At 44.6% G+C, this 72089-nt stretch overlaps 1 protein-coding gene and 1 pseudogene across 1 annotated transcript; one reads left to right on the forward strand and one right to left on the reverse strand.

Annotated features, from left to right (window-relative positions):
• Positions 1 to 3262: 3262 nt before the first annotated feature.
• On the reverse strand, positions 3263 to 5230 carry LOC117362858 (annotated as a pseudogene).
• A 16942-nt stretch (positions 5231 to 22172) lies between these two features.
• On the forward strand, positions 22173 to 46930 carry PRSS23 (serine protease 23). Its single transcript, XM_033949877.1, has 2 exons — positions 22173 to 22351; positions 44630 to 46930. Exon 2 carries the CDS (start codon positions 44643 to 44645, stop codon positions 45777 to 45779), a length of 1137 nt encoding a protein of 378 aa, XP_033805768.1. The 5' UTR covers positions 22173 to 22351; positions 44630 to 44642; the 3' UTR covers positions 45780 to 46930.
• Positions 46931 to 72089: the final 25159 nt, after the last annotated feature.

Here is a 72089-nt window from a genome sequence, read left to right on the forward strand (position 1 = left end):
CACATTTCTTGTTTTCCAGTCTGTTGGGGGAAAAAAAAAGAGACTAATATTCCAAAAAGAAGTTTGGTGAAGTGGTCAAACATGGTGGGGGTGAGAGCAATAGGGATAAAGGCTTGAAAAGAGCTTCTGGCAAAACATGTTGATGAAATAATCCCAATTTATAGGATCACTAAGTTAAGCACATACTTTAAGGTATTTAAAATATTTAAAAAGTTATATAAAGTCATTTAAATTGAGTTGAAAAATATTTATACCTAAAGGGGAAGATCTAGTGACTATAATACACATAAAGCTTAAGGCAATGAATTGCTTGATCCTTGAGTGGTGTCACTGAGGCATAAGGTAATAGTGGGGGAGTTGAAATGTATGTTTATAGATATGAAAAAATGTGTGTTTATGCATACAAGAGGTGCTGGGTAAGTTGACAACCCCGAATTTAGAAATTGTGCTGGAAAGAGTGATAAAAAAAAGAAGACAGTGACATGAACGGAGGGGCATAAATTTCAAACCTTTGCTCAAGGACAAACATCACTCTGTTTTTAGCAAGGGGAATTCCCCAGTGGTGTCAGTAGGTCCTAAGCAACAGGTACAGGCCAAAGCAACACAGGTCCTGGTGCACAGGTTTGCTGTTTCTGCAGTGAAATGTCCAGGGGGTCCTTTCACTAGGGTGGTGCTAAGCCCTAATGCATGATTAGAATGCAATTGAAAGCTTACTGCAAAATGCATGAATGGGAACTCAATGAGCATCGGGAGCAGCGCAGGCCATTCACCGCGGCTCCCCGCGCTAAAAACTGCTATCGCAATTTGATAGACGAGGTCCTTGGTCTTTTTACTACAGTTATGCTGTTAACAAAATTGTAAGTTTTATGTTGAATTGTACCTGCGGTACAAGCCCATGGGTGAATCTCTTCATAAAGGCAATTAATAAATCCCAATAAATAAATGCCGTCATTCAGCACTTAATCACCTAAGTTAGCATGACAAACTGGACTGCATAAAACTCAGTGGCAAGTCAGATCCGCACATGACAAATGCGTGCACTCAAATAAATGCATGCACACAATAGCGTGAAACATAATTGCGTGCAACCATAATTACATGCAACACAAATGTGCGCAAATACAATCACACGCACGATAACTGAGCGAGGCACAATTGCGCGCAGGATAAATGAGCACGAGACAATACAGTGAGACATTTCCATGCAAGACAGAAGGACCAGGAGGGGAGAGGGATGAAGCAGGTTAGCTTGGGGTCAGACAGGCACACAGATAGTGGGAGGAAGGTGTTTTTTCTGGTGTAATAAATATATCATTATTGGTTCAAAACTCCCACCAAGACTGTGCTACTTAAATTCCAAAATATAACTATAATCAAATTTAGCTAATACTTAGCTTTCACCCGACGGGAGCTCATGTCGTTTTGATATTAAAGCTTCGTCTGGGGTTTCATTATTTATACTGTTATACTGCTATTCACAGTCTTCGTGTCTATGCACCACCTTTAATGATAACAAAAGCAATGTTTTTGATATGTTTTTTTTAATTTAAAAAATTAATAGTTACACTTCACCTTCCACATACATACCGTGTTAACCCTGAAAATAAAACCTACCCCGAAAATAAGCCCTAGCATGATTTTCGGGGTAGGTCTTAATATAAGTCGTACCTCCGAAAATAAGCCCTAGTCGCCAGCAGCAGCAGTGCTTCCCCTCGCCCGCCGTGCATCCTCCTCTCCTTGAGACAGGAATACTTTATATCAAACTGGCAGCGTCGGCAGCAATCTACACAGGCTGCTTCGTGGCCTTCTATCTCCCAGGCATTCCTCTGCCATGTTGCTGATGACATCAGTGGTACGGCAGAGGAAGGAACGCCCAGGATAGAAGCACACTAAGCAGTCTGTGTAGATTGCTGCTGACGTTGCCGGCTTGATATAATGTACTCCTGTCTCGCGTTTCGGATGGGAGGGAGAGATGGGTCAGCGGGGGGGGGGGGGTGCACGGCGACGGGGATAGAAAGATGCTATACGGGGGATGGGAGGGATAGAAGCTGCAAAGATTCTACCGCACAAGTTGATGAAGGGAGGACTAGAAAGATACTGCACAAGGGGATAGGTGAGAGGGGAGGAAAGATGCTGTGCATGTGGGGCAGAGAAAGGAAATAGGAAGAATTGGGGTGGAGAAGAGGAAGGGAGAGATGATCATTATATGAAAAAAATAAGACATCCCTGAAAATAAGACCTAGTGCCTTTTTTGGTCCCAAATTTAATATAAGACTATGTCTTATTTTCGGGGAAACATGGTATAATAAAATTAGATGATATACTTCTACAATTGCACCAGAATCTGACAACCCCCCCTTCCCCCCCAACACACAATTTATTTTAAGAGTCTGATGAATTAAATAGTTTCAGCGTTTCCTCAAGCCTGGTTAAGGACCTTTAAAAAGGATGGCATGCAGGATGGCATACCTAGACTCAAGGAGTTGGAATCTTTTTTTTTTTTAATCTTTATTCATTTTCAATCTTACATCAAGTGTACAATCAATAAAACATTACAATTAAACACATCACTTGATAATCTTTCTAAATTGTCTAACAATATATAAAATTACCACCCTCCCCACCCATCATTCCTCTATTATTTTCCCAATATGAATAATAAAAAATTATACCTCCCCCCCAAACATTAAACGGTGTAAAGTTCAATAGAAAATGGTGTTTACTCATTACAATAAGAAGTTAATGGCTCCCAAATTTTATTAAATTTCTTATAGTTCCCTTGTTGTATAGCTATTGTTCTTTCCATTTTAAATGTGACATGAGTTCCACCAAAAATTATAATTGAGTCTACTGTAATTTTTCCAATTACTTGTAATATGCTGAATGGCGACGCCTATCATTATCAATAAAAGCTTATTGTTATTTGATATTTGACTCTTTTTTCCTGATTGACATACCAAAAAGTACTGTATCATAAGATAATGCCATGTTTTTCCAATAAACAATTTACTTGATCCCAAATTGAGTTCCAAAAGGCTAAGATAAAGGGACAATAAAACAAAAGATGATCCAAAGTCCCTACTTCAAGATTAGTGCCAACATCTATTAGACATTGAACTATTTAACTTTTGTAATCTAACTGGGATCCAAAACACTCTATGCAGAAGAAAAAAACCAAGTTTGTCTCATAGATACAGACATTGTACATCTCATCCTCCAAGACCAAATTTGGGCCATTGAGATGCTGAAATTTGATGCTTAATCTCAATGCTCCAAATATCTCTAAGACCATTTTGGGTTTCTTTTTAACAGATTCATTTATAATTTTATACCACTGTGAGGCCTGGTGACCCAGAAAGTCCACCTGAAAGCATAGAAATTCCAGACTATATTGCGTATACAGATTTTTCAATTCAGGGAACCAGGAAGATTTACCTATGAGTTACACTGGAATAAAGAAGCTAATATATTTACAATTGCCCTACTCCCTCCTGGGAGAGAGGTGGAGTGAGTCCTTGCACAGCTCTGAAAAGATTTTATTCTGTGCTATATTTTCCTGTCCTGGATGTGCTCAGTTGTAGGGTTGGAGAAATCCCACCTTGCTGCTGTTGCCAGCAGATGTTGTCTATGCCAGCAGTTTCAGAGCAATTCCTCCTTTTACTCTTAGGTGACCAATCGTCTGCAACCAGACTGGCAGCGTGTCTCCATTGAGTGCAAATGTAAGCTTCACTTTCTCATGGTGCTGGGTTTCATCCCTTTGACTTTCAAGAACTCAACTATGCTGGAGAAATACTTTTGGTTCACTTCAGCCACTTTCTTCTCAGCCGCCTGTGGATTCACAATTTCCAAGCCCTGCAGAGGTGTGAAGGCTACGTTGGATGCTGTCCCTGAGGAACGGTCCCGGATAGTCGATTTCCCTCCATACACCATGTTTTGCTTCTGTAGAGTGCGCTGCAGCGTTTTGGAGATCCTGGCTTTTGTGGCCTCATTGACTTGTGCCTGTCAGATCCTGCCACTTCCCGATTTTCTCAGGTGTCCCATGCTAAACCCTAGATCTTCTTGATACGCGTCCTCTTCAATCTCACCAAAGCTCATCCGGTTGGTCTGCTTCCGGATCTCCGTCAGCCCCAGGCGCTCCTTCATTTTCCGGTACCTGCGCCCACCTCGCTTTTTCCTCTGCCCATCTAGAGGTGCCGGCAGAGGTTTCACCTGCTTCACTGGAGGTGGCTCCTGCCATTTGTCAAACTTCTTCTTGACCTCTTCCTTCAGCTCATAACCGACCTTACCCTCAGGGTGCTCATGGAAACCGTCCACCCTTGCTGCCAACGTACATTTGGCAGCCACCAGACGGGCAGCCTTCCTGCGCAGATCAGGTGTTAGAGACTGCACGATATCGCTATGATAGATATACCCTGTGTGGGGCAATACAGAGGTGCTGGAGAAACCAGACAAGGTCCTCCTCTGTGCTCCCAGCAGCATCACATTACAAGCAGGCATCTTCGAGAGACTGGTAAGACCCCCGGCAATGCCCATGATCTTAGCGGCAGTGGAGGCTCCAACGATGACAGACAGGTTAGGAGCGATGAAAGACATGCGGGACTCCACGTACTCGTAAATGCAGTGTTTGTACCGGTTCAGTTCCAGCGCCATGTCACAGGCCTCCTCGATGCGCCCCAGCTCCTCCTCTGCCAGCTGTTGCCCTTGTGTGGTGGAGGCAGTAACACTCACCACCATGATGGTGGCGTTAGTCAGTATCTGCTGAAGTCTCTCATTGTTTTTACACTTGTCCAAACAGTTCCCCAGCTCCTTCACTGTTCTGACATAGTCCAGGGCATTGGGAACCAGCGACTCCAGCTCTGGGAACCGCTTGGAGTATTTATCCCGGATAAACTTGTGAACGATATTCAGCTCATTCTCGATCTCCACAGTCATATTATTGGCATCCACGATGACTCTGTATTCAGGAGCTGCCTCTACGGGTCCCATCACTTCAGAGGACTTTGGCTGCTGGGAGACATACTCGTCGATCTTTTCCAGGAGCGCAGCAAACATCCTGCTGTCCCACAACTTGGCGATACTCTTCACAGAGTCCACACTAAAGTCCACTTGCATCTCCTCCTGTACATCTTCGAGGGCCAGCTCGTCCTCTTCATCTGCAAAGTTTTCCTCCTCAGCTGCCTCCTCCAAGTCGGCCAACAGCTCGTCCGCCAGAGACATTGTTTATGTACCGAAAAAAAAAAAAAAAAAAAAAGGACACTGATAACGCCTCCGCGCGTACAACGGCTACTTTTCACGAGTTTCGTCGAAGACGGCTCCCCCGATGCGAATACACGAGGAAAAAATGGCGACGGCTTTATAGAAAAACCAGGCGCCTTCAAATTAACCAATCCCTTGGCAACACGTCATCACTGACGCAAGTAGTATCCTCCCCGCGCCTAGGCCGCCCCCGCACGCTTAGGGGAAACATACGACTCACATTGCCAATTTTTTTCCCCTCAAAACGGCAACGACGATAGCCCCCCCCCACCCCACCCCAGTATCAACGGCAACACGCCCTCCCCCCCCCCCGCCGTCGTATCAACGGCAACGCGGCCGGCTCTGCTCCAGGAAGGTCCCGCGAGGACCGCGTCTGCCGGTCCATCCCCCTCTCCGACGTCACTTCTTCAGGAGTAGGGCCGGTAGACGCGGTCCTCGCGGGACCTTCCTGGAGCAGAGCCGGCTGCTCTAACGATTTCGGCTCTCGGGCTGCCTTTTGCCAAGGAGGAAGCCGCCTCTGAGTCTGTCTAGCTTTACTCGAAGCCAGGCTGCGAGGCGCGGGTTTTACCCAGGATAACCCCGCGAGATTTCTCCATGCGCGCGCTGCGAACTTTGCAACTTCTCGCCGCTCATGTTGGCAGAGGCCTGAAGGGAAGGGGGTGGGAATCGGTGCTTAAATGTCCGAAAATTTGTTTTCAGGGAGAGAAGGGGTAGGTAGGGAACTGCTATCAAAATGTTTTTCGTTATTTTGTTTGGGGGGGGGGAGTTGTTGTTAAATTCTGTCACAAAGTTCAAATAAAAATGGATGTTTACTTTTGTTTATGCAGCCTTGAAAGCTTCTGCTTCCTTTACACTGCCATTTTTGCTACCATGACTTTGGGTGATAATTTGCAATAGGAAGTAAGTACAGTTTCCCCTAGGTACAGTTAATGCAGTAAGGGAGGAAGGGGAAGGAAAGATCTGATTTGCATGACTGGAAGGGTGGTGGGGGTGGAAAAAGGGGACAAGGTGGAGAGAAAGGGGGCAGCGTAGTATGGAAGGGTGGTGGAGGGAGAGAAAGGGGACAGGGTGGTATGGAAAGGTGGTGTGGCAGTGTGGTATGGAAGGGTGGTGGAGGGAGAGAAAGGGGACAGGGTGGTGGGGCAGCGTGGTATGGAAGGTGGTGGAGGAAGAGAAAGGGGATGCTGATGAAATTGGTGTGCATGGAAAGGGTGGCGAGACATAGGGGGAAGGATACTGGATGGAATTGGGTTGGAGGGAAAGAAAGCGGGCAGATGCTGATGGAAGGGGGGAAGGGAGAGGAGAGAGTGAAATGCCAGACCATGGGGGTGTGGGAGAGGGATGGGAAGGAGAGAGAGATGCCAGACCATTGGAGGAGAGAAGGGAAGAAAATGATGCCATACCAATGGGGGTGAAGGGAAAGATGGAAGGGGGAGGCATACAGTTTCTGGAAGTGGCATAGAAGGAGAGAAGATGCCATATATAAGAGGCTGACAGTGGATGAAAGAAACAGAGTGACAAGAAAGTGAGGAAAGCAGAAACCAGAGAAGACAAAGGTAGAAAAAAAATTTATATTTTTCTATTTATATATTTATTTATTTTTAGTGGACATGCATCACTGTTTCTGTAGTGTTGCATTGTATGCAGAGTCCAGCTTCTTGGTGGTTCAGTTTAACCTTTGTCTATGTATTTCTATTTTATCTCCCCTTTTACAAAACTATACAGCATTTTTTAGCGCTGGCCGTGGTAGTAACAGCTCTGATTCTCAGTATTCTATGAACGTCTGAACTGTTACCACGGTGGCTAAAAACTGCACTACAGTTTTGTAAAAGGGGGAGGAGTTAGTTTGTGATTACATATTCTATACTAGGCGAAGGTGTTTTCTGTGTTCGAAAGACATGGGTTTCTGTTAGGATTGACTGTGTTGGATTGATCTGTACTTGTCTGGCTTGTTTAGTTTTACATTGAGTGTATTGATGTTGTAGTGCTCACTGCAGTATGTAAGATGCTGCCTTTTCCTAGGTACACTCTTGTGCGATGTGTGGATTGTTACTAAAAATCATGTTTTTCATACAGATTTTTTTGGGGGGGATTTAAAAAATTATGGTCCCTGGGCGTCACATATGCTAGGTACACCACTGTGCTGGGGTTTTGCTTTTTCCCTTAGAAAAAAAAATGACATACTTGTGACATCAGCGTTTCCCCTCTCTCGCTCTGGGCTACTAATTAAAAATAATGAATAGTAATACCATTGAGCGGCAGCATCAAGAAGGTGGCGGTGGCTGCCGTTTAGGGCAGGAGGAGGAGGCAGTGGCTAGAAGTGGCACAGGGTAGCTTTAAAAATAGTTGAAAATATCAGCATACTCTGGCCTCTTTCAGATTTCCATAAAATGGACTTATTCCTTATAGGAAAAACTGGATGCAAGAAAACCTATTCTAGGGGTGAACAAGAACAACACAAGAACTATATTGATCATAACAGCGTTAGTATTAAGTGGTCATTCTGTGAATCTTGTGGATAGAAGATCCTCAAGTACTTAGAAATACAGTGGCAAAAGACACATAAATATTTCCCATTGTTTTAGATAACACAGACTTGATTAAAAGGAATTTTCGAGGCAGTGGTATAGCCAGAAGAAGCAATTTTGGGGTTGGCCAATGGGTGGGCAGATATGCATTTCCTCTCCTCACTTGCATCTCCTGCCTCTCTCTCCCCTTCTCTGCTCCCCCCTTCCCAAACTTAAAATACCTCAGTTGGCTGTGATCCCCAAGTCCTGCCAGCTGAAGGCTCAGCAGCTTGCCTACCCCCTTCAGAAGACCACAGCACTTAGTAGCAGTACTCCGAGCAGCCAATAACAGCACCCCAGACATAATTGATTCTTGTCTATTAATTGAGCATGCTTGAGAACTTAAGAATAGCCTTACTGGGTCAGACCAATGGTCTATCAAGCCCAGTAGCCCGTTCTCATGGTAGCCAATCCAGGTCACTAGTACCTGGCCAAAACCCAAAGAGTAGCAACATTCCATGCTAATGATCGAGGGCAAGCAGAGGCTTCCCCCATGTCTTAATGACAGACTATTGACTTTTCCTCCAGGAACCTGCTATGCTATCCGCTTTTACCACAACCTCTAGCAACACATTCCAGAGCTTAACTATTCTCTGAGTGAAAAAATATTTCCTCCTATTGGTTTTAAAAGTATTTCCCTGCAGTTTCATCGAGTGTTCCCTAGTCTTTGTAATTTTTGACGAAGTGAAAAATCGATCCACTTGTACCCATATCCAGTGCTGTGATTTTATGAAGAGGGTCAGTGGGCTGCTGAGTCTTCAGGTGGTAGGGCTTGGGGATCCCCACCAGCCACATTAATGGTGCATCGTTGCTTGGTGGCTGTGAGATGAAAGTGAACGGGCCAAGGCCATACCTGCATATTTTGCCTATACACTTTACATCTTATGGACTCTAGAAGGAAGCTCTCTTTGGCCCGACACAAGTACTACAAAGAGCATTCTCAGTAAATTTGAGAGACTGAGATCATACTCCATGTATCCTGTCTTCTGAGCGAGGCTCATTTCTTTCATAGTGTGAGCAAAACGAACCCATTTGGAGACGCTCCTCCTGTGAGAAACTAGAGTTAAGAAAACAACCGGTGAGGCTAAATGTACGAGGGGCCGCTGAGAAGTTCTCAGCCCAACCACCAAGATTGAGGCAGTCTCCATCGAGGGCTATACATTTACTCCAGTGATTTTCCAATTTTTTTTCATTCTGTATTTTTCCAATGGACGGAAAAAATGGAAAATTACTGGACTAAGTGTATAGCCCTTGATGGAGACTACCCCAGCTTTGGTGGTTGGGCTGAGAACTTTTCAGCGACCTCTCATAGGCACATTAAGAGAAAATGAAACGTGAACCAGTGGACATTGGATACTCTGATTCTCGTGGTAGAAATACGAAAGAAATTGGATAAATGGTTCAAAAGTTACTAAGGAGGGTCACACCTCCACGGCAGGAGAAACGGACAATTTGAGAAGACCGATTTCCCTGCAGGAAACAAAGTTAAAAAAGGAAGCCCACTTTCTGGACTGGTTGCACAGTTTGTTCTGTGTCAGTAGTTTCGTTCTGAGAAACCTAAGAGATAAGGAATGTCAGTTCCTCTACAAAGTACAAGTGATGGTCAAATTTGTTGCAGTGTATACAGAAAACATAATGTTTCAGAAACAGGAAACACGGCAATCAATGTTCAGTCTGTTCTCATTTGCTCGCCCATGTAATCATGCTTGGCATTAAACGTGTGCTTTGAAGGTGTTAAAACACACTCGATGCAGAAAGCAGGGTGATTCCCCTGGCTTTACAGACCTACCGTATTTTCACGCATATAACGCGTGCGTTATACACGATTTTTACAAACCGTGCATAACCTTGCGCGTTATACGCGTGAGCGTGTTTTACAACATTTTTTTTACATAGTTCCCCCCCCCACATCCGATTCACCCCGCAGGACCGCTCGCACCCCCCCCATGATGCCCGATTCACCCCCCCCCCTGCAGGACCGCTCGCACCCCCACCCCGAAGGACTGCTTGCACCACCAAAGCCTCCCCACCCCCCCACCCCCATCATGGAGAAGCTCCTACCGTTCTCCTGCTGCTTCCTCTGCCGGAGGTCCCGAGCCTTCTGTGAGCCCTGCTCTGAAATGCTTCCTCTTCCGGCGGTCCCGGCCCTTCTGTGAACCCTGCGTCTGCGCTGCTTCCTCTTCCGGCAGTCCCGCCCTTCCTCTGATGTCAGAGAAAGGGCGGGACCGCCGGCAGAGGAAGCAGCAGGAGAACGGTAGGAGCTTCTCCATGATGATGGGGGGGGAGGCTGTGGGGGTGCGAGCGGTCCTGCGGGGGGGGTGAATCGGACGTCGGGGGGGGGTGGTGTGAGCGGTCCTGCGGGGTGAATCGGACGTCGGGGGGGCATCAGGCTTTCAGGGTGGGGACAGGACTTCAAGGGGGAGAGGAGAGTCGGGGCGGGCGAAAGGAGAGTTGGGCGGCGACGGGAGAGTTGGGGCGGCATGCGCGGTATATAAAAATTTCTTTACATAAATTACAGTTTCCCGCGCGCTATACCCGTGTGCGCGTTTTACACGGGTGCGCGGTATATGAGTGAAAATACGGTAATTATAATATCTCTGATCTGTATCAAAATCAGAAATCCAGGAAGGGGCAACTGACATTCTCTTCTTTGTTTAAAGCTGGATTTAGTAAATGGTGCTCAAAATTCAGCATCTCCCCCCAAATTGGCACTGAACAGTATTCTATAAAAGGCATTCTGGGATCAGTGCCTCTTATAGAATAATGCAGTGTCTCTCAAACATTTTTAGCTCTGGCACACTAAACGGAGCAAATGTTTTTATGGCACATTGTAATTGACATAAAATTGCAAAACCATCAAAAAAATTAAATTTGAGAGTTATTTATTTAAAGTTCTTTGAGCTATATATGGGTAATCATAACAACGGTGAAACTAAAGTAGATAGACTAGAATTGCTAATCGATGCGATGGATGTGCTTGTTTTTGAGGGCAAATGAACTCAAAACATGGCTCGTTAGTCAACAAGCAAACACGCAATTCATCATCCACCATCTGCAGTCATTCCCTTTTATTTTTATTTAATTTCTGTCAGAGCTGAAAATCCAAGTTTGCGAAGATAAGAAGATCCAGACAGTAACAAAGCCTTGATTGCTTTGTTGCTCAAGTTAGGATAACTACTGCATTAAAAAATATAACTAAAAATTACTTGCCATTAGTTTTCAAGGACCAATCATGTCAAAGAATGATGCTTGACTGGGCGGTTGTATCCTTACGCACACAAGACGCTCATAATATTGACAGACTCTTGCATATGTGTGATGTACATGTCATCTAGTCTAGTGTGTACTTATGAAGGGAATTTTTAAAAATAAAGTAAAATTCTAGAATCTCTCGTGACACACCCGGAATCTCTTTGGGGCACACCACTATGTCATGGCGCACAGTTTGAGAGACACTGGAGTAACGCATAGCATCAGGATCCACGCTTAACTTGAGCATGAAGAGTTACACCAGCTGAAACCAGGTATAAATCCTGGAGTTCAAGTTGGCGCCCTGATCTGGATTATTCTATATACATCATAAGGGAATGCCCCTTACTTGCTCATGTCCATCCCTTGACCGTGCTTTCTTTGCAGATCCATGCAGAAACAGTTAGGCACTTTTCTATAAATGAATGCATGACTGTGTTTTCACGCAGATATGTCTTTTCTGTCCCGTTTCAATGTCTTGCATCTACTAGAACCCATTTCTGGCCTCCTATGTGGAGCCTACTGTAAAAAAAATAATAGTGTTTCATAGTCAAATGCGCACAAGGCAAATGTGCATAGACAAATGCATGCAGACATTTGGGCACAGGACAAACGCATGCAGGTGTATATTGCGCAAGACAATACCGCGTGCAAGACAAATGGGCGTGGACAAATGCGCGCAGGTCTATATCGCGCTAGACAATAGCACGCAAGACAAATGCGTGCAGGATTGTTATGCTTGACAATGGGTGCAAAAAAAGATTGTATTGTGCTTCCATTTATTTATATTGTGGTGCCTCCTTCCTATGCCCCCAGTGTTTCCTTCCTATGCCCATAGTGCCCCTTCCTCCCGCTACCTGTGTGCCTGTCTGACCCCAAGCTAACCTGCTACTGATTCCTCATCCTTCCCCCTCTCCCCTCTCGGTCCTTCTGTCTCCTTCCCTGTGGGGTTGTCACCTGTTCTCTCTGTAGTAGGATTGGATCATGTATTTATGAATATTATGAGTGTACTCTTGTATCTGCATGAGATGCAGATACTTCGATGCCAATACAATCAACCAGGCCACCTACTAAAGGTATGTAGTATTCATGAAGTTCTCTTTATTTACTTTCTTTTTAGGTTTGCCATCCTTACTCACTTTTTTGTTTTTTCTTTTCCCTGCAGGATACCACCGTTCTATGATGTATACTCATCCCATTACTTTACATACCTTTGTCTTGAATAATGAGATCTTTGTTTGGGAATTTTATTGAATAAAGGTGATTCATTTCAGGTTGAAATGTGTTGAAGCTCATTGCTCAGTTCATTTGCATGATAATAGCTCCACGACATAAGAGATATTTCAAACTGTTCATGTTGTTCATTTTGTGATTTTATTTCTGAAGTTAAAATAAATTACCAAGGCAATTGAAAGTAAGGAGTCAGTAGTTGTATAAAAATTTATTTGTGGGTAACTTTTTCGTCAAAGAAAGGGCTTCTTTTACTTAACTGCGCTAGCAGTTCACCTCCATTGAGCTGGCGTTAGTTTTTCCGCATAGCGCAGGGGTTAGCGCGCGCTAAAAATGCTACCGCAGCTTAGTAAAAGGAACCCAAAGTTTTATGGTACACAGGTAATACACTACCAGTGAACACCTAGAATGGACAAAGCAGGTCCTCAGGACAAAGATAAACCTCATGTAACCAAACAGGTATTAAAATGAACACAATTAAACATGAGCTAAACTTTGAACCATAACATTGAAACGTAATTATAGGACTACCATGTAATAGTTTAAAAATTACAGGTGCCGGTGAGTTTATCGGGACAGGGAGATTTCCTCATCAGCGCAGCAGCAATGTGATTTGCTAAGTGGCACTTATGACATGGATGCGTAGATTTCTGTGACCTAGGGAACATTTATATTCCATGCGATTATCTTGCGCGATGTTGTATTGCGCTCATTTATACTGCACGTGATTGTATGGTGTGCATTTTTGTTATGTGTAATTGTGCTGGCGCGCAATGTTGTTTCGCAGTATTGTCTGTGCGCATTTGACTTGCCACCCATTTACACTTCTCCCTCAGTATTCGCAGGGGTTAGGGGTAGAGTCGGACTGCGAAGTGTGAAAAATCGCAAATAACTTTGTGCCAGCTTTGACCCACCCCCAGACCTTACCTGGTGGTCTCTGCCTTTGATCGCCTTCTTCCATGTGTGTTGCGTGTTTGCGGGGGGCCAGTTAGGGTGCTTCAGTCTCCTCTTTCCCCGCTTCGGTGTCGAGCCGGGGGAGCGAAGAGGCGGTGTCAGGAGGATGCAGGTAAGAGGCGCTTGCCGGGAGAAGGGGTTAATAAAGGGAAGCGAACCCGAATCTGAGTCCCCGGAACCTTACCTGGTGGTCTAGCGGTGAAGCGGGGCAGGAGCGATCTTCCTATGTTCCTGCCCCATGCAGAGCCGTCATTGCTCCTGCCCCGCTTCACCGCTAGACCACCAGGTAAGGTTCTGGAGAGGCTTGGACGGCTTAAAAATAGCCAAAAAATGAAAATAGTTTTTTTGTAAAAAAAATCAAAAAAAAAAATCGTGAATAACCAAATCCACAGATACTGAAACGCGGATTCGGAGGGAGAAGTATACATATATTGGCCCTGCTCTCTGGAACTCATTATTTAGTTCTTTTCATGATGATCAGTTTTATTTCAGCAATATTATGGATCTATGAACCACTTATAATGAGGTGGATTTATGTTCTGCCAATTTGTGAAATTTAATATTGTTACATATCTTTTGGTGTATTATAACAGTAATCCTTATTGTATTGCACACCGCTTAATATTTGTCAATGGCGGTTAATCAAAAACAATAAATCCAATCCAATCTACGTGGTCTGGTGGGACCACTTAACCAGTGGCGTACCAAGGGAGGAGGAGGCCGCCCCAGGTGCAGTCCATAAAGGGATGCTCCAATGACTCCTCCGAGGGCTGGCACTGGTGTCAAGAATTTCTTCCCGGCAGCAGCAGCAGCGTTCAGAATTTGCTGTTCTTGTCAGCGTCAGGCCTGCCTCTGCTGGGTCCTGCCTTTGCGGAAACAGGAAGTAGGTGGGACCCAGCAGAAAGGAAGGCCCAATGCTAGCAAGGGCAGCAAATTCTGAATGTTGCGCTGCTGACTGCAGGGTGAGAAGAGGAGGGGGAGATAAATGCTGGACATGACTGGGGAGAGGGAGAGAGGAAAGAAGGAAAACCAGGGAAGGGAAAGGAGACAAAATAAAGATGCCAGATCATGGAGAAGGGAAGGAAAAGAAGGAAGAAAAAGGAGATGCCAAGACATGGAGGGGAGGAAGAGATGCCAGGGCATAGGGGGAGGAAGGGAAGGTGACAGAAATGCTAGACCAGACAGAAAGGAGGAAGGGAGAGAAAGAAAAGGGAGATACCATAGCATGAATGGGGAGGGAGAGATGGAAGGAGAGGAGAGAGATCCCAGGGCTAGGGGGGAGGGAAGGGAAGGAGACTGAAATGCCAAACCATCGGGAAGGGAGGGAGGGAGGGAAAGGAAGGAAAGGAGATGCCAGAGCATGGAGGGAGAGATGGAAGGAGAAGAAAGAAGAGAGATCCAAGGGCATGGGGGAAGGGAAGTAGATGCCAGATCATGGAGTGAGTTGGGGTGGGAAGGAGGAAAGGAAAGGAGAAGGGAGAGATGCCAGAGCAGGAGGGACGAAGTGGAGACAGAAAGAAAAAAATGGAAGGGACAGAGAAAGAGGGTGAATGCTGGATGGAATAGAATGTGAAGAGAAGATGAGGAAAGCAGAAAACTGAGATTACAAAAAGTAGAAGAAAGATTTTTTGTTGTTGCTTTAGAATAAAGTAGTATTGTAGAAAATGGAAATAAGGTAATCTTTTTATTGGACTGCTAATTTTAATACATTTTTTTACTAACATTTGGAGACCCAAAACCCCTTCCTCAGGCAGTGGCATACCAAGGGGGGGGGGGGAGCAAAGCGGGGCAGGCTGCCCCGGGTGCAGCTCCAAGGGGGTGCTCCGACAATCCCTTTTTATATTGGGAGTATTTAAAAAATGATCATTCCCGGGTATCACATACCCTAGGTACGCCACTGCACTTAACACCAGCTGCTGGAAATGCTCATACCTATATTATAAAAGATATGCATGTAACTTATAGCATTCTATAAATCAGAGGTCCTCAACCTGTGGACACATCCAGCCAGTCAGGTTTTTAGGAATATGCATGAAATCAATTTGCATGCACGACCTCCGTTGTATGCAAATCTCTCTCATGTGTATTCATTGTGAGTATCCAGAAAAGCTAACTGGATAGGTGTGAGCTGAGGACTGGGTTAAGAGCCACTGCTGTAAGTTATGTGTGCGTGAGCCCCACCTTTGCTGTGCCCAGACCTGCCCATGTGAATGCCCAGTCGCTGACTATGCACTATCAAAGATAAGCATGTAATTACAGAACAGTACATAGCCGGAGTATAAGCACTGATGCATACTTGTGTACACATATACATCTATGCCTTTTTCTGATCATCAATTTGTGTATTTTTGGGTCTGATTCTATACACGGTGCCTGCGTTAAGAGCTGCAAGGCATGGACACCTAGTGACACCTAACTACAATTTATGCGCAAACTTAATTGTTTTTGAATGAGTTAAATGGTGTTGTAACTGACCACACCTTTAAAAACCAATTTATTTAATTGATCATTTAGGCTGCGAGTGGATATCCGTGCAGTTTCTGAGTCAAGGTGCCCTCTGATGCCTAACAATGCCTACCTGAAAAGCAGGCATGGTTAGGGGCCGAAAATAGGTGTGGTAGACTTGGGCATCACTAGGCATCCAAGTTAGGCACTGATAAATTAGGCCAGGTTAAACCTGGCCTAATATACCGGCGCCTATCACATGGATGCCTAGCCATGCCTAAGCATGAGTCTATAAGTGGCACTTAGTAGTTGATTAACAACTGTGCCTAGAAGTTAGGCACTGTTAGGCATCATTTATAGAATCAGGTCCTTGGTGCCTACATGTTTATTTATTTCTTTATTCAGTTTTCTATACCGTTCTCCCAGGGGAGCTCAGAACGGTTTACATGAACTTATTCAGGTACTCAAGCATTTTTCTCTATCTGTACGGCGGGCTCACAATCTATCTAATGTACCATTCAGCAATGGGGGGATTAAGTGACTTGCCCAGGGTCACAAGGAGCAGTGTGGGTTTGAACCTGAGGGTGCTGGGCTGTAGCTTTAACCCAGGGGTGTCCAATGTCGGTCCTCGAGGGCAGCAATCCAGTCGGGTTTTCAGGATTTCCCCAATGAATATGCATGAGATCTATTAGCATACAATGAAAGCAGTGCATGCAAATAGACCTCATGTATATTCATTGGGGAAATCCTGAAAATCCGACTGGACTGCGGCCCTCGAGGACCGACATTGGACACCCCTGCTTTAACCACTGTGCCACTCTGGAAATCAAAATGTAAAAGTGAGCCAAGTATAGGCCAATCAAGCCATTGTGACATCACTGATGAGGTTGGCTCTTAGGCATTGGTGGAATGAGGCATTATGACATCACAATACCAGCTCTGGTTATCAGAGGCTCAAATATTTCACACTATTCAGTTCTCTGTACCAGGGATCTCATAGTCCCTCCTTGAGGGCCGCAATCCAGTTGGGTTTTCAGGATTTCCCCAATGAATATGCATTGAAAGCAGTACATGCAAATAGATCTCATGCATATTCATTGAGGAAATCCTGAAAACCTGACTGGATTGCAGCCCTCAAGGAGCTCTCATTGGGAGCTTAGAACAGTTTGCATGAATTTATTCAGGTACTCAAGCATTTTTTCTGTCTGTCCCGGTGGGCTCACAATCTAATGTACCCGGGGCAATGGGGGGATTAAGTGACTTGCCCAGGGTCACAAGGATCAGTGTGGGGGTTTGAACCCACAACCCCAGGGTGCTGAGGCTGTAGTTTAACCACTGTACCACATTTTCCTTCCCTCACCCATATCACACGATCACCTTCTTAGCCTTTAGCTGGGTCACTGACAAATCTGACTTTGACTGTTGACTTTTGCTTTACCTTTTCAGGATTTGGCTTAGCTTTCAGTGGTGGTGTTAAACCAGGGTTCTCAGCTCACACCCAGCTATGCTGGTTTTAAAGATGTCCACATATGCATGAGTTCAATTTGCAAGCGTCACCTTCATTACGTGCAAATCTAGTTTAGTCATATTCATTACGGGTATTCCAAAATCTGGACTGAGTTGAGAACCCTTGGCTCGAACAGTACAATACTGTCCTTATTATTTTTGGAAGGAGTATCCCTATTTTTCTCAAACCACAGTAGCACTTACCACAGCTTAAAAGGATGCCTTAGTTCAGGAAAATCAGAACCACATCTGTGCCCATGTAGTGGGAGTTAAAACAGGACTGACTCAGCTTGCTGTTGAGATGAACTGCACGGAAAATAAATCTGTAAGAAATGCCTGAAGGGAAAACACCAACGGATGTATGTTCTTAAATCTCAGAATTTTTCATTCCTCCTAGAGTTTAGATTGGTATATGGGTTTAATTTAGCTTCTATTTGGGTCATGTCTTCCTGGAGGAATACTTCACTCAACATATTACAAAAATGCGTTATCAATCATGTAACATAGTAAATGATGGCAGATAAAGACCTGAACGGTCTGCCCAGTAGTTATTCTCATTAAAAATACATGATTAAACTAACTTGTCTCTTCTTTGATATTTATGGGCCACAGACTAAAGTGCACCTGGTATTGTCTTAGGTTCCAACTGCTGAAGTTTCCATCTAAGCTCACTCCAGCCTATCCAACATCCCGTTATTTGCAGGATATATACTGTAAAGTCTGGTCAGTAACGTCCTCATGTTCCAAGTTCATGGCGTTCCCAATAAGAACATAAGAATAGCCCTACTGGGTCAGACAAATGGTCCATCAAGCCTAGTAGCCCGTTCTCATGGTGGCTGATCCAGGTCACTAGTACCTGGCCAAAACCCAAGCAGTATCAATATTCCATGCTACCGATCCAGGGCAAGCAATGGCTTCCCCATGTCTTTCTCAATAAGAGACTATGGACTTTTCCTCCAGGAACTTGTCCAAACCTTTCTTAAAACCAGCTACACTATCCGCTCTTACCACAACCTTTGGCAATGTGTTCCAGAGCTGAACTGTTCTCTGAGGAAAAAAATATTTCCTCCTATTGAATTTTAAAAGTATTTCCCTGTAACTTCATCGAGTGTCCCTCCCCCCCCCCCCCCCCAGCCCATCCTTAATGACATTTATCTCTTGGGAAAAAATCCCTCTGGATTAGCTTTAAAACGAGAGAAATGTTGATTGTGCATCTCTTGCCTAAGATTTTGATGGACATCTTTAAAAATTAAGAAATAAATGATACCAGCAAGAAAACCAGCTGTAGGCGATGCTTTTTGGTTGGACTTAGTTATTACACTTGGAGTCAACTTTCTAGCAAACTGAGCAAATAGTCAGGTTCCACAACATCACCTCCAATTTTATCCTGTGTTCAGCTTAAGGGATCAGTGCCACTCTAGCGAGCCAGTCACAGATGAATTAGTCTTTAGTCCAGAGGTATCGCCTACAGCCTGACTTAAATTTCCCTGTCAGAAATAATTCCTATGTACACTGGAAATGTTGATCAATACCAGGTGGCCTTTATTTAAACATTAGAAATTCCTTCTGTGGTTCCTTACTTTGTGTGTGGATATGAACTGCTGATGGACAACTTCTTCCTACCTACACCCCATTAAGAGGGTAATGGGCAGGAAGGCATCTATTTTTCATTTTGTTTTAAATAAAGACATATAAGCAGTGAGGGTTTACTAAAACAGACTGTGAATTGTTATTAAAAGTGGAAACATAACATAAGAGTTGCCAAACTGGGACAGACCGAAGGTTCATCAAGCCCGGTATTCTGTTTCCAACAGTGGCCAATCCAGGTCTCAAGTACCTGGCAAGATTCCCAAAGAGCAAAAAAACAGATTTTATGTTGCTTATTCTATTGCTAGAATAAGCAGTGGATTTTCCTAGGTCCATCTAAATAACGGTTTATGGATGAAATGATCCAACCCTTTTTAAAACTCTGCTAAGCTAACTGCTTTTATCACATTCTCTGGAAACAAATTCTGGAGTTTAATTACATGTTGAGTGAAGAAATATTTGCTTTGGTTCATTTTAAATTTACTACTTAATAGCTTCATTGTACGCCCACTAGTCCTAGTACTTTTGGAAAGAGTAAACAAGCAATTAATGTCTACCCATTCCACTTCAGTGATTTTTATAGACTTCTATCACATATCCCCTGAGGCCATCTCTTCTTCAAGCTGAAGAGCCCTAGCTGCTTTAGCCTTTCCTCAGAGGGAAGTCATCCTGTGTCCTTTATCATTTTTGTTGTCCTTCTCTGTACCTTTCATAATTCAGCAGGAGGGATGCCCACTCCCTCCTGCCACTGGATGCCCCCCCCCCCAGCACCTCTGAACCACCCCTGTACCTCTATATTAAAATGACAGCAGGAGGGATGACCAGTCCCTCCTGATTGCAGGCCCACCACTCTAAAATGGTGAACCTTACCCTTCCTGGTGCATCCTAAGATGCACAGGGAGGGACCTTAAGCCCAGATTGACTCAGATGTATAAGGCCCCTCCCAGGGGAGAGCCGTTAGGCATCTGAGCCAATCAATGGCTTAAGCCCCCTGCCCAGTGCATCCTGGGATACAGAGGGAGGAGCCTAAGGATACACCAGGAAGGGGAAGGCTCACCATTTTGGAGTGGCGGGCCTTCAAGCAGGAGGGACTGGGCATCCTTCTTGCTGTCATCTTAATGTAGAGGTACAGGGGTGGTTCAGGGGAACCTGGGGGGGGGGCATCCAGTGGCAGGAGATGCTGGGCATGTGGAGAGCATAGGGACAGGGATACAGAGAGGTGATGCTGAACACTAGAGGATAGAGAAACAAGGGTGATGCTGAATAAGGGAAGTGACACAGAGTGTCAATGATGGACACGGAAATAAATATGGACACAAAAGGGAGATGCTGGACACTGGGAAAGAACAGAGATGCTGAGCATGGGGGCAGAGAGATAGGCTGCTTGTGTACATTGGGGGAAAGGGAAGAATGGGCTGGCTGTATGTGTGTGAAAGACACAGGTATGGACATTATGGCTGTAAGTGCATTTAGGGCAGAGAGGTGTGTATTTGGAAAATAGGGTGGGGCAGTATGACCCATGCATTAAGGAGAAGAGGGATGGGCTATCTGTATCTAAGATAATAAAACCCTAAGCGCGCATGGGCACTCCCACCTGCGTGTTCTGTTTTCCATGAGCTGAATGCGGGCAAGAGTGCGCATGCGCGCTTCTACTCCCTCCCTCCCTCACTGTAACTTCGCCGCCATTGTGGCCCCCTCCCTCCCATGCACCCTTTCCTGGTGCACATGAGAATCTCTCTCCCCCCCCGAGGCGGCTGCAGGCCGCCACGGCCGAGCCCGGAGCCAGTGTAGATGGCTGAAGCCTGGCTGGAGGAGGACCAGGAGGAGCTGCGAGAGCTCCACAGAGGCAGGAGATGATGGATTCGGGGGAGGGAGTGGGAGAAGGGAGAGATGTTGGACTCAAGTGAGGAAAGGAAAGAGAGACAGATGGATGAGGACAGAGGGGCTACTAGGGGGACCAGGAGATATGGTAGGGGATAGGGAGAGATAGACTTCAGGGAGTGTGGAAGGGGCAGGAGAGAGAGATGGTCTTGGGGAAGGACAGAGGGGGACAGGAAAAGGAAAGATGGCAAAAGGGGTGAAACAGGGTCAGAGAGAGATAGTAGAGGGTGTGAAAGGGGGAAAGGGAGAGATGGAAATGGTAGGACCACTGGTGCTTTGGGGCACTGAGGGAGGAAAGGTTGGTATGTCAGGACTGCTGCTGCCGCCTCGGGTAAGTAAAGATCCTGTCAGGAAGGCCAAAAGGGTACAAAGGAAATGGTGAAAGGTGAGGTGTTGGGACTGGGATCAGTGGGAGGCAGGGTCTGGGCATGAAAGAGGCGGGGCATGGGTGGGGTCAGGGTTAGGGTATAGGTGGGGCTATTCTAGCACCCGTTACTGTAACGAATGTAACGGGCTAAAACACTAGTATATTATATATATATGTGTGTGTGTGGCAAATAAAGACATTGGATGTAAGTGTGTGAATGGGGGAGAAAGAGGGGGCAGTATGGATGAATACAGAAGAGAAAGGGATGGATTAGCCATGTCTGTATGTGTGTGTGTGTTGTTGTTGGGGGGGGGGGGGGGGAGACAGAGAGGGACATAGTTGTTGGTGTGCGTTTGGGACACAGAGAAGTGGCAATGTCTATTTGCTTAATAAGAACATAGAATTGCCGTCCTGGGAAAGACTGAAGGACCATCAAGTCCTGTATCCTGTTTCCAACAGTAGCCAATCTAGGCCACACATACCTGGCAGGATCCCAAGAAGGAAAACATAAGAGTGTGAACCCACCAGGGCAGATAGGGAAAAATGCTACAAGTGGTATAGAAACTACTAAGTTGTTTTTTTTCTCCTAGGAATAAACCGTGGATTTCCCCAAATCCTTTTTACTATTATCTAATGTACCTGGGGCAATGGGGGGATTAAGTGACTTGCCCAGGGTCATAAGGAGCAGTGTGGGATTTGAACCCACAACTTCAGGGGGCTGAGGCTGTAGCTTTAACCACTGCAGCCACACTCTTTCCTCACAAAAAAAGGTTGAAAAGCACTGCCTTAGAGGTTTGCCTGCAGAAACCTCCTGTCAAAAGTGCAAAACAAGCTGTAAGAAAGAGCCCAGGAAATACTACTAAGAATTATTTCTATAGTCACAAAGAGTAAGAAAACAGTCCCTGCTCGAAAGAGCTTACAATCCAAACAGATGTACAGAGCGAGCATAAAGCCCTCTGCCCTGGAACATAACGCGCACTGAGTCAACTCCTTGGCAAATGTCCAGGGAGGGGCAAATCCCCCCCCCCCGCCTGCTTTTGGGAAAGTTCGCTCGAGAAGTTGAAAAGAAAGCCGGAGAGGAAGGAGAGTTTGGGAAAGTGGGGGGCGGGGCGGGTCACGTGGGGCCGGAATGGGGCTGGGCTGGGAGCAGCCGAGCCTGCGGAGAGCGGCGGGGAGGCTGCGGGGAGGCACCTGCCCGGACGCCCCGGCCACACTAGCGAGCAAGCCAGAGGGCGGTGATGCTGCTCGATCGCCGCCCGCCCGCCTGAACGCGTCGCTCAGCCTCGCCGAACCCCTCGGAGCGGCCCGGGTAAGTGAGCTTGCTTTCTCGTTCTTTGATCGGCGGGCGAGTGTCACCGAGGTTTCTGCGCTGGCTGCAGAAGGGAAGGCGAGCGTTTCGCTCCCCGAGATCGAAAGGACAAAGGGCTTTAGCGCGCAAATCCGCTGTCAAAAGTGCGAAGAGAAGGAGAGGTTGCAACCCCTGCGCGTGCACTTGAGTTCAATCTGGCCAATTGCTACCACCCATCTAGGAATTTTTCTTATTTGTGAATTTAACTGATTCTGGTTAAAGGGATGGAACATCTTTCATAGGCTGAGAGATTGGAGAAACTGGGACTCTTTTCCCTGGAGAAGAGGAAACTTAGAGGGGATATGATAAGAGACCTACAAGATCTTGAAGGGCATAGCGAGAGTAGAGAGGGACAGAAAGAGAGAGAAAGAAAGAGAGAGAAAGGGAGAGAAACAGAAAGAAAGAGAGAGAGAGAAGGAAAGAGAGAAAGGGAGACAGAAAGAGAGAGTGATAGAAAGAGAAACTGGGTCTCTATTCTCTGGAGAAGAGGAGACTTAGAGGGGATATGATAAGAGACCTACAAGATCATGAAGGGCATAGAGAGAGCGGAGAGGGACAGATTCTTCAAACTTTTCGAAAAATAAAAGAACAAGAGGGCACTCGGAAAAGTTGAAAGGGGACAGATTCAAAACGAATGCTAGGAAGTTCTTCTTTACCCAACGTGTGGTGAACACCTGGAATGCGCTTCCAGAGGACGTAATAGGGCAGAGTACGGTACTGGGGTTCAAGAAAGGATTGGACATTTTCCTACTAGAAAAGGGGATAGAAGGGTACAGATAGAAGAGTACTGTGCAGGTCCTGGACCTGTTGGGCCGCCGCGTGAGCAGACTGCTGGGCGCGATGGACCTCGGGTCTGACCCAACGGAGGCAATGCTTATGTTCTTATGGTATACAGGTACTTAACCGATTTACACATAGCTATTGCACAGTTAATTAAAAGAACTGGGTGTTTGGGTGTATGGTCATTTTTTTTAAAAGAATTTTTTTTGTGTTTTTGTAATAGAAAGTTACATTGCAAAGGTAGGAGGTAGGATGTTAAATAGGGTGTGGATTGCACCTGAGTCTCTCTGGGACACCTCTTCCCCCCCCCCCCCCCCCCCCACCGAGACATGTAATGGTAGGGCACTTCATTTTTAGTATCAACCTATTTTGGCAAACCGAGTCCAGGTTTTACAAACACTGTGATCCAGTTTCTGGCGATTTTCTCTGTTTTGACATTGTTTCAGATCATTGATTAAACCATATCCACATCATTCTCTTCTTGGTTGAACTGAGAATTTTTCAGCACCCCTTTGTACACATAGCTGAAGACCTATCTCTTTTCCAAGCATTTGACTAACTAACTTATTCTATTCCAGTATTATGTTTACTATTAATAATCTTTTGTAAACTGCATCAAACTTATGGTTACACAGTTAACAAGTGTAATGTAATGTACTATGAAAAGTTTCAGTCTCTCATAATCAGAACTGAGATTGTGATGTCATAATGCCTCATTCCACCAATAAGAGCCAACTTCATCAGTGATGTCACAATGGCTTGATTCTCTTATACTTGGCTCACTTTTATTATAGAGGAAGGGGTGCTGAAAATTTCTCAGCCCAACCAACCAACTTCCTAAATTCTGAGCGTTATTTTGCCACTGTAGCTAAATGTTATCTTATTTCATTAAGTGCCAATTTTCAGAACTAAAATTCTATGTTCTGACATTGAACCATAGCCAGGCCATTCTCTCCTTGGTTGGGCTTAGAACTTTTCAGCACCCCTTCCTCTATAATAAAAGTGAGCCAAGTATAAGAGAATCAAGCCATTGTGACATCACTGATGAGTTTGGCTCTTATTGGTGGAATGAGGCATTATGACATCACAATCTCAGCTCTGGTTACCAGACACTGAAACCCTTCATACGTGAAAGAGGTGCTGAAAATTTCTCAGCCCAACCAACCAACTTCCTAAATGCTGAAAAGAATGTTGTCTTATTTCGTTAAGTGCCAATTTGCAGAAACGAAATTCTCTGTTTTTGACACTGTTTCAGATCATTGATTGAACCATATCCATGTCATTCTCTTTTGGTTGGGCTGAGAACTTTTCAGCATCCCTCATAAGCCCCCCCCCCCCCCTTTTTAACAAAACCATAGCACGGTTTTTCGTGCCAGCCATAGTGGTAACAGCTCTGACGCTGATAAAATTCCTATGAGCATCGGAGCTGTTACTTTCACGGCCGGCGCTGAAAACCATGCTATGGTTTTGTAAAGGGGGGGAGGGGTGGAAATATGCATTCAAAGAACCAAGTTATTAAAATTAATGTGTGCAACAACAAAAAAAGCACCTGAAAAGCAAGAAAAAAGTTTGGAAAAATCCAAAAATGAGCTGAAAAGTTGTTTGTTTTTTTTTAGCTGGGCACATCTCCAGGAAAGGATGCTTTATGCCATTTTATTTGGGGCTAATTATTGCCATTCCAGCTCCAAATACCACATCCTGGTAATGCATCCTGCTTGGCGAAACTTGGGTTCTGATGCCCTATTTGGTCCAAGTTTAGGAAAGCAGGGTTTTGGGGAGATATCTACTGGTTATATATGGGACTGACCTTTATGAGAGATATTTGTTTGGGAAGGGGGTAAGGAAGAATTCCTGATCCCGACCCTATTGCCAAACCATTGCATAGGAGTCAGTTCTGTGGGTGCAGAAGGTACAAAACATTCTCATAAGTGAGTAGATTCCTTCATTTGTGTCCGGGGAGGGGTCATTTCTATTGTGTTTGGAACCCCCAATCATTTTGAAATGTTGGTGCCTTCGGCCCTGGTTGGCAGCTTGTGCTTTACGAGTGCTTCTTTGGGCAGTGGGGATGAGAGGAGAAGAGAAGGGAGGAGGCTGGTCCCATGCAAAAATATTCAGGCTTTCATTTCTCTTCCTCCCTGTCAAAATTCCCCTTGGCGTTATGGTGGATAAGACGGGTTGCTCTCCCCCACTCCAGTTTGGCAAAGTCTGCACTGGACTGGAGGCCGGGTCCACAAAACGTCAACTTGCTATACATTGTAATGTCATTGCTACCTCATTTGGTGGTCTTCCTAGGTGTCCTTCTCTCTGTGCTGTTTGATTTTTTTTTTTTCTATGCCTACAATCTTAATCATTGGGGAGCACTTTTTTTTTTTTTTTTGCGAGCATACTCTGCTCATTCCTTCCCTTCCCCCAGATCTGTGGCACGGTAGTTAAAGCTACAGCCTCAGCACCCTGAGGTTGTGGGTTCAAATCCCACGCTGCTCCTTGTGACCCTAGGCAAGTCACTTGGTCCCCCTTTGCCCCAGGTACATTAGATAGATTGTGAGCCTGCCAGGACAGACAGGGAAAACCATTCTGAGCTCCCTTGGGAGAACAGTTTAGAAAATTAAATAAAGAAACTGTCTCACACCTTACATGTGTAAACATGTTCTGGGCACTGATTTCTGACAAGGTTGGGCACAACCTTGATTCCTTGAATGACTGGGAGAGTCACTGTTTAAATCTGTGAAACATGTAAGGGAATATGCATAGCCTAAATTTTAACTGCAATGAGAACTAGATTTTTTTAATGCATTTAGGAGTGCTTCTGTCTTCCAGAAGGAAAGTAAAATGGAAAAAGAGTTTGTGTTCCCCCCCCCCAACCCGTTGTGCATGGTTGCATCACTTTTCACGTTTAAGATACAATTTTCCTATTAATCGCCTGTAGGTTGGAATCGCATGGTATGCGCCCCTCTCCATAACATTCAGAGACCTAAACTGAGGACTGTTCTGCTAAGTTTTCTTTTGATATGTGGACAGAGGCACCTGGGCTCTTGAACGCTGGGAAGCATGAGCAGCCACTGAGCTTGTCTGTAGCAAGATGGTCACCAGAGAAAACCCCCCCAGCTGGAAAAGAATTCCGCAGGCACAGAATGAGCAAATGCTGTTCTCCCAACAAGGCTCGCTGTCTTTGTGCTTATGACTCTTTGTTCTGCTCATTCTGTGGGTGTTGGGGGTGGAGGGGAGAGACTTGACTTTTTCCTTATTCTTTTATTGCAAAATTAATCTGTCGACCTTCCAAATTCATTAGAGCCATAGCTTTTCAGTGCTGCACTAGATTTCATGCTTCAGGTGCCAGTGCTCCCAGCATATCAAATCCTAGACACACAGAATAGACATTTCAGCCATCATGCTATGGCTTTCTTCAGGGTGTGCTGGGAGGTCTGCAGTTTGTCTTCATATATAATGGGTCCTCAAATCTGATTGGTTACGAATTTTGGCAGGAGAGTCCGTTGGTCACAAAAATTTGAATTTTTGGCAGGAAAGTCCTTTAACATCTGGGCACCCAGATGGCATTATAGAATGCATCATTTAAGATGAGCACTTAAGTCTGGAACATAAGAACATAAACCTTGCCATACTGGGACAGAGCATAGGTCCATCAAGCCCAGTATCCTATTCTAACAATGGCCAGTCCAGGTCACAAGTACCTAGCAATATACCAAGAGAGTAAAACAATTTTTATGCTGCTTATCCTAGAAATAAAAAGCAGTGCATTTTCTTAAATCCATTTTAATAATGGCTTATGGATTTTTCTTTAAGGAAATTATCTGAACCATTTTTTTTTTTTTTTTAAATCCCTGCTAAGCTGACTGCTTTTACCACATTCTCTGGCAACAAATTCCAGAGGTTAATTACACGTTGAGTGGTCAATGGCAGGAGCCAATGTCCATGTCTAAATGTTGCATTTTAGCATGTAACTTATTGTATAGTATTACAGTATGTTACAGTCTAAACTGTAAATGTGAGACTGACTTATGATCCACCCACATATATATCCTCTTACAAATATGTGCTATGTATATTAGGTGCTAAATTTGTAGAACAGCACATACACATGTAAATGTTGCATTTGTGCATAATAAGTGTTAGTTTTATAATGTAGGCGCATAAATGGCACTCAACATTTAAGTGTTAAGATTATAGAATTAGGGAGAATGAGGGCAATTTCCAAAAGCCGTTTGCCCAGGGACAGTGGCATAGTAAGGGTGAGCGATGCCCTGCCCTCTTCCCCATCCCCCTGCCACATGCACGCCTCCTTCCCTTTCCCTGTACCTGTTTTAACTTTTCTGGCGTGAGCAGGATGCCCACATCGGTGTTGGTTCGCCCTTTGACGTCGCTTCCTAGGCGTTGGCCCCAGAGGTGATGTCAGAGAGAGCGCCGATGCTGACGCGGGCAGGAACTTTGCGCCGGGGAAGTGAAAAAGGTACGGGGGAAGGCAAGGGGTGCGCGCTTGGCAAGGAGAGGAGCGGGGGGGTGGGGGGCAGCAGACGGTGCCCGGGGTGGACTAGGGAACAGTGGCGTACCTAGGGGGGGGCGGGGGGGGGGCGGGCCGCCCCGGGTACCAGCCCTAACGGGGTGTTCCCGGCCTTGCCGTTCAGTCCCCCGCCACCCCCGAAGGACCGCTCGCCCCCCTGGCCTCCCCGCACCACCTATGAACAGCCGCAGCAGGATCGCGAAGTCAGCGTCAGCATCCCTGCGCTGCTTCCTACGACGCGATCCCGCCCCTCCTCTGACGTCAGAGGAGGGGCGGGACCGTGGCGCAGGAAGCAGCAGGGATCGCTGACGCTGACTTCGCGATCCTGCTGCGGCTGTTCATAGGTGGTGCAGGGGGGCGAGCGGTCCTTCGGGGGTGGCGGGGGACTGAACGGCAAGGCCGGGAACACCCCCTTAGGGCTGGTACCCGACGCTGACTTCGCGATCCTGCTGCGGCTGTTCATAGGTGGTGCGGGGATGCGGGGAGGCCAGGGGGGCGAGCGGTCCTTCGGGGTGGGTCGGGGCATCAGGCCTTCAGGGTGGGGCGGGCGGGCAGGCAAGCAGGCTTTCATGGGGGAGGGGGTGACAGGCAGGCAGGCAGGCCTTCAAGGGGGGGACAGGCCTTCGGGGGGGGGGTGCAGACATTCAAGGGGTGCAGGCCTTCAAGGGGGGCAGGCAGGCCTTCAGGGGGGTGCAGACCTTCGGGGGGGGTGTAGGCCTTTGGGGGGGTGCAGACCTTCAAGGGGGTGCAGGCCTTCAAGGGGGGAAAGGCAGGCAGGCCTTCAAGGGGGGGACAGGCCTACAAGGGGGGGGGACAGGCCTACAAGGGGGGGGGACAGGCCTACAAGGGGGGGGACAGGCCTTCAAGGGGGGGTGCAGGCCTTCAAGGGGGGGTGCAGGCCTTCAAGGGGGGGTGCAGGCCTTCAAGGGGGAGACAGGCCTTCAAGGGGGGGAGAGGCAGGCAGGCAGGCCTTAAAGGGGGGACAGGCCTACAAGGGGGGGGGACAGGCCTTCAAGGGGGGGACAGGCCTTCGGGGGGGTGCAGACCTTCAAGGGGGGAAAGGCAGGCAGGCCTTCAAGGGGGGGACAGGCCTACAAGGGGGGGGGGGGACAGGCCTACAAGGGGGGGGGACAGGCCTACAAGGGGGGGGACAGGCCTTCAAGGGGGGGTGCAGGCCTTCAAGGGGGGTGCAGGCCTTCAAGGGGGAGACAGGCCTTCAAGGGGGGGAAAGGCAGGCAGGCAGGCCTTAAAGGGGGGACAGGCCTACAAGGGGGTGGGACAGGCCTTCAAGGGGGGGACAGGCCTTCGGGGGGGTGCAGACCTTCAAGGGAGTGCAGGCCTTCGGGGGGGGGGTGCAGTCCTTCAGGGGTGGGGTTTAGGCCTTCAGAGGGGGACAGACCTTCGGGGGGGAGGTAAAGTCCTTCGGGGGTGCAGGTCTTCAGGGGTGGGGTGTAGCCCTTCGGAGGGGGGAAAGACCTTCGGGGGAGGGGGGTCCTGGTGTAAAAGTACACAGAGGGAGAGAGGGAAGGGGGGGGTGCAAAGATACATGCATATGCCAGACTTTGGGGGTTAGAAATAATGGGTCTAAAAACAGAGGAGTGGGAGAGAGATGGTGCATAATGGGATTTAGGGAGGGAAGGAACAGAAAGGGAGAGAACTTGGAAACAGGGGATGGTGTGGAGGGGGGATAGAGATACTGGATAGGAGGATAGTTGGGAACAGAAAGGGAGAGATGGTGGATCCTGGGGTGGTGGGGAGTTGAGAAAAGGTGAATCTGTGGATGGAGACAAAAAAAAGGAAAGATGCCAGATCTCCGGGAGAGGGAAGGGAAACGGAAGGGGAGAACAGAGATGGCAGACGGATGGTTAGCACGGAGAAAGGAGACCCTGGCAAGCAAGACAACAAGAGCCTGGGACCAACAAGATTTGAATATTGATCAGAGAACAAAAGGTAGAAAAAATAATTTTATTTTCTGTTTTGTGATTACAATATGTTAGATTTGAAAAGTGTACATGAGACAGCTTGAAATGGGAACTTTTCTATTTTTGTGAATGGCAAGGCTGAGTTCAGTTAAAATATATGCTTTATAAGAAAATATAATAATGTGTTTTATAAAGTTTATAAGCATTGCTGGCATACTCGGTGAGGTGTTCCTAGTGTTGGTGGTGGTGGTAGCATGTCAGTGTGTTGAGAGGAAGAGGTAGTCTGGGAAATTCTGCTGAGCAAACTCTGGGCCCATTTCCACCCCCAGTTAGTCCACTCCACTCAACTGGTTCACACACTGAGTGGGTCTTTGGGTGTTATTTCTGGGTAGTTGTTTTAGAATCTCTTCCAGTGGTTTGTCAGTATCTCCTTCTGGTCCAAGGAAGGAAACTTTGTCAACCTTAGCATTGACCTTCAGAATATGTTTGTAACAGCGCTGCTTGTGTGGCATTAGGCTATGTAGTGATCGAAAGAAAAAAACAGACCTTTGCACATTTTTGCACTATATGGTGGGTGTATGAGGAGATTCATTTCCTGCACAGTTAAGTCCATTTTTTCTACTGAATAATAGTATAGGTACAATGAAAGTAAATAGCAAAAATGTTTGAGTAGATAATTAAGGAAATCTTTTTCATATTGCTTGCTTATGGACTGGGAAAAAAGACTGTTCAAGCAAATGTCTCCAGAACTGCTTTAATGGAAAAATGTGATTTTTTTTTTTTTAAGTACTTTGTGAAATTTATTGTTGTTGTGAAATTTATTGTTATACTTTGTTTAAACTTAAAAAGCGGTGTCATTAACAGTGAATCTAATCGAAAAATCGATTCAACAGGGTGAATCGGATCGAATGAAATATTTTTCTCTGAATCGGGCAGCACTATTGGCTACCATGAGAATGGGCTACTGGGCATGATGGACCATTGGTGTGACCCAGTTAGGCTATTCTTATGTTATGTTCTCATCTGTAGGGGCCTTTGTTTTCACTTCTTATTTTAATGTATTTTTTTCCTGGGAACTTATCAGTGTTTTTTTATAATGGGAACAAAAATGGAAGAGAATTAATGTGTGTGGAATGGGGGGGGTAACTAATTTCTTCAGCTAAATAATTCAATCCACTTCAAACAGACATAGGAGAACTCACGCACCATTCACACACCCTCCAACCAAAAACGTCAAAAGAAAAAAACTGTTCGACAACCTCCTAGCCATTCGAGCTGCAACACTTGACCCCCAACTCTACAACCTATTGACCTCGACCACAAAACTACAAAACCTTAAAAAAAGAAATAAAAACCCTTCTATTAAAAAAACACATAAAACCAAACTAACATAATCAGAACTGTCCCAAGCATCACCTGCAACTACTCCATATGTACTTCTGATGTCATGACAATTCAGACATAATTTATGTTATGTTATGTTTGGAATAATGGTTACATAAATGAGGTTCAATAAAAGAAAATTTTCTGTGGGAGCATTTGTTGGAACTTCTGTTATCCTGATTTCTTCTATCTGTGGGCTTTCTTTAGCTAACCTACTTATCTGGGGCTTTCCACTTCTGCAGCTGCCCTTTTCACGGTCCACTTTGCGCTTGCACTCTCTGGGGAGGGGGGGTTGGGTCTGGGCTTGGTGGGGTAGGTGTGTCTGGTAGTTTTGTCTGGGTGGTGGCTGGGTGTTTCTTGGGTGCTTGTTGTGCGGATTGGTGTGTCTGGTGAGCGGTCTGGGTGTTGTTGCTTGTGGGGGTTTTTTTCATTATAAAATATGGCTGAGGGTCTAGTCCGGCTTATTATTCTTGTGGGTTCTGGGGTGGGATTTGTTTGCTTGCCCCAAGTTTTGGCCTTTTGTTGTGTATTGCTATGCCTCTCATTGGCAATTTTCTCTTGGGAGAGGCTTGTTCATGCTTGTTGTTGCTGTTACTCTCATTCTGTGTTCTTTTTGATAATGTATAAGTTTCTGTACAGACCATGGTTGCTTGTCTGGACCTTTTGCCATTCTCAATAAAAATACTTTGGAAAAAAAAAAAAAAAAGAAAAGAAAATTTTCACTGCCTGTTTCTATTCTGACCATTTATTCCATTTCATGGTTATTGCAAAAAAAAAAAAAAAAAAAAAAATTTTACATGAGGGGGGGGGGGGGGGGGGTGTCAAAAAATGATGGGCCCCGGGTGCCACATACCCTAGGTACGCCACTGCTAGGGAAATATGCTATTTGAAAACAGCTCATCCTCACTGCACATAAAATTACGCACTGATGGTTTTTTGAGCTAGTGTGACAATCAACCTTGACAGCAGCTGCTACCCTAGGTGACTGCCTACTCCACCTAATGATCTCGCCAGCCATGACCCTAATGCAAATCAAATTCACTTCTGGAAATGTGCTTGCTGTTGGGAACAGATTTGGAGTGATGCTCGTTGGGAAGGTGGAAACAAATGCTGCCATTCGTTCCTCCGCCCCCCCCCCCCCCCCCCGAAGCCTTTTTGCACACAACAAGCCCTGCACAAGTTCACCCCAGGGTCTGCAATAACTGCATGATTGTGAGCTGTCACACATGAGTGAAGAGACAAGAGTCCGCCAAATGCAATATTCGGTAATGTAGGAACTGATTCTTATAGATCCAGTGCAAACCCAAAACCATGAATTGTGCAGATTGCCTGTAATATGAAAAATACTCTCAAACAGGCGACGCATGTGGTTGGTTTATGTTTTGTAGGGGTGGGCAATGATTAAAAATTTTATTCACTTGATTAATTTATTTATATACCACTTATATCCTAAGTGGTTTTACATTCAGGTACTTTATCATAGCTCCCTATCTGTCCCGGCAGGTTCAAACTCTTATCTAGTGTCCCTGAGGCAATGGGGGGGGGGGGGGGGGATTAAGTGACTTGCCTAAGGTCACAAGGAGCAGCAAAGGATTTGAACCCACAACCACAGGGTGCTGAGGCTGCAGCTCTAACCACTGCACCACACACTTAATCTTAGCAGGTGAAGGTGAAATAGGAAGTCGTGTCGGGGAAGGGTAGGACACAGCAGGGGGAAGGCTTCCAAGTCAGCTGCAGACAGTATGTGGGAATTGCTGCCTCTGCTGGCGACCCTATGAAGAGCCAGGCCTGTGAAGATAAATGTGGGGAGGTGGGAGAAGAGATGCCAGACAGCAGGACAGGCAAGGAGAGAGAGAGCAACCTGAACACATTTATGTAAACCATTCTGAGCTCCCTTGGGAGAACGGTATAGAAAACTGAATAAATAAATAAATTCTGGACAACAGAGCAGAGTTTAAAAAAAAAAAAATGTAATTGTAGTTAGCATTTTAACAAATTAATCAAATTAATAGTGCACTAAGGATTCTGTAATCGGCGCCATTAGTGGTGGCTGCCTTAAAAATGTCCGCCGATCGCGTATCAGTCACGCGACGGTGCCGTTTACAGAATCACGGCTTTGTGGAAGATGGGCGCCGGAAATGGAGGCCAGGATTTTAAAGGCCTACATTTCTGGTGCCTATCTTCCACGAGAATCACGTCCACGTAGGCTCTTTATGATGCCTAACGCCGCTTCCAGCATTAACCACACCTACAATGGCGTTAGGCATCGTAAAAAGCACCTACAAGGATGGGATATCGGAGCTTACTAGGAGGCGCTCTTAAGCACCTCCATTATTTTTTTAAATCGCGGTTTAATTGGGTTTTAAATTGGTACAACCAATTAGTGCGTCAATTAAGCCAATTAAAACCAGTTAAGGCCCCCTTATATCATGCTGCGTTAGAGGTTTTTTTTATAGCTGGCTACTGCGGTAAAAGCTCCGACGCTCATAGAATTCCTATGAGCGTTGGAGCTTTTACCGCAGCGGCTGGTAATAAAAACCCTAAATTGGCTTGATGAAAAGGGGCCTAAGTTAGGTGGCAGTAGGAAGCTTACTGTGGAGAAGTTCAGCCTAAATGCCCACCCCTAGTGTTTTCTGATATCATTCAGAAGAATAAGCAGGAAATCCAACAAACAGTCCACAGAAGGATGAAATGCGCAGCGTATGGCAATAGTTCTGTATTAAAATCATTTGCTAGATGTGATAATTATCTGCCTGATGCAGCCATGTTTTGGCTTGCAACCCACTTCAGGTGCGTGTGATGTTACTATAATACAAATTGAACACATCTAGCAAATGATTTTTATCTTCATAAGAAAGCTCTACCGTCGTACTGCTGCGGTTTGTGGATTTTATCCAATTCTATCCTCCCCGTGTGGTAGCTTATGATGAATGACAATTTGCAGGGGAAAAAAACTGGAGCAGGCTGCCGTGTGGTCCTACCTTGTAACACATCTTGTCCACAACAAAGTGAAGGACACGTGCCCAGCCTGTTCTGGCCGTCACGTGCAGCTATAGCAGATTGTTTGTGTAACCAGTGTGTCTGCTGGCTCCAGTCCTGGAGACTTGGGAGGGCCAGCCTTCTCTAACCTGCTGGGAATTCAAGGTCAAAGCGTCAAATTTTTGACAGAACTTTGCAAAGAGCCAATTAATCAAGAAAAAAGGGAGTATCCTTCCAAAACTAAAACCAGGAGTATCTGCAAAGAAATCACAGGTAGCAAAAAACTTGGCTATATTGTGGATATAGATGTTAGCCTGCAAATAGTTATACAAGAAGTGAGTAGGTACAGTAATTTAAGTCAGCTTGACAGAGGTTCGGGGTGGGGGGAGGGATGGTGCGGACGGGGTGGAGAGGTGCCAGCACCCCCACTGACACGGTGCCCAGGGCGGTCCACACCCCCCCCTGGATTGAGACCCCCTTGCTCTAGACCAGGGGTGTCAAAGTTCCTCCTCGATGGTCGCAATCCAGTTGGATTTTCAGGATTTCCCCAATGAATATGCATGAGATCTATTTGCATGCACTGCTTTCATTGTATGCTAATAGATCTCGTGCATATTCATTGGGGAAATCCTGAAAACCCGACTGGATTGCGGCCCTCGAGGAGGGACTTTGACACCCCTGCTCTAGACCCTCTTTCCACTGGGTCCAGGCCTGTGGGGGCTCTCGGTGCTTGAGCACCCCCAGTACTTGAGCAAACTAAATGACTGTGCCCAGGGAGGAGCTATTTCCATTGGGTTTCGCACCCCCAATCATTGGCTCCTATACCTGTTACTACCTTTCATGACAGTGAAGGCAGCATCGCTCGCTAACTCCCTTGCTCAATAAGGGCCCTGAGCCATCAGATGATGACAGAATTCCGTGTAGCAGTGACTAAATTTAGCTGAAATAATTGCCTCTCAGTAATGATTCATAAAAACTATTTGTGGTCATTGTCTACTTATAAGCATTTCTAGGCCCCTGCAGTCTACCAATTAGCTTCTTTCTCTTGACGCTTCGTCATCTCCTTCCCCTCCTTTTTGGGGATTTTAGATTTCATGACTTGCCTTTTCCAAATCCAAGCTGCGTTATATCCCTGACCAAGAAGGGTTTTTAATCATCTACGTTGAAAGTTGAGGCAGTAGATGGCAAAATTAACTTGTCGTGCCTCACAAGGAGCCTCGGTCGGAGAACTGAGCTTCAGACGCCAAGGTCCCCTGATTCTTATCCTACTGTTTTAACCACTAGGCTACTCCATCACTGCCAGCTCTCCCGTTCAGTAGTACTGCAAATCAGGAAGTTTAGTCTGGTTCTCTGAACCTAACTGATTTGCATGGGATCCCCCTGGGATCTGCATCCTTCACAGGGATCACTGTAGTTTAAAAGATTTGCTGCCAGGAGGTGACAGGAAGCTGTAGGAGTACTGGAAGACTCGGTATCTTTGCAGCCTCTTTCCCATAGCACATTGGCTGACCTTGAGGACAAAGCTTTGCAAAACAACATAGCAGAACAAGGAGATTTAGAATTCGCTTATTAGCTGTTTGTCTGTAGAGTAATGCAAGGAGGCAGGAAAAAGGGAGGCTAGCTGGGGGGGGGGGGGGTGCAGATGGCCTGAGGTTTCCTCCTATTATTTATGAGTGGAAGAGCTGTTTAGTAGGTCTGGTCCAAGATGCCTTTGAGATGAGTGTGTCTCTCTGCCTACCTACCAGACTGTGGAATTTCCATAGCTTTCCTCAGTACATGGATTTCCTCAGAGAATTTTCTAGGATGATTCACCCAAAAAGGAGGGGGGGGGGGTTAATGAACAACAAAAAATTGCTTAACCCTCTCACCATGGAATGTGTTTTAAAACAATACTCCAGTGCCCCTGTTTAATTGTAATCCATTATCCTTTTTTGGCAGAAAGATACCAATTTTATTAGATCTGTGCTACATATATTCAGATTAATTTATTTGGGTTAAAAAGGAAGGATTCGTTGAAGAGTGGGATTTACAAGTGCCTTTCAACTCAGTGGATTTTGAGGGAGAGGGCAGTTATTAAAAAAAAAAAAAAAAAAAGCCTGCTGACTTACAAATTCCATGGATATATGTTTCTATTTGAACTTTGCTTGGAAAACCTTCTGGTACAGGGAGCATGCAAATTTTGCATTTGATTTTTCTGTGGCAGGAAAGAAATGTGCGTAGGCTTGGAAAACTGTATCTCCATAAGGCACCTGCCTACCCTGCTCTCTTTCAGCTCCCAGGAACACATTCATAAGAACATAATAATTGTCGCTGCTGGGTCAGACCAGTGGTTCATCGCAGTCCGCTCACGCAGCAACCCTCTGGTCAAAAACCAGTGCCCTAACTGAGACTAACCCTACCTGCGTACGTTCCGGTTCAGCAGGAATTTGTCTAATTTTGTCTTGAATCCCTGAAAGGTGTTTTTCCCTATGACAGACTCCGGAAGAGCATTCCAGTTTTCTACCACTTTCTGGGTGAAGAAGAACTTCCTTATGTTTGTACGGAATCTATCCCCTTTCAATTTTAGAGAGTGCCCTCTTGTTCTCTGTACATTGGAGAGGGTGAACAACCTGTCTTTATCTACTAAGTCTATTCCCTTCAGTACCTTGAATGTTTCGATCATGTCTCCTCTCAATCTCCTCTGCTCAAGGGAGAAGAGGCCCAGTTTCTCTAATCTTTCGCTGTACGGCAACTCCTCCAGCCCATCTTAGTCACTCTTCTCTGGACCCTTTCGAGTAGTACTGTGTCCTTCTTCATGTACGGCGACCAGTGCTGGACACAGTACTCCAGGTGAGGGCGCACCATGGCCCGATACAGCGGCATGATAACCTTCTCAGATCTGTTCGTGAACCCCTTCTTTATCATTCCTAGCATTCTGTTCGCCCTTTTTGCTGCCGCTGCACATTGTGTGGACGGCTTCATTGACTTGTTGATCATAACTCCCAAGTCTCTTTCCTGGGAAGTCTCTCCAAGTACCGCCCCAGACATCCTGTATTTGTGCATGAGATTTTTGTTACCTATATGCATCACTTTACACTTATCCATGTTGAACCTTATCTGCCATGTTGATTCCTTGAGCCTGATTATGTCACATTGCTGATCTTCGCATTCCCCCTGCGTCTTCACTACTCTGAATAACTTTGTATCGTCCGCAAATTTAATCACCTCACTTGTCGTACCAATGTCCAGATCGTTTATAAAGATGTTGAAGAGCACGGGTCCAAGCAACGAACCCTGAGGTACCCCACTGGTAACTCTCTTCCAGTCCGAGTATTGTCCATTTACCCCCACTCTCTGTTTCCTATGCTCCAGCCAGTTTTTAATCCACTTCAGTATTTCATCCTCGATTCCATGGCATGGAATTTTCCAAAGTAGTCGTTCATGTGGAACCTTGTCAAACGCCTTCTGAAAATCCAGATATACAATGTCAACTAAAATGACCTATAATGTGAAACTGCCTGGTTTTACTTACATTGAGGCAGTCAGTTTTGGATTCATCTGAACTAATTGTCCAACAGTAATGATTCATAAAAACAATCATAGTCATTGTCTACAAACAATGGATGTCTTAGCTGCCTAGATCTTTTCTCTAGGCAGCTAGATTGCTTTGAAGATACACATACACACGCACGGCTGAATTGCTATAAGCTTAAAATATGGGAGTAGGGCTACCATATGACTCCAGAAAAAAGAAGATGGATTGAGACATCCAGGTTTTACTTTCATTGAAAGCAATGGAAGTAAGGAGGACAGATTGAGACATCTGGGTTTTACTTCCATTAAAAGTAAGGAAAGTAAAGCCCGGATCTCTTAATCCGTCCTCCTTTTTCTGGAGCCATTTGGTAACCCTATGTGGGAGTAGTCATGTTGGTTTTAGCCTTGAGCACAGTAAATCTCTTTGCAGGTATGTAATACGGGTATCATTAGGTTTATGTTTATTGAAAGCTTTCTATACTAGTGGCTCCCAACTCTGTCTTGGAGGACTCCTAGGACAATCGGGTTTTCTGGCTAGCCCTAATGAATATGCATGAAAGAGATTTGTATATAATGGCAGTGACAAGCATGCAAATCTGCTCCATGCATATTCATTAGGGCTAGCCGGAAAACCCTTTTGGCTGGGAGTCCTCCAGGACAAGGTTGGGAACCACTGTTCTATACCGCATCTTTTTTTCTCAGGACAGGTTGATCCTATCTCAGATTTGATGCAGAGCCTTGCTGTTTTTGATTTCCGAAAGAAAACACGATGCTTGGCTCACACTAGACTGGTCAGATTTTCAGAATACCCACAATGTCTATGCATGAGAAAGATAGGGTTGCCCGGAGGCATTTCCAAAAACCAGTCATTTGTCCTGGTTTTGGAAGGTCCCACGCTCTGAGGCTGCGTCTGGAACACCTCTGCGTGGATATCAGCGTGATGATGTCAGACACAGGTGCGTGATGCTAGCAAGTCAACATCTGCGCATTCACGGAGGTCCTCCAGAAGTGGCCCTGAGCTGGGGGAAGGAGACACAAGGTTCATGTTGGGGGCAGGCCTTGTGGTGGGGCGGAGCTAGGTGTTCCTTTTTATTTTTTAAAGAGGGAATCTTTAAAAAAGATGCATGCACTACATCCACTATATGAAAATCTACCTCATGCATATTCATTGTGGATAGCCTGAAACCTGACAGCAAGTGTATCTCAAGAACTAGGTTGAGAACCAGTGGCGTAGTAAGGGGTTGGGGGGTGGTGGACCACCCTGAGCACTGTCTTGGTGGGGGCGCTGGCACCTCTCCTCCTCTCCACTGCTCCTTCCTGCTGCACATGCACCTATCCTATCCACCCACCCCCGTACCTCTAGGTTTTCATCAGCACAAGCAGCATCTCCAACCTGCTGCTCACGCTAGCCTTGGCTCTCCCTCTGACATCACTTCCTGGTCAGGGGATCAGGAAGTGAAGACAGCGGGAGAGCCGAGGTCGGCACGAGCAGCAATTTGGAGATGCTGCTGGCACTGGGTAAGTTAAAGAAGCACAGGGGAAGGGGGCGCACATGCATGTCAGAGGGCAGGGAAGGAGCGGGGCAGAGAAGAGGGTGGGGGAGGGGTGTGGTCCCCGGTGCCTCCTACTCTTGCTATGCCATTGTTAAGAAATCTTGAATTAGGGCAACATCAGGACTGAACTACTGTAGTCTGTCCTGAAAAATACAGATCAGTTGGTAACTTTAACATTTCTCTTTTGGTGTTCCCTTTTGCAATTGCTAATAAAGATAATTGAAGGAAAAAAACCTCTCAAAAAACCATTTCTCTGCACGATCACAATCTGCAAACTCTGAAAAGTGTCTTATTACACCACACTGTTAGACTTAAAAATATCTCACACTGTGACCCCTTTTTGGTGCCAAGACTAATGCATTAGCATCTATTCAGGAGCTGAGTTTCCTTTAGCAGTTTCTTGTCTGGTTGGATCGCAGTAAGTCGCTAAGCACAGTAGCTTAGCCCAAAGTGGTCTGCGTGCCTTCTGACGGCAAGTGGTCTGTGATCATGGAGTTCTCAGCAGAAAAGAAAAAACAAAAAAACTGCAGTTTACTTTACAAAGATATAAATTGGAGCACAGCCCGCTTGAGCAGGGGGTCTCAGAAGACAGAAGTGGTGATTCACCAGATCTCAGAGCCCACTGCCCGGAACAGACATTCAGAGATTCTTTGGAGACTGGGGCAATCCTGTCATTGTTTTGCCATTGAATGCTGCCCTCTAGTGTGCAAATCCGTGTTTACAGCTAGAAGGGAGCAACTTTGAAGAAAACCAAATGCTCAGCTGAGTAGATAATGGGTAGCAAAAAATAAAAATAAAAAATAGCAGCACATATATAGATACATATATCAAATGAAGTAATAAGAGAGATTCAAATCACAAAATTGAGAAAAATAAAATAACTTTTTTTTTTTTTTTTTGCAGAAATCAACTAGTATCAATTAACCAAAATCACAGCACCAACATTGTCCACTATTAAAGTAATTCTCCAAAAGGCTGCCTATATTTAGGTCCAAGAAATGCACTTATCTGGACCTTTATTATTAAAAAGAAAAAGTAGGTGTCTCACTTCCCGCTCACCACACAATTGTTTCCCACGTACTCACCTTTATAGGACCCCCAGGGACCCCTGAAGAAGACTTTTTGTCGAAACGCAGACAGTGTTGGGTCTTGTATCCCTAGCGGACTAGGTCCTTTAAGGCTCTTATGTGGATGATTTACTTTTATGTGGATGATTTCAGTGTACCTTTGGAACTTTGATACTTTCAAATAAAGTCCATTTAGGAACATCGTCACTCCACATAGATTTTTTTTTTTTGTTTTCTCTAGAATACTGGTGTGACAGCTCAAAAACATGCAGTGGCATAGTAAAGGGGGGAGGGGCAGACTGCCATCTTGGTAGGGGTGGATGTGCCTTCTCTCCTCTCCGCCCCCGTACCTCTTTAATTGTGACCAGGAAATGACATCAGAGGGAAAGCCAAGGCCGTCGTAGGAAGCAGGTTGGAGATACTGCTTACTTCGGCAAAGATTTAAAAAGGTACAGAGAAAGGAAGGCGTGCATGCAGCAGGGGGGCACGTGGAAGGAGGGGGGTGGAGAAGAGGGCAGGGGGATGCCAACACTCCCAGCGCCTCCTGCCCTTGCTAATGCCACTGAAAACATGCCTATCTGTGATCACTTATATCAGTCATAATGCTCGTATAAATACTAGTTCCTAGATTATGATAATATGTGCATAGATTACAGAATTTATAATCTATGTGCGTAAAGCTGTGCCCTATACATGCTACGCCCAAACTCTACCATGTGACCGCTATAGAAAGTATGGAAGTTCCAAGACATAAAATACATTCTACTAGAAGAATCAGTAAAAATGGTCTCTTATTAGAGCTGCATAAGTAACTTGTTTACCAATGAGGGGAGGCTGAGAGAGAAATCTGCCTGCTTCCAAGTCCCCTTCCCCCCTCAGGTTTGGCAGTCCAGAAGCTCATATTTATACCCTCAACCGCAGATGAGGTAATTGATCCATCTACCCAAAAGTCCATTGCATCAGCAAGACATCTTTTTAGAATGTTGAACTTAATCTAAGCAAATATGCTAGAACAGTGATTCCCAACCCTGTCCTGGAGTACCACCAGGCCAATCAGGTTTTCAGGACAGCCCTAATGAATATGCATGGAGCGGATTTGCATGCCTATCACGTCCATTATATGCAAATCTCTCTCATGCATATTCATTAGGGCTAGCCTGAAAACCCAATTGGCTTGGTAATCCTCCAGGACAGGGTTGGGAACCACTGTGCTAGAAGTCACCTCCCATTTGCAAAGTACGAACCATTGAAGACTGGTATGTACTTACAGAATGTATATGTCTGTATATATGTGTGAGAAAACAACAAGGCAATTGGTCCACTATAGAATCCAACACGGAACAGACAACAATAAGCAGACCATATGGAGATAAACCAGGGTTTAATTAAGATGCTTCCAGAAACAATGCTTGACATGTTTCGCCAACAAGGCTGCCTCAGGGGCATTTAACTAGCTCTAATGAGAGAACAGCTTCAACATGCAATAGCAGTGGGCTAGCGTATAAAAAACAGCTTCCACCAACTCTAGAAAACCCATCCTGGGTCTGTTTTATAATTCCTTTTGTAATATCTTTATTTCCTTCATTAATTTCTCTGTTGCAATCCAGTGAGTTTCTACACTTTACCTCATGTTCAGACACCCCTCCCCCAAATTCTGCATATTTGGCCTTATGTTGCATGTGCACATTGGTGCACATAGCTGACTTGTGTGCACAACTTGTTTAACAAGCCTAACCAGTGCTTTTTAAAATCTAGCTCCTCTGGCAACACTTATTACAGATGTGGGTCTTGTATCTTTTATCTATGTTGATGACATACAGATCCTTGTGACTTTTAACCCTTCTGATCTCTGAGTCCCTGAGGGATAGCTGTTTATAGAATAGCACTTGGGTGCCATTTACTGAATCTGGCTGATACTGTATTTGTGTAATAGGAAAAAATAATAATAATTTAAAGCACTTACAGAGGAGAGGCAGGAGGGAAATTTTGAGAACTGCACAGAGACTGAGAGCTGCATGGAGATCAAAAAGATAAGAGACAGTGACTCTGGCAGGAAGCATGGGAAAAGCTGCACAATAGCAGCTGTCTCATTAAGAGCCCCAGGAGAGCAGAGAAATTAGTGCAGCAGAAGTAGTTGGTGAGGAAATGGTGTGTAGCTGCTGAGTGAAAATTTGTGTCAGTTCTGGAGTTTTGTGTGTGTGGAAGGAATGAATATTTTTTAAAATAATATTTCCTGTAAATGTGTGATTTCATGAGAAATGCTGCAAATTAAATCTGCTTATGGGCTGTTAAGCTGAGAGTTCTATAAAGAGAAGGCTGTGGAGGATACAGCTGAGTTTTAGGTCAAGAACTTATACTTGCTGGTTCTCATGATTTATTGAGATTTCTAAATTAAGTTTAGAGTTAAATTTCAAAGGAAAATTGAGAAGAACTTTTAAAGTGTGTTTCAGAATTTAAACTGGATTTTTGTGACTCCTGTTGTTAAAAAAAGAAGCAGTAAGTACTAGGAAATGGAACATTTTAATCCCTTCACAGTGTAAGACATTATGCAAGAAGGGGTACTGGCTGACAGATGTTGGTGGCTCAGATATTGTGTGAATGTGTGTGTTGAAATTCTGTGAGCTGATTTCATATCAGAATTTTTTTTTTGTAAGGGGGGTCCTGGGAAGGTTAGCTTAGGGATAAAAGAACTATCTGTTCTTTTGCATATTTAGGCCCTCGTTTACTAAGCTGCAATATAGGTTTTTACCATGGCACGGGGCGCTAAATGCTCTGACACTCAAAGTAATTCTATGAAAGTCGGAGCAGCTTCAGAGCATTTAACGCCCCGGACCATGGTAAAATCTTCTTTCATGGCTTAGTAAAAGGAGGAGTTAAAAATACATGGCCTTAGCCTAAGAAGACACTAACTTTAGCCTGCATTCATCCAGGAAGGTTAGGGTTTTGCTTCCTTTTATTTGTTTACAGATAGGATAGTAGCAGCAATCATCTGGATCTACAGAGGAGATTCTGGCTCCAGACATGTGGCAGGACAACAACTCAGTGGTACCCAATGCAAGAAAGTGGCAATACAAGTGAAAACAGTTTTTTAAAAATACATACATATATACTTTTTTTGTATTTTATTGAACTTTGGGACTGAGAGAAACTCTCTGGTATTAAAAGACTCACATAGTCAAATATATAACTATGATTCTAGAAATCCTGGAACAAAGTTGGTATTAAGTTGAAAAGCATGCCATGTTTGTTTGAGGTTTGAATTTTATCACTAACTAAAAGGGTGTAATCATTATAAATTTGATCACACATGAATGGTAAATTAGCTTAGCTGTTCATTTATATTTATTTATTGAAATTTCTATACCGTTCTCCCAGGGGAGCTCAGAATGGTTTACATGAATTTATTCTGGTATTCAAGCATTTTCTCTGTCTGTAATTTGTTTAAATAACATCTGATAACAACAATTGTTGGACATACCTATTTTAGTTTCCTTTCACCCTCAATTGTTATTGGGTTTTTTTAAGTTGAAAAAAATACAAATATTTAAATGTTTAACTTCTGTGTTGGTGTGAATATTGAAACATCTGACCGTGATTATGACATCTAATGCATTTGATTGTAGGGGGCTTTACTCTGGCATAAGTGCTAATATTCAAAAGATTTACATGTGCAAGGGGTGCATAAGTATACTTAGATTACATGAAGTCTGTTCAAAAAAGTTTCAGGACTGATTTCATAAAAATTTATTAAACAATCTTATGACTTATTCTATTGATTCCCCTTCCCTACGTATGCACTTTTCCCCAACGTCGTGTCCACGTCTGGTAACAGTCCTGAAACACATCTTTAGGAACTACCAAAAGTTGTGGCATTGAATTTTGCTTTATGTCTTCAATGGTATTGAATTGCTTTCCATTCCGCTTGGATTTAAGTTTAGGAAACAAGAAGTCAGCAGGGGCCAAGTCAGGAGAGTAAGGTGGCTGGGAAAGAGGAGTCATTGTGGTTTTTTTGCGCAAAATTCAGGAATTTTGACACATTCAAAACACCTTCCATGACTCATGATATGTTCCCCATAAGCCACTTTCTGTAGTGGTTTTACCCAATTTAAAACAACTTCATATTGTAGCGCTGCTCATTGAGGTCGCACATGATGAAAAATAGCTGATCACGAAAACGTACTTTTACAAAAACTGCTGTAGCTTGAAGACGAAAAAAGATATCAACAGATGGAAAAAAAAAAAAAGAGGTTACTCGTGAGGTTTCAAGCTACTCAACGCTGTCTAGTGGGTCTCAAAAGAATTTCCTGTTAGCATGCAATTCAAACTGTCCTGGAACTTTTTGAACAGACCTCGTAGAATTTTTCTTCACATGGTAGAAACCCTTCATAGAAGCTGGTTGAAAGTAGAGATGTACAAGTAACTTCTAAACAAAGATAGCCCCTCATTTTCACTCTCTTATCATTGTTCTCACTGAATAAACTTCAAAATCACTTTACGTTCCTAATTTGAATCCTTTTGTTTTGCAGATTGACAGCTAACATGAAAATATCAAGAGCGTCAACATTAATTCTTCTCCTGTGTGCTGTTAAGAATGTTATACCATCCAGTTCTCACTGGAAACCAACATGGCCAACTTACAAAGTTCCAGTCATTCTACCACAGTCTACTTTCTCCTTGACAAAACCCAACTTTGATGCAAAAGCAAATTTGGAAGTGACGTCTTCCTGTGGACCAGAATGCCATAAGCATTTCCCGTTGCCTACACTCAATGATTTGAAAGAATACATATCCTATGAAACCTTGTACGCCAATGGGAGTCGCACAGAAACCAACGTAGGCATTTACGTGATCAACGCGGGGAACAAATCTCAAAACAGTGCTCCAGGAGGCAAATCTCGAAGAAAGAGGCAGATTTATGGCTATGACACTAGATTTAGTATTTTGGGGAAAGACTTTTTGATAAATTACCCCTTTTCTACATCAGTGAAGCTATCTACAGGTTGCACAGGGACACTTGTGGGAGAGAAACATGTGCTTACTGCAGCCCACTGCATCCATGATGGGAAGAGTTATGTGAAAGGAGCACAGAAGCTGAGAGTGGGTTTTCTGAAGCCCAAGCAAAAAGATGGAGGCAGAGGGATGAAGCAGACAAATTCTTCCTCGACTGAGAAAATGAAATTCCAGTGGATCCGGGTTAAACGGACACATGTCCCCAAAGGATGGATTAAAGGGAACGCCAATGAAATTGGCATGGATTATGACTATGCTCTATTGGAACTCAAGAAACCCCACAAGAGAAAGTACATGAAGATAGGTGTGAGCCCCTCTGGGAAGCAGCTGCCCGGGGGAAGGATTCACTTCTCCGGATATGATAACGACAGACCAGGAAATCTAGTATACCGTTTCTGTGATGTCAGAGATGAGACCTACGACCTTCTGTATCAGCAGTGTGATGCTCAGCCAGGGGCCAGTGGGTCCGGGGTGTATGTCAGAATGTGGAAGAGACAGAATCAAAAATGGGAACGCAAAATTATTGGAATATTTTCCGGCCACCAGTGGGTAGACCAAAATGACGCTCCCCAAGATTTCAACGTAGCAGTTCGCATCACACCTCTAAAATACGCACAGATCTGTTTCTGGATTAAAGGCGACTATGCTGACTGTAGGGATGGGTAAAGCAATGGACTCTCCCTCCTACATAAGTGTTCACAGTCTCGACTGCTTTCCTTAGCCAATCTCTTCTTTTTATTTTTCCATAATTTCTGTACCTGACTCAAGAACTTACAGGCCAATTATCCTATTTCAGGGGATATAATCCATTGTTATCCAAGCAGAGGAACAAGACGAGAAACACCCTTTGTTCTCCTACCTACAAACCAGGAAGGAGAATGATGTAATAAATTGTCCGGGCTTCCTTGCTAATCATGAGTTTCCATTCAAGCTTTTGTGCAACTAAAGCAAACTTTTACCCTTTTGCTGATATTCCAGTCAAATAAGTAGGAAGCATTAAACAAAGGTTTTTCTCTTAGGGCTCCTTTTACGAAGCCGCATTAGCGGCTTTGTCGCACGTACCTTTTTAGCGCACGCTAACCCTCGTGCTAGCCGAAAAACTACCGCCTGCTCAAGAGGCTAGCGCGGCCGGCAAATTATCGCGAGCTATGACGCGGGTTAAACCGCTAATGCGGCTTCGTGAAAGGAGCCCTTAGTTTGTGACGTTATGCTGTGTTCTCGTTAATTACTTAGAGCTCCTTTTATCAAACTGTGGTAGAGCTTTTTACCATGAGCCGGCGAGGTAAATGCTCCGGCGTTCATTCAGTTCCTATGAGCATTTACCTCGCTGGCCTGATGTAAAAAGCACCACCACAGTTTGATAAAAGGGGGCCTTAACCTAATTATGGATGGCTGCACTATGTTATGCCTTAATGAGTCTCAAATGATTTAGCACTTTACTTTTATATAATGCTAACAGTGCATTTTCCCCTCCCCTCCCCCTCCAAGCTACGGTCTCTCACGAGGCAAAGCCCCAGAATAAAACAGAAATTTACCTCCTCCTCACCTCAGTATTTTTTTTTTTTTTTAGATAAATTTTAAATTATTGATGAATTTTGTCATAGATTTGAAGGAAAACTTCTATTAAAAGGCAATCGTTTTCAATGCTGTCAGGCCCTCTCTGTGTTACATTTTAAAGTTCCAGAACCAACCAGAGAATTTTCATGACTTTTACGAACGTTTTCCTACCACAACGGATACAAAAAAAAAAAGTCAGGAAGTTATTTGCAGGAAAAGACCTCAGAAACCCTTAGACACATTACAAAATGTATCCAAAGCTGGCTAAAGATCTATTTCTTTGGTCATCTTTGCATTTGGGAGCTTGGAAGACTACCTGCTATGTCTCAACTTCAGAGAACATTCCAGATAAGATCCAAAGCAGGCCCTGGAAGAGACTGACAAAGAATTGAGGATGTGTAGTGTGGGCCTGTGTAGTGCTCAAAATCCTCCCTAAATACCTTTATGAAAAAGAAACCTTGTAAATTCTGTATGGAGTGGAATGTAGAGATGCCAAATTATTCAGTTCCAGGCTAGAGCTTTTGGGACAGTCCTGGATTTTTGACAACTGATTGCAATGACAGGATTAGGCACTACAAATCCCACACTGCTATGGGATGTAAATTCAAACCAGGACTACCCAGAATCTCCAGCTTGGAAATGATAGTCTTTCTATGGTGTTATACTTTTTTAATTTATTGATATCATCCTTTGAATAAGATGTTTCATGTTTTATCTTTATCCTCCCATCCATCCATGTCCTCATTTTTCTGTCCACAGTGGTAAATTAAGTGAAACAACAGAGCTGCCACATTACCCATTCCAGGAGGAGACTTTATGGCTGATCCCAAAGCAGTGTGGGATTTGTATTTCATGATTCTACCCATTAAAATCAGCGCTACAGGTCACATAATGCACCAGGATGAGGTTGGGAGAAATCCAGGACTGGCCAAAAAAGCCTCCCTCCTGGAATGGGCAAGAATTTAGTTTGCAGATTAAATATAACCACAGGGATAGTCCCCACTCCCTCTTTTCTTTTTTTGTTGTAGTTTAAATTTGATTCCTATAGTGTCAAATTTTGAAAGGTCCTAATATGTAGAGAATGACATGGGGACAAATTTCTCCCCATCCCCGCAGGAACTCAATTTCCCTGTCCCGTCCCTGTGGGTTTTGTCGCTGTTCCTGGGCCTGGCCCTGCTCCATTTCTATAAGCTCTGCCTTAACCACACAAGCCTTGAACACTTATGATTTTAAAGTGTTTGAGGCTTGTGCAGATGAGGACAGAGCTTAGGCATTGGTGGAATGAGGCATTATGACATCACAATCTGAGCTCTAGAATGTTGCTACCTAGGATTTTAAAGTGTTTGAGGACTGAGCTTAGGCATTGGTGGAATGAGGCATTATGACATCACAGTCTGAGCTCTAGAATGTTGCTACTTATGATTTGAAAGTGTTTGAGGCTTGTGCAGATGAGGACAGAGCTTGCAGGAATGGGGCAGGGACAGGAAAATAAATCGCAGGGACGGGACAAGAAAATTAGTTCCTGCGGGGATGGGGAAAAATTTGTCCCCGTGTCGTTCTCTACCAATATTGTCCCGATATTCTGAACCCCCAAGTTGGCATCACACAGATGTCTGTAAAGTGTGAGCACAGCACAGAAAAGAGATGCAGGGTGATTTGGTGGTGTTATGCAGTGCCTTGCTAAGGGGTTTGGGTTTGGTTCCTGATCCTTGGATCTGCTAGGGCTGAAAATACTGCGAAGGAAGTGTTCAGAGCATGTAAGTCAGGAATGCACAAGTTCAGTCCTCCAGTGCTGCTTAAAGGTCAGGTTTCTAGGATATCCCTAATGATTATGCATGAGAGAGATTTGTATTCAGTAGTCAAACTACTCAAGGAACTCTCTCATACACATATTAGAGATATCTTGATAACCTGATCTGTTTGCAACCCTTGAGGGCTCAACTTGGGCACTTCTGCTAGAGGACAGTGTTTCCCAAGTCAGTCTTGAGAGTACTACCTTCCCAGCCAGGTTTCCAGGATGTCCTCGACAAATATGCATTAAATCTATTTGCATATACTGCTTCAATTATATGCAAATATCTCTTTCATGCATATTTATTGTGGATATCCTGAAAACTTGCCTGGCAAGGGAATACTTCAGGACCAACCTGGGAAAAGACTGCTCAAGAGGGAGCGAGTTGTAGTCAGTGATGAATAGTGCCACCTAGTGGTCAGATTTAGAGCCCATGATCCAGAACTTTCAGTGCAACGAATGGTCTAAAAAAAATGATGAGGGAACATAAAATATGGAGAACAATGCCTGGGCAAGTGTCAGTGAAGGTTCACATTGCCAAATCCCAGCCCTGTCTCTGACCTAGCTAGAACCTCAAAACAGCAGGAAGAAATGGCTGGATAAAGGGAAACAAAATGAGAAAAACATAGAGCTTAAACCTCAGCACCCTGAGGTGGTGGGTTCAAATCCTGCTCTTCTCCTTGTGACCCTGGACAACTCACTTAATCCCTCATTGTCCCAGGTACATGAAGGTAGAGTGTGAGCCCACTGGGACAGATAAGGAAATACTTGAATACCTGAATGTAAACCACTTAGCAGAAAGCATGAAGGGCAGTTCTAGAACTGGGTGCAAGCAGCTTTGCGCACCTTGTGTGCTTAAGTGGTGCCAACCGTCACATGCGCAAGTGCGCCAAACGCTATTTTGTAAGGGGGCGCCTTAAGTGATTTAGTGTGTATCTACAAAAGGGCATGCACGTGGGTGGAGTGTGGGTGGAGCGGGCGTGTCTCACACTTGTGCACCGTCTGGAAGAGTAGAAGTTGCAGGCCACTGCATAGCGCCAACTTCCAACGGCCGTCGGCGGGCAAAGCTAAATCTAGGCCGGTGGATGCTGGCTCATGCAAGTATTTCCATCACAGATTTTTTTTCGGCACCAAGATGCCATGATGGAATTGGTGCTCAGCACATGCCAATGAGGTGCCAACTTGAGGTACCAAGTTTTACTATTATTGCTCCCAAACTAGCTTTCCAAGGTTTGTAGCACACATGCTTTCCTATGTGTTATGTTGATCAGATTTTCTATTCGTGTTATGTTGATCGATTTTCACATTCAGTTCAAGGTCAGATTATATTACAAGAGGGTGGGTCAGTTACCCAGGAAGTTTACAATGGACAGTTTGGCACGGACATTCATAGAGTTGCTTAGAACAGGTAGATAAGTACGGTTACTAATAACGGTTAGATCATAGTTACAAATATAGTTACAAGTTCAAGCAGATCATTGTTGGCTCATCGTTATGTCCCAGGGGTTGCATTGGACAGTTTAGAAATGTTATTTCCGGGCTGGCTCCCTGTCTTGGTACAGAAATGCTTTTAAAAGTTTTCTGAACCTGAATTAGTGGTCGCAAGATCGTGGTGTAAGCAGTAGTTGGAGCCAGCATTTAGTTCATTAATATTGGATGGATAAGGTAATTTGCCTGGTAGATGAGACTCCTGGAATAAAAGTTAATTAATAGTCATAATAATATTACTAATAATAAATACCAATAAGACCTGAGAACATAGAAAAGGAGATTGGGTTGTAGCAGTCTCTCTTAAGCTTTTCAAACGCTTGCATTCATCTCTTTGCCGCTTGGTATGCAGTCTATAAACCAACTTGTTGAGCAAAGATGTATCCATTCCATGGCTGCTTTATTTTCAATCTGTACAATTAGGTGGTGTTTCAGTATATACTGTATAACCAGCATTCCTGAAAACATGGCTGTCCTTGGAATGACCTTCATGGTGGCACATTTCATGCTTGATAGTAGATAGACTGTGCTATGTTAGACTCTTCAGTGGGTCAATGTCATGACAGTATCTGCAAACGGGAGATGGCTTTAATTGTAATGGCTGTGTCATGGGCTTTGCTGGGTAAATGTACAGGATAGATTCAAGTTGTTGAAATTAGTTGTTTAATTCTTCTTTTCCTGTTCCATGATTTTATCAGTGAAAACATTTTAATGGTTGCTTGAGTATGTGTACGATACACCTGTGTGTGTGTGTACAGTGTTCCCCTGCGAATTTGCGCGTTCGCAAATTGTGGACTCGTCTATCGCAGTCTGCTCCGACCCGCCTCTTCCTGTAGTAAAGTCGAGCTACACCAATCAGGACTTTACTACAAGAAGAACTCAGTTGGAGCAGACTGCGAGTGATTTTCTTTACCCGCGGCGCTCCAGCTGCCCCTCTCTTCCCTCCCCTGCCTTTTCACAGGCGAAAAACCACATTTGCGGTTTTTCTAAATTCGCGGGGTTCCTGGAACGGAACCCCCACACATTTCGGGGGAGTACTGTATTCTAATCTTTGAGTCAAGTGTTGTCAATGGCCCACACCCCAACTACTCTTCTACCCCCGCTCCTTCCCCCCCTCCACGAACCTTAGTAACCTTGCTGGGAAGGGTTCCTCATGCTCTGCCAGCTGAAGATATCCTAAGCCCGACCACCGAACTATCAGAAACAGTGGCAGTCAGCGACTGCTATGTTGCCATTCCTTGTTTGCTCACATGCGCACATGAACTGAGCTTGTGTGATGACTGCTGCAGTGCTTTGATAGCTCCAGGGGTCAGACTGGCAGGGCCTGGGGGATTAGGGTTACCATATGGCTCCAGAAAAGGTCTCGGACTGAGATATCCTGGTTTTACTTCCATTGAAAGCGATGGAAGTAAAGGACGGACTGCGCTATCCGGGTTTTACTTCCATTGAAAGCACAGGAAGTAAGGAGGACAGATTGAGACATCCGGGTTTTACTTCCATTGAATGGAAGTAAAACCTGGATGTCTCAATCCGTCCTCCTTTTTCTGGAGCCATATGGTACTCCATGCCTGAGCTAAAGTGGATAGACTCAAGCCCATCCAGGTCCACCTGTTGCTATGCCCCTACCTGGGGGGTATGCATCTTTATCTAGATAGTACATAAGAATAGCTATACTAGGTCAGACCAATGGTTGGGTTACCATACTTCTCCAGAAAAAGCAGGACAGATAGAGACATCTGGGCTTTACTTCTATTGAAAGCAATGGAAGTAAAACCCGGATGTCTCATCCGTCCCTCCTTTTTTCTGAGCCAGATGGTAACCCTAATTAAATGGTCCATCTAGCCCAGCATCCTGTTTCCACAGTGGCCAATCCAGATCGCAAGTACTTGGCAAAACCCCAAATAGTCGTGACATTCCGGCACCCCAAAGACTATGAAGATTCCATGCTACGAATCCCAGGGCAAGCAGTGGCTTCCCCCATTGTCAGTTCCTGTTGCTCATTGCTTACAATCTCAGCAAGACCAGAGAGATGAGACATGTGACAAGAAAAAAAAAAAAAAAAAAAAAGGCTCTGAACTTTACATCTAGGGATCACTAAAATGAGGATGCTTGCTCCCCTGAAAAATAATCCAAACTGTAAAACACAGCCGGGCAACTGAAGGGCGCCACAAGAGAGACGCCAGGCACCTTCCCGTAACGCTTAGCCACAAAAGATGCAGCACTTTATGGAAGAAAGCAGCTCATCAGTGTTCACCAGGCCAAAAAAAAAAAAGCAAAACAATTCAGGCCCAACCTTTTCAGATTTTTACTGTCTTCCAAATGCTGAGGGATGTACTGGTTTCATGGACTCTGTTTGATGTTTTTACTTTCCACTCATTATCCTAAAGCACTTCTTTTGAACGTAAATGATAAGCAATGGAATAAAGCACAAAGCAGCTTTGTACTAAGGGCTGTCCATTCCAGCTTCGGAAAAAGAAACAGAAAAATGCAGCACCATTCTTACAAACTGTTTGGACATTTGGGGTTTTGTTCTTTTTTTTTGTCCATTTGTCACCTTCTGTTGCTCCTTCAAGAAAAGCTCATTTGTTGTAACGGGGACCGTATAATTCTGATGGGAAGCCCTCTAATAATAATTAAAAAACAACAACAAAAACCATATATATAAATTTCTGATGTCGCATTGCTTCCCAAATGACTAGAGGTTTCCAAAGGCTTTTGTTTCTTGTGTTATGAATAATTATGCACTATTTGCCTCATACCTCATGCCAACAGGGGTGGAAGGATCTTTTTATTGAGAGGTTACATATTTCTGTTTTTTCCTTCAAATTCAAAGAGCTGACAGCTGTTCTAGGGCCATTGTCACTGTGGACAGAGCTGGGAATCTGACCCGTCCCCTTTTTATTAGGTAAAAAGAGTGCGTGGGGTAATTGGGGGTATTTGCATTTGGGCAGTGACCTTGATTCTGCTCTGGTTCTTTTGCTTTCAGGACATTTTGGACTGAAAGTATACTGGGATGACTACTTTCCCACTTTGCAGGCAAGGCCAAATTAATGTGCCCTAGGCCAACATATATTTCTCCCCCACCATCAGAAGAAGCAGGGGAAAGTGCACGGCCTAGCTGTGAGTACGATCACAGTTTGTGGGTGACGGGACTAAATCGCGAGAGACAACGGCGCGCCGACAACTGAGCGCAGACAACTGAGCGCAAGGTTGACGGCGCGCCGAAGAAAAGCACTATTTTAAAGGGCTCCGACGGGGGGTGTGGGGGGGAACTCCCCCACTTTACTTAACAGACATTGCGTTGCCATTGTGGGGGGTTTGGGGGGTTGTAACCCCCCACATTATACTTAAAACTGAACTTTTTCCCTAAAAAACAGGCAAAATGTTCGGTTTCAAGTATAATGAGAGGGGTTACAACCCCCCAAACCCCCCCACAACGCCAGCGCGATGTCTGTTAAGTAAAATAGGGGGGTTTCCCACCAACACCCCCCGTTGGAACCCTTTAAATAGTGCTTTTCTTCGGCGCGCCGTCAACCTTGTGCTCAGTTGTCTGCGCGCCGTTGTCTCGCGCGATTTTGTCTATGAACCCAGTTTATGAAGTGAGCATGGGGACTAGGCAAGCAAATGCTTTGAATGGAGAAGCTTAGAGCTGGAGACCCAGTTGCAGGAGGGAAATTTCAAGCCAGTGGTGGATTTCTGCAACCCTGTCCTGCCACACGAGGGGAGCGGAAGTGCTGATTTCAATTGCTGGTATCGGAGACTACAAATAGAACACATACCGTAAGTTAAAAAAACAAAACAGGACTGACTAGAAAGCCTCCCTCCTGCAGCTGGGTAACTTGGCTGCTCTGCAAGAGTAGGCTGATAATCGGGGAAGCTGAGCAAATCATTTTCACTCTCCATTGCTTCTGGTACAAATCAGAGATTCAAGGTGGGACTGTATGAAAGACTGAGATTTAAGGAGCACGGGCTGGAATCAGTAAATAAGGCCCAGTGTTATTCTATGAAGCAGTGTATTGCCCCAGAGGATTCCAGGTGTGCTCCGAGATGCCGGCAAAGAGGAGAGGCACTGGAGCCGGCTGACTGCTCAAAGGACGTGCCTCTCGCAGCGAGAGGCGTATCCTGTAGTCAGCCGGCGCCTGTGCCTCTGCTCCTCCTCACCTCTCCTTCTGCAGCATCCTCCCCGCTCAGGTGCGGCTGTCGATGTGATGATGTCATGTGTATCATTGACATTGACATCCACACATTTCCAGGTGCCTTCCAGCCGCAGTCCCGAGATGAGTAATAATACCCTTTTTTTTTTTTTGGAGGGGGGGGGGTTGCAATTTTATAATTTTAATTATAGTGTGCTGTGAAAAACATTTTGCTCCATTTAGTATGCCAGAGCTAAAAAAGTTTGAGCAACACTGTAATAGACGGTCCCTGCTCAGAAGAGCTTACAATCTAATTAGACCAGAAACAGGAAAGATACAGAAATCCACCAAACACCAGCTCTCCTTAAATGAGAAAGTGTCACTAGGAAACCTTTATTTTTATATACCACAAACAGTTCAGAGCGGTTTGCAATAAAAAGAGACTGCATACAGACAGCTATATTACAAAAGACAATTCAGAAATACATCAACAAGGATATGAAATCATACAAATTTATCAAAGAGATAAGTTTTAACTGTTTTTCTTAAAAGTTTGGTAATAAAATGCATTTAAGATAAACTCAGGCATTTATTTCATTTGCCAGCTTGAAATGATACTGTCCTATCTAGGAACCTCGTGTAGATACAACCCTTCAGAGATGGAAAGGAGAACAGATGGGCACTAGGTGTATGACTGGTAGCACCAGAAAAAATCAAAATGGTATGAAAGATTAATTGGAGCTGAACCTGTTAAAGTTTTGAAGTTTCAAGTTTATTTAAAATTTCATATACTGCCCAATCAGTCTTCTAGGCCGTGTACACTTTCTTAAAAACATATAAGAAGATCTTAAAGTCTTAGAAGAACTATAGGGGAGTAAGAAGATTATTAATAAATTTGGGTTGACTATTTTGTCTAGTTTTAAAGGTTAGTAAAAGAATTTTGTATGTGATTCTGTGTTCTGGAAACCAATGAGCTTTATAAAGGAGGGGAGTGACATGGTCTAACTTCTTTGCATTAAATATAATCTTTACTGCCATGATCTGTATAATTTGGAGTCTTCTTATTTCTTCTTAGTTATGCCCTTGTAGAGCGCATTGCAATAATCAATACAGGAAATCACAAGAGAGTGGATCAAAATATTCAGAGAAGTGGGCTCCAACAATTTGGGTATGGACCTAATCATTCGTAGCCGATAAAAGCAGCGCTGGACCACCGTGCTGATATGAAGACGGTAACTGAGCTTACTATCGAAAGTGATTCCTAATAGTTTTAAAGAGGGCACAACTTGACGAGATTGAGTTTTAAATGTAATAGGAGTTAATAGGGGCTTCCATGATCTGATTTTTTCAGGCCGAAAATAAGACGGACTGCCGCATTTTGAATAATGCTTAGTCGTTTAATGGTTTTCTTGAAACATCCGAGATTAGCGCGCCAGGAGCTTAAAAAGTTTGCGGAACACTGCTCTAAAGGGTGCTCTGGAATGAGTGCTCTTTATAGAACATCACGGGGGCATCGAATCGCATGCCAACTTTGGGCAATGGGGCCTTATAATATAACATAAGCGTTTATTTATATACCGCAAAACCTCGCAGTTCGATGCCGTTAACAATAAAAGAAAAACTGTACAGTGGTTTACAAACTTAAGCTGCAAATTTTTTTTTAAAAATAGAAAACTCTTAAGCAATTTCCTAAAATGTTGGTATGAAATAGAGTTATCAAAATACTAAGGTGCGCTAACCAATTTAACGCATGCTAAAGATTAACGCACATTATATTCTAAACTAGCTGATGCCCCGGCGTTGCACGGGTATTTAATTATAGCAATAACACTGTAAATGGATTCAAATAAAGATACTTTATAGTGGTGAAAGAAATTATTTTTTTACAGCTTTATAAAAAGTACAATATTCAAATAATAATGTGAAATATTTGACAAAATGAATACAATACAACTAACACAAAACTTGATTATAAACAACATTTTTAGTTTCACCTCCAGGAGCAAGAACATATACATTCTTGGGTGAACCCACCCTTGAGCAAGCAACATAGAGTTGTCCATGGGAAAAACAGGGGATCTTAAATCTACTCCACAGTATGTAATAGTCTGTCCCTTGTGATTTGTTGAATGTGATAGAGAATGCAAGTCTCACTGGAATTTGCAATCTCTTAAACTCAAAAGGAAGATCTGTTGGAATAAGTGGTATCCGCGGGATAAATACGGTTTCACCTTGTCCCTTTCCGGTTAAGATAGTCGCTTCAATTACATTGGACAGTAACCTCTTTACACAAAGCCTTGTGCCATTGCAAAGTTTTGGTGGGTCAAGGTTGCTAAGTAAAATAACTGGAGATCCCACAGCTTTTTACATTTTTTCCATTGACATGAATGGGTGAAATCTGATTTTCTGTTTGTAGCTCCGCCCATGTGTGCAGGTGGGCCGCGAGACCCCCAGAACATATCACCCCAGGTAGTGAGGGATCTGCATACCAAGTTTCGTTCAAATCGGTCCCACAGCTTTTTACATTTTTCCCATTGACTTGAATGGGTGAAATCAGATTTTCTGTTTGTAGCTCCGCCCATGTGTGCAGGTGGGCTGCGAGACCCCCAGAACATATCACCCCAGGTAGTGAGGGATCTGCATACCAAGTTTCGTTCAAATCGGTCCCACAGCTTTTTACATTTTTTCCATTGACTTGAATGGGTGAAATCAGATTTTCTGTTTGTAGCTCCGCCCACGTGTGCAGGTGGGCCGCGAGACCCCCAGAACATATCACCCCATGTAGTGAGGGATCTGCATACCAAGTTTCGTTCAAATCGGTCAAGCCGTTTTTGCGTGATCGCGGCACATACACACATACATACCTCCGATTTTATATATATAGATTGGTTAGCTCGCCTTAGTATAAAGTGCCCTAAATTTCCCAGCCTGAATAGACAATAATCTATGAAAATATATTTTTATGTGAACAACCTTTTTACAGATGGAAAAGAGAACAAAGTAAAATTTCGTAGTAAACGTCTAGAGCAGGGGTGGCCAATCACGGTCCTCGAGAGACACGACCCAGTCGGGTTTTCAAAATTTCCACAATGAATATGCATGAGATTGATTTGCATACAATGAAAGCAGCCCATGCAAATTAGTCTTATACATATTAAGAAGGACATTAGAATAGCCTTACTGGGTCAAACCAATGGTCCATCAAGCCCAGTAGCCCGTTCTCATGGTGCCCAATCCAGGTCACTAGTACCTGGGCCATAACCCAAGGTGTAGCGATATTCCATGCTACCGATTGTTGAAATCCTGAAAACCTTACTGGGTCGTGGCCCTCGAGGACCGTGATTGCCCACCCCTGGTCTAGAGTCTGCAAACATGAAATGGTCAACAAGATAATCCGGAGCCAAGACGGGGTGCAAATCCTGCCTTGCACCTGTGGGTATTCGCTAATACTGCATGAAATTTTCCGGAATACCTTTGACCTGTTCATGCCCCTCCCATGGGAACGTCCACTTAGGCGTGATCTGTAACTGGGCGTGTTAAGTGTATTTCCACGCTGGTCTGCTCTTTTAGCCCCTTGCATCCATTAGAATGCGTTTCTGTGCCAAACGTTGGGTGCCCATTTAGCGCCTAGCAGGTGCCATTATAGAATTCCCTAGCATGTGCCCAAAGATATAAAGGTTACATGTGAAAATATGTTCACAAATGGAAAAAGCACAATAAAATATTTAGCTTTTTTTTTCATGTTTCTGTTAGAATATAGACAGAATGGAGGCAGTACCAGGCCAGTGTTCAAAGGAATTTGCCCACTATTAATAGTTTAAATAGAAAACGAGTCAATGAAATGTGACCCTATGTGGCTTGTAAAAAAGCTCAGAGATATGAAACTCTGAAGGGAAGGTTTTTAAGCCTCCCTGGGAAAAGAGTCCACTTTCCAGTCATAGCAGCTTAACAAGTCCCTAGGGCACATTCAAAAACTCAAAAATGTAAAAAAGCACAAACAAAATTTTAAAGTCTTTCTACTTTGTAAGATTAATATCTTCACTTTGCCCTATGGAGAATGGGTGTCAGGTCAAAAGCGCGCCGGGACAAAGGCGCGCCCAGACAATTGAGCGCAGCGTGTGCTGCCGCGCCGCTCTAAATTATTGTTTTTAGCGCTCCGATGGGGGGGCATGGGGGGAACCCCCCCACTTTACTTAATAGACATCGCGCCGCGTTGTGGGGGCGTTGTGGGGGGTTGTAACCCCCCACATTTTACTGAAAACTTCACTTTTTCCCTGTTTTTAGGGAAAATGTTCAGTTTACAGTAAAATGTGGAGGGTTACACCCCCCAAACCCCCCATAACGCCGGCGCAATGTCTATTAAGTAAACTGGGGGGGGTTCCCCAACAAAACCCCCTGTCAGAGCTCCTAAAAACTGTAATTTAGGGCGGCGCGCGCTGCACTCAATTGTTGGCGCGTGCTTTTGTCTTTTGCGCCGTTGTCTATGAACCGGAGAATGTGCCCTATGGACTTGTTAAGCTGGTATGACTGGAAAGTGAACTCTTTTCCCAGGGAGGCTTAAAAACCTTCCCTTCGGAGTTTCATATCTCTGAGCTTTTTTACAAGCCACATAGGGTCACATTTCATTGACTCGTTTTCTATTGAAGCCAGTTTGTCTTATTAAATCCAATACCCTTTCTGGTTTCATCTTGTTTGATATATTCACCCTGAACCCATTGTTCACTATTAATAGTTAACAGGGCAACTTCTCTGGGCTGAATATGTCCCTTCATTTACTATGTGCACAGGGAGATTTGTTCCAGTGAATTTCTCCATTCCAGTCTCGATTTTCAAAGGGAAGCTTTATTAATATGAGTCGGTTCTCACCAGATTACAAGTACTCATATAAAAGATAGACCCCACTAGATACAAGAAGTGCAACAAAACTTATCTCCTAATCCAGGAAAAGGCCTCAGAATTGGAGCCTACGCATAGTCCTATCATGGACTGAACTGTCAGGATAGTATTACCACTCCAAGCTCCAATCATAGGCCGAAAAAACCTGGAACCTATAAAATCTTTTAATTTATTATTATTTTTATATGTTTTTAAAAAACATATAAAAATAATAATAAATTAAAAGATTTAAATTTAAAAATTTAAAAACATATAAAAATAATAATAAATTAAAAGATTTTTAATTTTAATTTTAATAAATAAATTAAAAGATTTAAATTTAAAAATTTAAAAACATATAAAAATAATAATAAATTAAAAGATTTTATAGGTTCCAGGTTTTTTCGGCCTATGATTGGAGCTTGAAGTGGTAATACTACGCTGACAGTTCGGTCCATGATAGGACTACGCGTAGGCTCCAATTCTGAGGCCTTTTCCTGGATTAGGAGATAAGTTTTGTTGCACTTCTTGTATCTAGTGGGTTCTATCTTTTATATGAGTACTTGTAATCTGGACCACTTGGGTAGTTTATATTTCGGTTCTCACCAGAAACATACACAAGTTGCATCATGCTTAGAGTTACCACATTTTACTTTAGTAAAATCCAGACCCCTAGACTTCCCCCTCAGTTCCGCCCATCCCTGCCCCATCATGCCCCAGTCCTGTCCTAGCCCCCCTCCCCCCACTGCCTGCTCTCGTCGGGCAGGAGGGCATCTGCGCATGCGCAGATGTGACGTGATGACATCACGTGCATGCGTATAATGCTTGATTTCCGTGTGGCATGCGCGGATGCCCTCCTGCCCAACACGATTTCGAGGAAGCTTTTCAAAACCTGGGCAGAGTGCTGGGTTTTGAAAAGCCGTCCGGACCCCCGGACATGTCCTTGAAAAGGGGACCATGTCCAGGGAAATCTGGACATCCGGTAACTCTACATGGTGGCGGGATAATCGCGAGCCAGACGCCAGCACGCCGACAATCCAGCGCCGACAATTCAGCGGAAGACAGAAGCGCGCGGGGGAAAAAATAATTTTTAAAGAGCTCCGACTGGGGATTTGGGGTGGCAACCCCCCACTTTATTGGTTAGTGTTCGCACTGCCTTTGCGGGGGGGGGGGGGGTGAAACCCCCCCACATTATAGAGAAAACAGAACTTTTCTCTTAAAAAATCAGAAAAAGTTCCGTTTTCGCTATAATGGAGGTTTCCAACCCCCTGAACCCCCCTCCAACAGCAGCGCAAACACTAACCAATAAAGTGGGGGGTTGCCACCCCAAACCCCCCGTCGGAGCTCTTTAAAAATTACTTTTCCCCCTGCGCGCTTCTGTCTTGCACCGAATTGTCGGCGATGGATTGTCGGCGCACTGACGTCTTGCGCTCCACTGTCTATGAACCACTCTACATAGGCAGGATCTCCATGCCAAAGATCATTAAAATCTCAACTGGCTGACTCGTGGATAAGGGTTTCTTTCATCGATCCCCAAAACCTTCAAATTAAATAGATTGCAAACACAAATTTTCTATCTTATTCCGTACAACTATAATATTTTTCTTCGTGTTCTTTTTTTACTTTTTATTTTTGTGAATTCCTTTGATTATACTTATTATTCACCAGAAGTTTTACTCTTCTGCTGTGCTAACAGCCCCGAAGCCCATAGAGATTTAAAGGGCTTCGGGCCTGTTGCCGCATGGCTTTGTGTATGCAATTTAATTTGAAGTTTTCTTTGATCGATGAATGAAACCCTTATCCACGAGTCAGCCAGTTGAGATTTTAATGATCTTTGGCATTGATTTCTGAGATCCTTTTTCCTTCATTTAAGCACATCAGCATTATCATAAACCCTCCGAGCATCTGTAGTTTATTTCCATTTTTGTTGTTTTTGCAATATTTGAGAATCCACAGGCTGGACCACAGAAGGGTGGGGGAGGGGAGGTTTCTCTCCAGGAAATCATACAGCATAGGTCTAAAACAGTGGAATCATTTCCTGTTTGGTCCAGAAATTTGGCGCCCTAGGCGGCTACCTGTGCTGCCAATGCCTAAATCCAGAACTGAAGATGAATAACTATGGATAAGGGAGAACCAGAGATTGTGGACAGGAGAGAAAGCAGAAGAAATAAAGCTTTGTGCATTCAAAACATGTCCCAGAATACAGCTGCATATCTGTTTCTTAATTTAAGGGTGGCAGCAGAGTTTCCCAAATCTGTTCTGATGATCCCTGAGCCAGACAGATTTCAGGATATCCCCAAAGAACGTTCATGAGATAAATCTGCATAATCTGGAGGCCTAGTATCGATGCATTTAGTCACTGACTATGGGGCGATCGGGACAGGTTTGGAAAGCACCTCATTTAAATGGGTTTCAGCCTTTTTGGCCTGTCTGCTCTTCTGGAGCTCTGTGGCGGTGCTTGCAAATGTCCGTGCTGAACGAAATGGGAGTCTGAGGCATGCCTGACATTCCTTGCCATTCTGGCCCTTAATCTGCCGCTTGTTAGAAGAACTGACAGAATGCCAAGCACTTGTATGAAAGCTCTTTGTTCTGATCAGATAGAAAGGAATGAGCATTGCATGCGGTCTCGGGTGGAAATAGTTCTCTTTCTTTCTGAGCTGAGTTTTAAATTGAGGCTAATAACGTTTTAACTATTCATCCATTTACGGGCATTTTTACCAAGCCGTGCATGGTACAGGTGGCACCCCTCCCCTGCCCTCTTCCACCTTTCCCCCTGCCTCGTGCGTGCCCCCCCCTTCCCTTTCGCCCGTACCTTTTTAACTTTTCTGGGCATGAGCAGCGCGCCCACGTCGGTGTCGGCTCGCCCTTTGATGTCACTTTCTAGGCGCGGGTCCCGGAAGTGACGTCAGAGAGAGCACCGATGCGGGCAGCAACCTCACGCCAGGGAAGTAAAAAAAGTGCGGGTGGAAATCAATGGGTGCGCATGTGTGGAAAGGAGAGGATCAGGGGGGCGGGGATGGAGAGGAGGAGGGGTGATGCACCCTTAGGAAGACTGCGCCCCTAACTACACCAGTGGCCTGTGGTAGCCCCAACATGGGTCTCTCATGTGCACTGAGGCCAATTTTTTATGCTGCCGGTAAAAGGCAAATTTTTCTATTTTTCCAATAATGGCCAGGAACTAATTTTCCCTTTAGCGCAAAGCCATTAGTGTTTGAGTCCTTACCGCCATCAATTTTGTAGGTGGTAAAGGTTCACATGCTAATTCTGAAGTAATCAGCGGGCTGCAATGGCCACATGCTAACCAATTAGCAGAGTTGTGGCCACTCCCTGCCCCCAAATAAGAACATAAGAATAGCCTTACTGGGTCAAACCAATGGTCCATCAAGCCCAGTAGCCTGTTCTTATGGTGGCCAATCCAGGTCCCTAATACCTGGCCAAAACCCAAGGAGTAGCAACATTCCATTATCTCAGAGAAAGCAAGATTCCGGAACCCCAGAGAGTAGCAACATTCCATACAGAATCCCCAAAGAGTCGCAAGATTCTAGAATCCCAGAGAGTAGCAACATTCCATGCTACTGATCCAGGGCAAGCAGTGGCTTCCCCCCATGTCTTTCTCAATAATAGACTATGGACGTTTCCTCTAGGAACTTGTCCAGACCTTTCTTAAAACCAGCTACGCTATCCGCTCTTACCACAACCTCTGGCAACGCGTTCCAGAGCTTAACTTTCTCTAAGTGAAAAAAAATGTCCTCCTACTGGTTTTAAAAGTATCTCCCTGTAACTTCATTAAGTGTCTCCCTAATCTTTGTAATTTTTGACAGAGTGAAAAATCAATCCAATTGTACCCGTTCTACTCTGCTCAGGGTTTTTTAGACTTCAATCATAGCTCCCCTCAGCCGTCTCTTTTCCAAGCTGAAGAGCCCTAACCTTTTTAATGTTTCTTCATACGAAAGGAGTTCCATTCCCTTTATCATCTTGGTCGATCTTCTTTGAATCTTTTCTAGCGCCACTAGATAAGAAGACCGGTGCTAAAATATAATTTTTTATTTTTTTGGCATTGGTTAGCACACATGCTTGCAAAAACTACTACAGTGGTACCTTGGATTACGAGCATAATCCGTTCCAGGAGCATGCTCGTAATCCAAAATGCTCATTTATCAAAGCCAAGTTCCCCATAGACAATAGTGGCAACAGCAACGATTGGTTCCAGAACCCGGGGTCTGTACCTGTCGGGGCCGGGTGCTGCAGCGCCGTCTCCTCCGTCTGCCTCCTCCATCCATCATTGGAAGAAGAACCCGACAGTGCCACTTCGGGGTGTGTGTGTGTGCATAATGTCCGCCAGCCGCTGGAGAATTACGCAGTGCCTCCACGTCGGATGCCCTCCACGTCGGATGCCCCTCGCATGCTGGAGAGCCCCCACAGCCGATCGCTGCCCCACCCACATGCCACGCATGACACGCACAACGCTGATTGACACTGTGCGCATCACACGCAATGCGCAGGCGGGACAGACCCAGACAGAGGTCCTCCAACCTGCAGAAGGCACCCGACGTGGAAGGCTGGCTAGAAGACGGAAGAGGAATCCCCCGAAGCGGCGCTTCCTGGTCTGTAAGTGCTCATTTATCGGGGCAGTTTGCGAGTCAAAAGTTTGCTGAGTGTTTTGCTCATCTTGCAAAATACTTGCAAACTGGGTTACTCACAAACCGAGGTTCCACTGTATATTATTTTTAAACATACTACTCAAAACCTTATACTTGCTGTTATTTGAGATATCGTTGGATTATCATGAATTCAAGCCACCATACAGATTTGAATAGCGTGCTGTTTGCTTCAGCAAATGCATTTGTGAATTAGTCCTCTGATGCAGCCTTTCCAGGAGAAACAGGAGTACCCTGTCGGGAGTTTGATTTAACAACAACGGTTCTGTGTCTCGAGTTAAAAGCGTTTTATCAGCCACATCGGCTGGAAAGAAAGCCAAGTACTTGTTTAATGAATACACCTGGCTTGAACTGCATGTGTCGTTTGATATGATTATATAAACGCACCAAGATTTTTATTGATGAAACATAAAAGCCAGAATATGAGAGATTTATTGTTGTGAATTTACATGCTGCAAACAGTTTTGGAAGCTGCAGATTGGATGAACCTTTTCTATATATGATAACTGGAGTTTTTTTTACAGACCCATGATGATATCAGCTCTAATAAAGTTTTTATGACTTGAAAGACCCTAGAACATTGAGGTCTGTTTTTCTCCACTTATTCTTATTCATTTTTGTCTTTATTTTTTGCTCTGTATGGTGGCTTCAATGCATGATAATCCAACAATATCTCAAATAACAGTAAGTTTCAGGTTTTGAGAAGTATTATTTGGTTTTCCATATCTTAACCTAGATAGCTTTGCGAATGGACGGGATAGCATGTAAATTGAAATAATCTTAAACTTGAAACTTGATATTCAGTGCCGAGCCATATGAGGGTACTGGCACTGAATATCCAATGCTAATTTTGGTTATCCTGGTCACTGAAACTTATACTGCTATTCAGCTAGGGACCGCATAAATGATAGAAACATAGAAACATGATGGCAGATAAAGGCCAAATGGTCCATCCAGTCTGCCCTTCTGCAACATCCACTAGCTCCCTATTGGCTAAGGCTCTTTACACCTGCATTGTGATGTCATAGAACTTTATGGTTATAGAAACATAGTCGATATTAATGGGAATTATAAATATACTAGTGTTTAAGCCTGTTACATTAACGGGTGCTAGAATATATGCCTGTCTGTCTTTCTTTCTTTATGTCTCTCTCCCTGCTCCTGTCTCTTTCTTCCTTTCTTTCTGTCTCTCTCCCTCCTGCTATTTTTCTCTCTCTCTCCCTGGCACCCTTTGTCTGTCTGCTTTCTTTCTGTCTGTCTCTCTGGTCCCCTGTCTGTCTTTCTTTCTGTCTGTCTCTCTCCCTGGCCTCCTTTGTCTCTCTGTATTTCTTTCTGTCTCTCTCTCCCCCCACCCCCCCACTTTCCTTTGCAAAAGCAGCAGCGGTATTTCCCTTCCCCTCCAGGTCCCTGTGAAGTAGTAGCAGCATTTCCCCCCACCCCCCATTCCCTTCTCTCCCCCTCCCACTTTCCTTTGCAGAAGCAGTAGTGATATTTCCCTTCCCCTCCAGATCCCTGTGAAGTAATAGCAGCATTTTCTTCCACCCCCATTCCCTTCTACCCCCCACTCCCCATTCCCTTCTCTCTCTCCCCCCCCCACTTTCCTTTGCAGAAGTAGCAGCGGTATTTCCCTTCCCCTCCAGGTCCCTGCTGAAGCAGCATTTTCTCCCACCCCCCATTCCCTTCTCTTACCGTGAGCTGTCCTGCTCCGTTCGGCCCCTCCCTTCTCTTAACGCGATCTGGCCTGCTCCGTTCGGCCCCTCCCCCTTCCCTTTCCGCGGGCTGGCCTGCTGCGGTTGAAGGTTTTTTTTTCAAGTTTCAAAGTACCGGCGACTCCTCTCATGATCCCCATGGTGGCTGATCCTCCTGTAAAGAGCAGCCTGCGATGGTGGCCGGCTTTAGCGAACCTCACAGGCCGCTCTCCAACTCGGTAGCACGTTCCCTCTGACGCGATCCCGTGCATCAGAGGGAACGTGCTACCGAGGTTGGAGAGCGGCCTGCGAGGTTCGCTAAAGCCGGCCACCATCGCAGGCTGCTCTTTACAGGAGGATCGGCGGCGGCGGCGGCGGCGAGTTAGGGCGGGAGGTGTGTTCCCTGCTGAGGACGCGGGCAGGGAGAGAGCTTGCCTGGCATCCATGGTGAGTGAGGATGGGAGGAGGGGAGTGGCCAGAATATTCCCTGCCGCCGGATTGGCGGCCACGGATCACACACCACAGCGGCAGGGAACACGAAATCCTAAGTGTACATGTGCGCTTAGTCTTTTATTATATAGGATAAGTCTAAATTCTCTTATTATAATAAATACCTTCTTCAAGAAAGAGAAAATATAATATTCTAAAACATTTTAGCCTTCACACTGTTACAGTCCTTTGATCACACACTATGGATTTGGATTCTGAATTGGACAGTCAATGAGCTAATGTGGAGAAAACAAAATGTCTTCCAGGTTTTGTCAGACCTCCTGTGCTGTATAATTTAGTTACTTTGCATACTTGTAGTAGCTGTTGCATTCCCTATAAAACTTGAATTCTTCGTAAACTTGTGGTGATACATTTTAATGAGACCAGCATAAAAAAATTCAACAATGTTGCAGTGCATGCACTTTTGAATACCTTCTCCAGGTGTGGCAAAAAAAAAATCACACATTCCTAGCAAGGCAGCTATCAAGAAAAAAAAAAATCTTCCCGGAGTTACAGAGATTGCATCTCTTTCAGGTGTTCATCTGTCGAGAAAGTCGTGTCTTTCACATCTACTTGCGCTCCATAGTAGAAAAGCATTTGACCTTTAGCTGGATGTGCAATGCTAAAAATTTTCAAACTGGGGGATTTGGTTTAGGGGGTGGAGGGTAGGTTAAAATTGTGTGTTCCAAAAACATCACTCCAGTTCAACAACTGCAAGTGAAATAAAAGCATTTTGCTCAAAGTGGTGGTTTCGGAATGCAGATTCAGCCTTCACGCCAACAAAATGCCACTGTGCTTGTTGGAAGCTCGCTGAATAAGACGTTCTGTCACTGAACTTTATTGAACCCTTGATCTTTCAGGGTCCATTTGAAATTGTTTTTCTTTTCTCCGATTATTTGGAAGCTGTGAAATGTCTCCCCCGCCTCTGCCCCCTTGAAACGGTGCCCTTGTTTAGGGGCCCTTTATCATGTGACCGCTGATACTCTCTGACTCAACAGGGATGCTAAGCCCTGCCTGGTGACATTTCTCTTCCACCCCCAAGCTGATTTCTGACTGCAGCTATTGTGCATTTAAGGCAGAAAAGAAAGACCAAGTTTGACCAAGTCACACTGAGTAGAGGATTTCTTTTTCTCCTCAATTTCTTGTGGTACTAGGTATTTATCAGTCAAAGCATATCGGATAATTTGTTTTGATTCTGACTGCCTGCCTTTCATGAGAAAAAAAAAAAATGGTGGTAACAATTTGCAAACCAACAGGGAGCGCTGTTTCGGCTGTGCAATATAAGAATAGCCATACTGGGTCAGACCAATGGTTCTTCTACCTTGGTATCCTGCTTCCAACAGTGGACAATCCAGGTCACAATTACCTGGCAGAACCCCATATAGTAGATTCCAGGCTACCAATCCCAGGGCTACCAATCCAGAAGAGGCTTTCCTCATGTCTCTAGTAATAGCAGATTAAGGACTTTTCCTCCAGGAACTTGTCTAAGCCTTTCTAAAACCCAGGTATGCTAATTGTTGTTGCCACATTGAGTTCCAATGCTTAACTATTTGTCAAATGAAAATATATATATATATATATATTTAAAAAGTATTACCTTATAATTTCATGGAGTGTCCCCTTCATTACGGATATGGATTTGGTAACTACAACAGTATTTCTACAGCATCTTTAGATGATTTCTTATATATAAAAGGCAGTAGAGTGTACAGCAATTAAAGTTACATTAAATTAAATACCTCATGCCCTCACTCACAATTCATCACATGTCCTTTTTGAGAGAGAAGAAACAGCCCAGAGTAATCATTTAAAGCTGGCAAGACTTGAGATCATACGGCAAATTTATGAATTCCATGTTTGAAAAAGAAAGAGAAATATTTGAGGGCTGGTGGGTCACTTTACCAGCATGCCAGCAAACTCCGTGATGAGGCGATAACATTTTCAGAATACCATTACTGATTTACAGTCCACGTTCCCAGAGAAAAGAAAAGCCAAGCAAGCTGCAATAACAACAGAAAAATCCAGTGAACAAGGTAAAACTAATATTTGTGTGGAGAGGAAAAGAGGCTGATTGCAAGTGAAAATCGTATAGTAAAACTGTGCTGTTGATTTAGAAAACTATTCTTATTGCAATTGCTATCAGTGCTTGGAACTTAAAAATAAAGTTTGACTGAAAGCAGCCACAGAAAGAATGTTTATCTTAATATACTAACATCACAATTTCAATGCCTATTAATGCCCACTCGGATTGGAATTCAGAGATGCAGGTCAGGAGGTATTTTACAAAAGGCTCTGCTGAACATGAGACTTTTGTAAAAACTTGAAAGGAAAAGCAGAAGTTTATATGTATTTGCCATAACACAGAGCAGGAGCAGACACTTGACAAATGTGCATGTAAAAAAAAAAAAATCTGTGGCACCACTTCCATGTCAGCGGCTCTGCTTCATTGTTCACTACACTTCTCCTTCCCTATTCGCGGGGGTTAGGGGCAGAGCCGGCCTGCGAATAGGGAAAATTTGCGAATAACGAATAGGGAAAATTCGCAAATAACTTTTGGGCCAGCTCTGACCCACCCACCGGACCTCACCTGGTGGTCTAGTGGTGACGTGGGGCAGGAGCGATCTTCCTACACTCCTGCCCCATGCAGAGCCCATTGTAGTCTTGTGAGACCACAGGAACTCACAGCACAGCTCTGCACGGGGCTGGAGTGTAGAAAGATCGCTCCTGCCCTGTGTCACCACTAGACCACCTCCTCCTGCTCCTGGGGCAGCTGCTCGCAACCTCTGATCACCCCCTCCTCCTCCAATCTCCCCCCTCTGCCTCCGATCGCCTCCTCCTCCTCCAATCGCCCCCCCTCCTCCTCTGATCGCCTCCCTGCTTCTCCGATCGCCTCCCTGATCCAAGTCCCGGGGCCAGTTTTTTTCACTGTGGGCTCCCAATGAGCGATTCTCGGGGGGGGAGGGGGGATGGGGAAAAAAATCGTGAATAATCGAAACCGTGAACATCAAAGTCACGAATAGGGTGGGGGAAGTGTATTCTATTTTAAAAACCTAGATATGTAAGTGCTGGTAATTAAGAGGAAAAGTTATGAAGGTACAGTATAAAAAAACCCCCAAAACAGGCTTTTACCGCACCTTGATTATTATGAGATTCACTAACCTGTGGTATCTCAGTAACGCAGGTTGCTGACTCCCATGCTGAAAGATGAACACTGTTTGTGAGCCACCTCCCTAGCAGTGTTATTCTATAGGCCCAGGTACACTGAGCCACCTCCGAAGCAGTTGTTTTCTACATATTAAGACAGACATGGGAGAAGCCACTGCTTGCCCTGGATCGGTAAAATGGATCTCTTTAGGATTCTGTATGGAATCTTGATACTCTGGGGTTCTAGAATGTTCATACTCTTTAGGGATTCTGAATGGAATCTTGACACTCTATGGAGTTCCAGAATCTTGATACTCTTTGGGTTTCTGCCAGGTACTTGTGACCTGGATTGGGCACTGTGGAAAAGGTGATGGGATAATCGCATGCCAGACACCAGCGCACCGACAATCCAGCGCACTTGACAATTCGGTGCAAGAAAGAAACGTGCTGCGGGAAAACTTATTTTTAAAGAGCTCCAAAGCGGGGTGTGAGTGGGGAACCCCCCTACTTTACTGCATAGTGTTTGCGCTGCCATGGGGGGGGGGGGTGTGGAGGGTGCAACCCCCTCCATTATAGAGAAAACAGAACTTTTCCTCCCCAAAATTGGAAAAAGTTCCGTTTTCTCTATAATGGAGGGTTCCAACCCCCCAAATCCCCCACCCCACAACAGCGCAAACACTATGCAGTAAAGTGGGGGAGGTGTCCCCACTCACACCCCGCTTCGGAGCTCTTTAAAAATAAGTTTTCCCACGGCGCACTTCTTTCTTGCGCCGAATTGTCAGCGCTGGATTGTCGGCGCGCTGGTGTCTCGCGCGCCACTGACTATGAACCGTGGAAAAAGGATATTGGGCTACATGTACCATTGATCTTACCCAGTATGGCTATTCTTATGTTCCTATGTAAAGCCAAGGTCAACAAATACCACATTGCAGTGATCAAGGTGAGACAAGACAGAAGCATAGAGAACAACTATTAAAGCAGGCGGGACAAATATTTTCTGTATAGCACGCTGTTCGTGGATACAGTATTTAATGCCACTATCGGAATAGTGCCACTGAATATCCTTACAGACCTCCTAGCACTATCCAGATAGGTGCTCTGTGAGCTGAGTTTACAGTGGTCAGGGAAGAGGTGATATAAAGACAGTTTTCTAGATCAGGGATAGGGAACTCCGGTCCTCGAGAGCTGTATTCCAGTCGGGTTTTCAGGATTTCCTCAATGAATATGCATGAGATCTATTTGCATGCAGTGCTTTCAATGCATATTCATTGGGGAAATCCTGAAAACCCGACTGGAATGCGGCTCTCGAGGACTGGAGTTCCCTACCCCTGTTCTGGATAATTATCCAGATGAAATTAATTGCTGTCCTAACTAAACTGTTATCAGGATAATGAGTTGAATATAGCCGCTCTCTGGCAAACTGCAAACTCCCAGCTGTGCATGGTTATTCAGTGCCACTCTCTACCTAGACCAGAGGTTCCCAATCCTGTCCTGGAGGACCACCAGGCCAATCGGGTTTTCAGGCCAACCCTAATGAATATGCATGGAGCAGATTTGCATGCCTGTCACTTCCATTATATCCAAAACTCTCTCATGCATATTCATTGGGGCTAGCCTGAAAACCCAATTGGCCTGGTGGTCCTCCAGGACAGGGTTGGGAACCACTGATCTAGACTGCGGTGCTGAGCATCTATCTGTGAATGATTTACATGCCACGGTCAGCCTTTAAAGCACAGCCGACCATGGAGTTTACATATTGACCAGTTAGTTTATCATGGTGGCCTGAAGTTTGGTTAATATAAAACATGGCAGGTGAAGACAGCAAGATCATTCCCCTCTGCTCGTTGCCCCTTCCCTGTTACGGCGCAACAGACGCTGCTCGTTTCCCGGTCATCTTCAGTTCCTGGAATTCCAGTGCAGAGTTTGCCTCCATGACCTCTACTGGGAGGCCATTCCACACATTTGGCGAGGCATAAAGAGCCCTGCAGGAAATGCTTTAAAACGCTATAGAAGTTTGTTGTATAAAAGAAGGGTGTATACTGCACCTTTAAAAAGATATAAACAGGAACGAGTTGGTCCAGAGGGTGACTATTAGAATGGTCAGTGGTCTTCATCATAATTCTTATAGAAACAGACTTAAAGATCTCAATATGTAAACGTTGAAAGAAAGGCGGGAGAGGGGAGATATATAATAATAATAACTTTATTCTTCTATACTGCCACAATCTTGCGACTTCTAGGCGGTTTACAGTCAAGAGAGCTGGACATTCAGCGAGTTACAATATGCAGATAGTCAGAGGAAATACAGAGTACTGAAACTTTAAGAAAGCGAAAAATAAAATAAACAGTTTGTTAAGAAAATTCCCGACAGGACCTGTTTGAGAGATGTCGCGAATTACAAAGAATACAGCGAATATTACAAAAAATACAGCGAATATTACAAAGAATACAGCGAATGTTACAAAAATGCAGCAAATGTTACAAAAAATACAGCGAATGTTACAAAAATACAGCAAATTACAAAAAAATGCAGCGAATATTACAAAAAAAATACTGCGAATATTACAATATACAGTTTGTTAAGAATTTTCAGAGGGGACTTTTTAGATGAAAGGCCCAGAAATTACAAAATATAGTTTGATTAGGATTTCAGAGGGGGCATATTGGGAAGACGAGAAAGAAAAGAGAGTTCGGTGTAGCTTCTGTTTAGGTGATATATCTATCGAATAAGGCAGTTTTTATGAGTTTTCTAAAAGCGTTGTAGAGACATTTAAATACCTCCATGGCATAAATGCACAGGAGGGAAGTCTCTTCCAACTGAAATGAGGGAGCATAAAATGAGGGTGAATGTGGAGGACGCACTTCACAGAAAGGGTGGTGACTTTATGGAAGGTGGGGGTGGTAGAGACGTAACTGTATCTTCATACAAGAAAGCTTGGGATAAGTAGTGGCGTAGCGAGGGTGAAAGGTGCCTGGACCGGTGACGCCCCCGCTCCTTCCCCACGTGCCCCTCCTTCCCTTCCCTTGTACTTCCAGCTGAAGTTGTTGCTCGCGGCGGTCAACCACGTGCTCCTCACGACCCCCATCGGCTCTCCCTCTGACGCCGCTTCCTATGCGCAGCGCCCGGAAGTGAGAGCGGGAGAGCCGACGGG

This window comes from Geotrypetes seraphini, chromosome 6 (assembly GCF_902459505.1).
Source record: "Geotrypetes seraphini chromosome 6, aGeoSer1.1, whole genome shotgun sequence".
Lineage (NCBI taxonomy): Eukaryota > Metazoa > Chordata > Amphibia > Gymnophiona > Dermophiidae > Geotrypetes > Geotrypetes seraphini.

What these genes read in the sequence shown, in the direction of transcription:
- PRSS23 (XM_033949877.1), top strand. Translation starts at nt 44,643, where the DNA reads ATGAAAATATCAAGAGCGTCAACATTAATTCTTCTCCTGTGTGCTGTT.